The sequence below is a fragment of the Lates calcarifer genome, linkage group LG18 (assembly GCF_001640805.2).
Source record: "Lates calcarifer isolate ASB-BC8 linkage group LG18, TLL_Latcal_v3, whole genome shotgun sequence".
Classification (NCBI taxonomy): Eukaryota; Metazoa; Chordata; class Actinopteri; family Centropomidae; genus Lates; species Lates calcarifer.
In genome coordinates this window covers 12,658,598-12,729,858 of record NC_066850.1, presented here as the reverse complement: position 1 = coordinate 12,729,858, position 71,261 = coordinate 12,658,598, and the positions used below count along the sequence as shown (strand labels likewise).

Sequence of the window (71,261 nt, the reverse complement as noted above, 5' to 3'; positions counted from 1 at the left end):
TGAACAGGTGCATGCGCGACGGTTTCCGCCGGGTCCTGTACATGGCCAGCAGCACGCTCAGGTTCCCCACAACGGCCGCGAGAAACGCGAGGCTCAGGACGGTGATCTCGATCTTGGCCACCTCTTCGTTCCGTCCGAACGGGTCGGTGGCGTTTTTCTCCCCGCTGATGTTCCCGGCAGCCACTGCTCCGGCGCCGGTCTCCAGTCGCTGCGTTACGTTGATTCCTTCGGTGCAATTTCTGCCCGTGAAGTTGCAGGAGCTCTCCGAGGTGAAGAGCATGGTGGCCGCTTCTCCTTAGGGCGCACAGAGGTGGCTGCCCGCTTGTGCGTAAACAGTCACCACCACCGGAGACTGAGGCTGTCAAACTCCTCGATTACTCCAACATGCGCGGGATGATCACGAGGAGGGTGGATGCACGAGGAGTAGAGTGACAACAAACAAACAAACAAAAGAAAATCCAATCAGTTCTCCACCGGTGGCGCACAGCAACACCTGGTTTGAATCCGAGCTACGCTGCTGCAGATTCAGCCTCTTTTAAAGGCTCCTGCCCCTGTTACTAGACCAGAGACCAGCCCTCCACCCCCCCACCAACACACTCTCAATACACACATACATCCAGCCCAACCCTGCACACACACACACACACACATTTCCTCCTCCCTCCATCCACTAAACAACACACCAGATATAGTGGAGCCTGCTGGAAGGAATCTCTGCTGAATCTCCTGAATGTGTGGACAGAGAAAAAGTCTAAATACATCAACTTTAACTTTTGGTTTGATTTTCTGAGGATGATTTTTACCCAGAATTAAAATTAAAATATAAGTGATGTAATGCCAAATGGAAAAAGGTTTTTAAAAAGGAGGCAGGAGAGATTATTTAAGAATAAACTTATTTTTTTAATTAATATTTTCCTGTATGATTTCATTTTCAAGCTTTTGCATTTAAGATTCTTTATTTTTCATTTTCAGGATTTTACATTTTGCAGTCTCACAGTCATTTTAACATCTCATTTCTTTTTTTCTTTTCTTTTTTTGCTGGGTTTTCTTTTGCATTATTACTCAAAATATAATAATAGTTTACTTCTCATCTTTTCTTTTAATTTTCATTCTGGGTAAAATAATTCTCCATAAAAGATGAAGGAACAGTAGCAAGAAATCTGTTTGGTTTGATGCAACTTGTTTTTGTCATCACTCAATCAGTTATTTTGTTATTAATTGATTAATCAATTAATCCCATGCAAATCCCCTGAAGACCAAAACTAACAATATGTACATCCTTCCATTGGTTCCTACTGAAAACACAAATCTTCAAAGCAACATTATTTAACTTTTTTACCTTAAAGTAACAACTTCAGAATCACTGTGACGGTTCGCTGACTTGTAACGGGGAGAATGGAGCCTCTGTCATTCCCACTCTGCTCCCTGAACACCTGTTCTTGTTCTGTGTAACTGTGGTGAGCAGGTATGATCTCCCTCTAACTGAGTGACAGTCAGCAGCTTAAACTGCTGGAATCAGGTCCAGCAAGTTCAAGAGTAATGCTGAACTGTAGATCAGTTAAAAAGACTCTGAAGTCATTAAAAACCAGCGCTCATCTCTGATATCCAGCCAGGAAACTTTGAAAATATCAAGAATTATAGTTTGATGTGTCTGTAACAGTGACATTACTTCCTGCTCCAGATGCTGGGGATCATGGGTAATATGCACCATTAAACCACATTTCAGTTCAGAGTTCATTATTTATCTATTTTCAGCTGATTGATTTATTACTTAATACCTGGACAAAACATCTAATTAGCATCTGATTAAGGCCCCTCCCCCACCTGAGTATTGATTTAACCTTCCATTCATTCTGACCGTGACATGCCGTCTGTGTGTGTGGAGGTCTGAGCGAGTCTGAGCAGCCCTAATGTGTTTATGCGGCGATAACCCGATGACCTCAGACGTGGCACATGTTTTCTCAGCACTGAATGAGGAAACAAACTGCCGCCTCGCTCAGACAGACGTGGAAAACTCCCGTGGGTAGATACATTCGTCAAACATTCCTATCTTTTGTCCTTCGCCTCAGTGAATTCCTCAAAGTTCAAATGTCACAACAAATCAGTGACTTAATTTTACATGAGTAACAGAGAAAAAACAATTTTAAATGATCTACTGTTGTTGTGTTTGTGTGATCTGATTCTAAATTAAAGAGCTTAACTCAAAGAAAGAGTCACAAAGACTGTTCACTTAGGCTGGATTTATTTCTCTGTAGAGGTGGAGGTGATTTTAATATCATCTGCACTGGTCAGTGATTTAATCCTGTCCACAAGTACATACCGTATGTTGAATTTTCCATCTATGCCCCAGTGATAGTCTGATCCAGCTTTGAGCTGAGACTCTGAGATGTAGCTCGATATATGATTCAAATTCTCACCCCCAAATTCTCTGCCCCCAGTGTTGCCAGGTTGAGCTACTTTTCTTTGGGCAGGTACGAGTTGACAGGTGCATGCAGGGGCAAACAACAGGAAGTTAGTTACTGTAGTTTGGCTTCTTATCAATGCAATGGCTGCAGCAGCAGAGAGCTTCATGTACATGTTTTCCATCAGTGAATGAGAACAGTGTTTGTCGCTGCTTCGCGAGACCCCGTGTCCTCCTTCTCTGTGGCACAACTTCATCCTTTGGCACCGGAGCAAAGCAAACCATAACTTGTTGCATGTGCTTCCTTACAAGGCCACAGCTTAAGTATCTTAATGAGCAATCTATATGCAAGGGGCGCAAGTGCAGAGAGGGATTTTGAAGTCACGGAGGCCGACTGTGTTTTTCATGTCAAGTCGTCGTGCAGAGGCAGAGCCAGCTGCTGATGCAGACCATTACATAATATTGTGGTTAAACAATGGTGGGTAATGGTCAGGGCTGTCAGGAGTTATGGATTTATTACTCTGTGATTATGAAACTTGTCTGACTCACATCATAATGATACATAACCCAGGCTGGTGTACACACTGATAAGGGCTCAGATACTGGCACACATGGGAAAGGGCACATGTTCAAAACAGGCATTTAATCACAGTCGCACTTTCGTTTTCTGTTTTTTAAACAGTTATGTCACCAGGGTTAAAGAATACATGCTTTTCCGCTTTGTTTGGTTTTATACAGACATAAAACACACACAACACACGATGCTTGGAGGACTATTTGGAACTTTTCCGAGTTAATACTAATTCTTATTATAAGAAAGCTTTTCTCATAATTATAACCTTTTATCTTATTATCAATAATATCATATAATAATCTGATTTCGTAATTATACCTACTAATAGGACAGGAAGTGAACCACAGCAGAACCTGCCTACGAATCACCCTATATTTAATTTTTCTTCAGAGTCCGCAGTGTTTGTTTGTACATCTAATGTCACATAGCAAAACAGAACCACTAATAGCAAATTCAGCATACTTAAATTTCTGAGATATATTAAAAAATATAGACAAAACAGTTTACTTCTGTTTACACAAATGAAGACTTTGCACGTCAACTTAATGTTTAATTATACTGATATTTAAGCTGATATTCATTACAGGAATATAAGCAAACATTAACTTGGTTCTGGGTGAACGTGGACTGTATCTGAATTATTGCAGCAAATCAACATTTTCCTGGCCCCCACTTTAATCACTTCACACCATTTTGCTGCAGCTGAATCATGTGTTCACTGATGCCTACGGGTGATGAGTGTCTCCATCATCATTAGGTGGGTGAGTTTTTGTTCCCAAATAGATTATGTGGGTTTTCCTGAGCCAGAGGTACCAGCATCTGTTCCAGGTGGATCATTGGTATTGATCTACTGCACTATCAGGACTCACAGATGTGGCCATTTCCTGCAGTGAGACTGTAAATAAATTCCCCTTTATTGCCCCTCTGAGGTTGGCTCTTACTATTAACTAAACATTATCCCAATCAGTCTGCTGGGCTTCTCTGTTTTCTCCTTGGGTCCAGTTTGGACAGTTCAATGCTGCAGTAATTTAACACTGAATCAACAGCAGTCCTTGGGGCAAAATTAGGAGCCAGAGAGGCAGAGAAAGAGGAAATACAGCAGTGAGAGTGAGAACTGAAATGAACAGAGATGCCTCTGATGGACTCACACATCCACCCTCTACAGAAGTTAAACTAGGTCTGGCAAAATCCAACCAAACAATTCTTTTCTACTGATACTTTTGTGACCTGGATATGAATTGGGGCTCGCTAGATTTATTCATGTACCTGAGTCAGACAGTGGACTAAATGTTGGAAGATATGTATATGGACACGGACTGAGTCTTCTGTCTGTACTCTGGGTTAAGTTTTCTGTATTTGTGCATGTTTTCTGAAAGCTTAGGGATGGCCGAAACAGTGCAGTTCCGCCTGAAATCGTAGAGGCAGTGTGGCCAGTAGTTCAGCAGAGACAGGACCAGAACACAGGACAAGATGAAGAAGTTTTAAAAAAGGCTGAGCTTCTTGTTATATTAGTGAAAAGAATTCTCCGTCCACATTATCTGATGTATATCACGCATTCCTCAGTGAGAAAAGGCAATCGTGTCAAAAGAATAAGTGGCTCTGGGTTTGAGCACATTCAGCCACAGGAAACTTCCCAGCGTATATTTAGTGTCGATCTGCTGCAGTAGGTATTGTTATTGCATGTACAGTGTGTGTGTTATGGGAAAGAGTCTTATTCTCTAAAATCCTTGAGTGTCCAATAGGTTAAACATCATATTTAAAGCTGTCAAAAAATAAAAAAGGCTCTTAACATGAATGGACACATAAATAATAACAAAGAGGCTCTCAAAAGGTCATTTTCAGCACTTCCTCAACCTCTGAACACACAGCGCAAAAACAACCTCATATGGAGGAAGAATAAAAAAGAAGGCACTTAAAGATTCTCAGCTGAACATTCTCCAACTGTGGAATCATCCACACATTGAGAAATGAGAACATACAGGACATATGGTGTAGGTGTCAGGAGTCAGAGGTGACAGATGAGGTGGTGGAGGGAGAGACGCTGAGTTACGAAAAAGAGAGGCACGCGCAAATCATGAGCTCAGCTGGTTTGTTGGGTCACTGCCTGCACAAACAGAATCTGCACTCTCTGTACTTCTATATATCTGTAGATTAATGATTATGTGACTGGTTTTGTTTATAATTCACGTCTGTACAGTATGGCCCTGTGAGTAAGTGTGCAGGTGGATTTCATGCTCGTTTTCTATGCATTGTTAATACCGACTTTATGCAACCCAACCCAACAGTTTCCGGTTCAGCTTGTGTTTGCAATTGCTGCCTGCAGACTTGTTTCCTGTTTGCCAAAGAAAACGGAGGATATACAGGCATCAGCGGGGAAAGAAAACACACCACAACATCATAATAGCTTATATACACACATTTTCAGTATTTTTAAATAAATCCACTTCCTGGAAACCTGTACATTTATCGTTTAAAAGTAAATTTGTCTGTGACACAGATCCTAGCATTGTGTACCTTTTTTAACCACATGCCACTATTATTAGACATACAGGATCATGAGAAGAAACTCCTTCTCTGGAAAATTATAAACATGACCATGTGACACATCCGGAGCCATCAGCCATCAGTCAGCTTCTTTATCTTCTCTATTCTGGTAGTTGGTCGTCTGCCACCTCAGGTGCAGCACTAGTGTCCCCAGTAGGACCTCAGTCTGTCCAGCTGGTATCCTAAGATATGTCCAGTACCAGCTGTGGTGGAGTTTCAGCTCCTGTATGTTCATATTTTGGGTGGCTCAGGTGGTTTACTGTGTGTTGCAGCAGAACATTAGCTTGATGTTTCTGTGGTGAGAATCCTACCTGTATGCTGAGGCAGGTTCTGGTTATCAGTTTAAGGTTATTTCAGCCTTGTGTCTGGATTTTGAGCCACCTCATATCAACAAAACTCTGTTTTCAAAGCTCATTATTGTGATGCAGAAAGTTAACCACAGTTGTAATGAAGCGTCTTCAGTTCACACAAAATTTAATACATATTTTTGTATTTTCCCCCAAACTTATATTTTATTAATTGAGTCTGTTGTACTGCTGCTACCTCCGTGATGCTGTAATACAGAAATTCACAATGGTTTTATCTGAAATCTTTAATTAAATACAGAAATCATTTGACTCAAACCCCGGTTTAATACAGTTTTATGGATGTGTTTGGTTTGGCTGCAGATGTCTGCCAAGTACGATAAAAATAGAAATCCCTGTATTGCTCTAATTCATTAATGTATCCAGTCATGATTTGCCTTTAGCCATTTATTCCTTTCTTTGTCACATATTTCATTCATGCATTTTTCTGCAGCTTGTGAGTTTAAAGGTCGCATCATTCTGCCGCCAGAACACAGACAAGAATTAATATCTCTCAGGGTCTTTTGTGAATAATTTCAGTTGAGTTGAAGGGCAACTGTTGAATAAATTTGTAAGTATTAAGTTTAACTCTTCACAGTTATGGATCCTGCAGGTCCTGTTGTAAAAGTTCAAATGCTGCAAACAGTCAATGTATAATAATAATCAACTTAATAAACTGCCAACAGAGTGTAATCCTATCGACAGACTGAACTTTGATACTAAAACCCAGTATCTGTATCAGTATCTGACAAAGGTGCGTAACACCTGGTTACAGTTAACTGAAGGCTTAGATTGATTAAAATCCAACAAAAGGGCAATTTATTACTCTTATTTTTTTTTTTTTTACCAGATCAGATCTCACCAGCTGCATCGACAGATAATCTTATTGATTTTGGATTCTGTGAGTTTATCTTTAAGTTTGAAATAAATTATTACTGAATGGTTTTTGTTCAGTCCTGCTTGTTGGCGCAACACTGTAAAACCCTCAGACACACAATTACTGTTTGTGGTTCCACATGCGGCTCTTGTGATATTTTGGAAACAGCAGACTCTTCAGCCTTGGTTAAGTTTGAAACAGTGCACACCAAGTTAGAAGCACATGAACACACAGAAACACGCTGAGTCAGGTTTATGTAACTGCAAGATTTGATTATTGGCACTTTTATCTGATTCAAGCACAGCCTTTTAATTAAAGTCATGGAATGTTCCTGGGCCAAAGTTATTGTCAAATTTCACATAATGTTGTTGACGATTACAACAACACCATTGATAATGTAAAGTCGATGTTGGTACAGTACTGTAATCTGTTTGGTTGGAAAAGTTTGACTTAGAGTGGAAAAAGGATTTCACAGAACTTTACTTTTAGCTATTTCATCAATTTATCCACTATTTTAGCTACTAAACTATGTACAATTAAAAAAATTTAACACATATCCTTTCAGCTTATCATTTTAACCTTTTATCCATTAATTAGCTATTTTTACCATTTATTTATTACTTTCAGTAAATTATTTCAATTCGTTTTAGTTATTTGCAACAATTTATCCACCACTTTCATATCATCCATTCAGTGTTTACTTTTAGCTTGCTGTTTTAACTGTTTAGCCATTGATTTTAGCTGTCTCACCAAGCCATTGTAACTATTTAATCTATTTCTTTCACCAACTGTTCTAAGCACTTATCCATCATTTTGAGAGAGCCATTTGAACTTTTTCCCCTACTTGTAGCTTACTATTTAGACTTACTTGCTAACTAGTTTTCAGACATCTTTTATTACAAAAGCTGTGTTTGTTACAGCTGTACAGATATCAACATTTTTTACATCTAGTTTTTGAGTGGAGCTTCTCCAGAGGTATCCTTGGTTTTGAAACACTTGTGTAGCTGGTAGCTAGCTGCAGATCCCAGTACAGCAGAACAGTGTGTATTATTAGTGTGTGGGTGTGACTAAGAGGGTGTATTATATTTATGTTTTCTATATGCAGTAATACTCCTCTCATGTTATGTTTCCATAACTTGTACAATATGTTTATTTTGGGCTGCTCTTTTCTATAAGCAGCAGGCCAGGTTAATGAGTCAATCACAGCTGGTATGTCTGTGATTCCACTTTAATTTACATCACTATCTATAGGAGCTGTAAGATTATATTGTGACAGTCTGTGGGGGGAACAGTGAGTCCTTTGAGCCCCACGTGTGTGTTCATGTACAGTCTGAGCTCAGGTTGTGTGCTTGGCCTGAGTCTGTGGTGTGTTTGAGTGTCAGGCAGGAAAGGATATTAGATTGTGTTTGCAGTTGGCCATGCTGAAAGGATGATAGGAGGTTAGTCTGATCAGCTGTTTTGTGGTGAAAATCTGTCCAAACTGATCTGCTTTGATCTTTGCCGAGCGCTAATCCACTTCATGTGTGGAGACAAAGGCAGACAGAAAGTTTCAGCTCAGTGCAGTCCAACGTCTGCAGAAAATGATTTGGGCAATTAAATACATGCAAGCTGACATGCCAGGAAAAGTGTTGTGTAATGTCTTCTGGATTACATCTATGTCTTCATTTACAAATTGCAAAGTCAAGATGAAGTCTTTTAGGTCTTCAAATCCTGACAATTTAAAGGACTGCATTAACAATGACTTTATAAACCGCAATTAATGGTTGATACACAGACATTAGTCATCAACAGCCAGTCAAACTTTTTAAATTTATAAGTTTATACTTATAACTTTGGTCCAGGTTGTCCATTGTGTGTGTTTAGTCTGAACTGGTTTGTCCACCTTTGTGTTTTTTCTCTATCCCAGCTTCATTCATTTAAGCTTGGAAAACGTAATTTAAATGAAATAAATCCATGTGTGTAGGACTGATAATGAGCCTGAGTTAATTAACAAAGTGATCATTTGATTTGAGGAGGCAGGAGATGAGGAGAGGAGATAATGAGAGAGGGGAAAATGTCAGACATTTGGTGCATTCGAAATTGTGGTTCACTGGGGGTTCGTCTGAATTAATGACTGTGTGAAGCGAGACGAGAGTCTCCAAATATCTGAGAAAATTAAGACATCAGTGACAGAATGAGACTTGATGTTACAGTCAAACACTTCCATAATAGCTAGCTGATGTGAAGCAGCAAAAATAATTGGTTATGTATTTCAGAAAATGCACAAGAGCTGCAGGTTTTTTCAGTGTCTCTTCTTAGTGTGTTAGCAATTAGCACTAATGCAACATACTGCTGAAGATGACTGTAGGAATATATCGTGACAGTCTGTGGTCATTAGCTTTGCAGGTATGTGTCATGCACCACAAATTGAAATGCTGACGCTGGAGGAAAAGTCAGATTATCACCTAAAGTTACCACACTTCACCCTGAGGGGAACATGAATGTCTATACCAAATGCTATGGTAATCCAGCCGACAATTGTTGAGATATTTTACTCAAAACCACACCTGTCGACCCCCCTGTGAACATTCAGTCCAGAAATTTTAATCACTCTGTCAGATGTATATTATCACAGCCCTAATATAAAAATTGGGGTATGTTTGTTTTGTTCCCTCTGACCTGGAAACCTGCGAGAGCTGAGGGTTGTGGTTCGGTTTAGTAGATTTCACACCCCCCATGTAATCCCTGCTGTGGGAATACAGGAATGTGGGGTAAAGAAGTGTTTATTATATTTTTAAGAAGTGTGGCAGAAAGAGAGAGAGGAGAGGAGGAGTTTTGCTCATTTATCCTGAAGTAAATCTACTTTAACACAGTGATGAGGCTGACAAAAACCAGCATTTCACACTAAACACCAGGCTCCAGGCCCCTGCCATGAACCTACACAGGATAAGTGGGTGCAAATGATGGATGGATGGATAAAAATAATTTGAAATGCTGCATGTCAACCTCTAGAATATTAAGGGCCCTTAACCTGCACCACCACTCTAGCTTGTTATATCAGCCCCCCTCAACAAACCTAATCACATTATTTCGTTAAACCTGAGAAGACCCTGTGTTTTCAATAATAATGGAGTACTTTAAATCTGTTCCACAGCAGCATCTTGCATCTACGTATCTCTCTGTGGTCATTTGTCTCTTTGTGGTTATTTTGTGTCTCTTTTTAGTCATTTTATGTGTATTTACACTCACTTTTCATCTATTTGTGGTAGTTTTGTGGCCCTTTGAATTAGTTTAGTGTCTTTTTATGGTTAGTTTATTATCTCTCTGTGGTTGTTTTGCTTCCCAATTTGGTAGTTTTGCATCTCTGTAGTCATTTTGTGTCTCTTTGTGGTCATTTTGCATCGTATTGTAGTAGTTTTGTATCTCTTCCCAGCTGTTTTGCATCCAGGGCCAGACTCCCATAGGTTCCTCTGGTAAACCATTTATTTCATGCTAAAAATTTTTTACTCCTTTAACTTATGGGCTTAGGGTGACCTGTGAGATCAGTCAGGTTTGAGGAAACCTGAATCCTGTGACCAATCGCTCAAATACTTGGTCTTGTTTTTAAAGTGGTGTTTTCACCCTCTCTGGATTGGTCTATATCTTCCACTCTTTCAGTTACATGACTGATATACATTTTCCCAGCCTCTCTTTCTTGGATTCTGTCCATCTTATTTGTCAGCGTGTGTGTATTTGTGTGTGTGTGATTTGTTTTTGTTGTATATTTATGATGTAAGAACCAGTGCGTTAGAGCAGGACTGTGGCACGAGATGTTTACATATAGAACATCAGGGGGGGCTGAAGGGGTTCAGGGGTCACATGGTCACATCCTGTTCTTCATATGTCAGAGTCTTCTCCCACCCTCTCAGTGTCATGCTCTAGTTACACTTAACCCATTTTTTTTTTTTTTTACATCAATTGATCCCACCTTGATGATTTGAATTTCACTTGGGAATACACATGTGTACAAAGTGATAGTAGTTAAAAGATGGAGGACACAGTGGTTACATTGGGTGTTTTTCCTTTCCTCGCGTGGTGAAAAGATTTATTGATGTGCTTTGATCCCAGAGGGAACATGAGAGAGCCTTTCCTCATCTTTGTGGCTCATGAGAATCACTAACAGTCGCTGGAGACTGACACAATTTCTATAATGATACTATAGCTAACATGCAGAAGATGAAACAGACATATTTCTTGACGTACATGTATGTATTTGTGGAAACAGTGTCTAAACCCCCATTCGAACAGGAATAACATCACATTTAACTCATTGTTCCAGATAGGTGTCAAACAGGAGAGTCAATAAATGTGAACAAACATCCATAAATCTTAGAGACCACAGACAAACAACGCTCCAGACAACTCCAGAACCTGCCTCAGAATCATCACATTTTTAAGTTTCCTTCAGTATCACAGTAATCCAGTGATAAGTGATAGTCATCTATACATGTTTTCATGCACTAGTCAAATTTTACACTGAGTTGATAAAAAAAATGTTAAAGAAAAAAGAGGACAAGCAGCTCACTGATTCGCTTTAAACAGAAGACTTGTCGCCCACTCTAGAGCATTTTAGCTGGTCCACCATGTTTGCTGGTGACAGCAGCATCTCTGAATTATCATCAGTCCTTTATTTTTTGCTGCAGATGCCTGTAGTGTCTTAGAAAGAGGCAAAAGAGACTAAAAGGAGAATGTGAATGAAAGAGCTGATAAGGGATTTGTTAGCTATGAAGCTTAACAAACACCATTATTTTACCAACATGGAGCAAGATCCACAATGGAAGTGGTTATTGGAACCCATCCCTACATGTGAGAGAGGTATTTATCTTCTGATTGTCTCCTCTAACTTTCCACCAGAAGGCAAATATTCCCCAAAAACTTTTCCCATGACAGTGGTTGATCAGGACTAGGCTGTGTAAATGAGCTTCATCATGGAAAATACAGTCATTTTAGTGTCAGAACCTCCCAATGTAAGACGAGTGAGTAAATAAAGTATGAGGGTAAACCTGCTGCTGGCGTTTCTCCTAACTACATAGCTAAAACCCACACATACTGTATCATCTCCACCTGCAGGAGGCTATAAGATTACTATATACATTCCTTCAGCTGACCTCGCTGTCAGATTCATCCATAAACGGGAAAAGTGGGGCTGATCCAGGGAAAGTGAGATGATTCTAACGTATAAACAGAAAAATGAAACAGCTGAGATTAATCCCTTTCCTTCAAATTACATCTGAAATACAACTGGGACATTCCAGTATTGCACATTTCTGTAAACACATTCCAAACACATTAAGAGCACACACACGCTGTGCTTCTGTAGTAAATAGTGTCTGGTATAGATTATAAGAATAAAACAAAGGCAGGCTTTACAAAAGCTTTTGAGAAGACGGAGTGCTGAAGGAGATTTACTCTGTGAGTGAATGTACACAGGAGCAGGGCCAGCGGGGATGGCAGGGGTCCCACTCTAGAACCTGAATGAGGTGACCAGTAACATTTTTTGTTAGGGAGCCAATTAAATGACCTTTAAAACTACCACAAAACAACTACAAAGAGACAAGCAATGACCACCGAGAGACTCAAAATGAGCACAAGATGCAAAATGGCCAAAGAGACACAAAAGGACTGCAAAGAGACAAAATAACCCCAAAGAGACTCAAAGGGACCAGAAAGAGACATAAAATGACCACCAAGAGTGTCTCTATCAGTCTAAGGGATATGGAAGGGTGGGGGGCCTTCTGTATGTTTGAGTTTAGAGGACAGTCTCATAATCTGTTCATGGCTGTAGGATACTAGAGTTAACACACAACAGCTATTTATTGATGTTATTTTATAACAATTTTACTATTGTAGAGTTTTATTATTGCCAAGAATCATCCATTTTATAATTGTGTTGTATTGTACTGTGTAGCAGCAATCAGCTCTTTCTTTCTTTTTTTTTCCTCAGGCACTGGGGGGCATTTAGTGATGTTAACCAGCCTGCAGGACTGGATACATCTGAGGGGTGATAATGATGATGATTAACAGGATAGTGGTGCAGAAAAAAACACAGTCTTTCAGCACTATATTGTGTTTATTTTCCCAGGGGTCCTCTAATTGCTTGCTTTTTGATTTTTACTGGATAATTTGACTCATTCTTGCCTTTAAATGAATAAAATAAGGTGGAACTGGTGATGTACATCACACATCTGTCAGTGAGACTGCTGTGTTACAACACAGGTCTCTGTAGGAGAAAAGGAGTCACAGTTGTTTAAAATCCTAAAGAGTACAGTTACTTATCAGTTGCTTCCTAGGAAATTATTAGAATTTTTTGGGTGTCACACAGGCTTGTGTTTTCAGCATCTGAAACTTTAACTTTGCACTGCAGCAGGACTTGTTTTCGTCCTTCTCTTTGAACATTTTGTGAGTTCTTTGCAGTCATTATCTTTGTGAGCGGTGCTGTAATTTACAACTTAAATGGCTCAATTTGCACACACACATTCACTCACACACATGCTGCATGCTCTTGGGTTCAGGCCAAAGCCCCTGATAGCGATTAAGTGTTTAAATGTCCGCTTTGGAGGAACTGCAGGATTTCTGTGACGGATCAGCACAAATTCTCATAACCCCTTCACTTGCGCTCCCAGATTACCTGATCTGACATGATCCGCGTTTGATCCCTGTTTTATTACAATGGCTCTGTGTCAGCGGGCAGACAGCAGCAGCCTCAGGGGAAATTTTTGTTAACTACAGTATCTCTACTGCACGCCAACGAGGCTCTGCCTGGAAACAGGACAGCCTGAGATTCTGTGGCGGCACTTAACCTGCAGCAGCAGCCATGAGGAACTAATATAACCAGTCATCAGAAGGAGCAGTTTGACATTTTAGGAAATATGCTTTGTGTTTTCTGGCAGAGAGTCAAATGAAAAGATTGAAACCATTTCCATATCTACAGGTAAATGTAAAGCTGCCACAAGAAGCTTGTTAGCTCAGCACAAAGGCTGGAAACAGATGTGTAATTCCTAGGAAAACAATTAAATTAAGACACAAGGGCCATAACTGTCTGTTTGTCAAGACCATACACTGATCAGCCACAACATTAAAACCACTGATGGATGAAGTGAATAACATCATCTTGTTACAATACAATGTTCTGCTGGGAAACCTTGGGTCCTTCATCCATGCCGATGTTACTTTGACTTGTACCACCCACCTAAACATTGCTGTAGTGGTGTGGCCCCTGCCACTGGGGAGTGCTGTGTTCAAGGTGCATGGTAGGAGTCAAAGTAACACCCAGATGACTGTCAGGACCCAGGTTTGTCAGCTACTGTCAGTGCACTGAGAGAAATAAAAACACCACACTAATAAAATGTGCCACCACAAACCGTAACACCATCATGAGTGAGTTGCAGCTGCAGCACTAGAAACAAAGAGGGACAGAACTAAAACCCCATCCCGCATAAAATCAAGACTAAAATGAACACCACAACAAACAAAAAGAAGATAAATAAGTTTCAAACAAATGCTAAAATAAACAGAAGTCTGCCTGTAAACAACAGACCTGCAAATCTTCACATTTAAGAAGCTGGAATCAGGTTTTTTTTTTCCATGTATCCCTAATGAGACAATGGTAACAATCAATCAGTTATCAAAACTGTAGTAATCAATTCATCAACTGATAAGTTCAGGTCTAATTATTGCGTCTGTTATATAATTTTCTCGTCATAATAATTACAGCTCAGTGCGTTCATGGTGTCGCACTGCATTTCTCTCTTTACCACTCTTTCCTCTGCCTCCATTAATCACCTCCATCTTATATAAGCTTCATCATGACTCCATTTTAATGGGCTTTACATACAGAACATGTTCATCCATTAAGATAATGATCTGTTTATGTGCCTCCATTATTGCTTGACATGAGTATTACTGCATTGCTAATGACTCATATTATTTATTGGTTTGAATTCATTTGCCCTACCTCTCTGCTCAGATTGATATTTGTCTGTAATGTTGTAACTAATATGACCCCTCTTACTGTTACTGACCCAGGTTGATTTCGTTACTAAAGTCTCTCTGAATATTTTCCTGTGACTGTCCAGCTGCTAAAATCCAGATGAGAGAGGATCTGAATTGATAAAAATGTTTTTTTGCATATAGTACAGTATTTACAATTCATATTCCTCCTTAAAAACAAGAATATTAAAATACAGAAAATGTCTAAGGAAGGGAAACTAAGCAGATACCAGCACAATTTAGTACCATTACACTTCATTCTGTACGGTTGATATGTAGCCAGAGCTGGCAGCAACCGGATAGCCTAGCTTAGCATAAAGACTGGAAGCCAAGCAGCTGGTCCCAGTCAAGAAAAAATCTGGCACATATTCCTGTCTAAAATAACAATGTGGTGTCTCCACCTGTGCATATTAAACACCTAAGATATAACCTGTTAATTACCTCATCGTTTTCCCCTTTGTTTCCAGTCTTTGTGCCAAGGTAATTGTCTCCTGGCCGTTGCCTTTGTTTTCACTGTACAGATATCAGAGTAGTGCTGAGTTTCTCCTGGCAAGAAAGCAAATTAGCATATTTTCCAAAATGTCAAACTGACCAATAAATGCAAAAGGTCAGATAAATGTAGTGGCATGAGAAGTTCGGTATTTCCCTCTGACAAGTTGTGGTTCTAACTTTGAGGAGATATTTTCCACTTTGTGAATCAGTGTATCTGATAACACAAAGTATAATATTCTGTTTTATGCATCATGCTCACTGTACAAATAAACCTGAGCTGAGAGAGATTATTGCAGCTCCGCTCAAACAAACACAACAGAGTGGATTGGCCCTGCAGCGAGAGCATCCTGAAACAGACAAACACAGATAAACACAGGCAGCACACAGGTTCAAGGCCAGAGATGAGTGTTGTTTTATATGTGGGTGGTATAGTGTCTTATTTGTCTGCAGCCAATTTGCTGCCGGCTTGATATCTAAATGCCCAATTATAGCTGTTTATCATCAGCACATAACCTCAAAGATACACTATCTGTATGTAGCTCCTGTGTTATTTTAAGGCTTCAAAAAAAAAAAAAAGAAGAAGAAGAAGAAAATACATTTCACGCTACCAGACTCCATTGACACAAACTGAAGTTTTACCAAGCAGAACATGGAATACCACTGCCTCAACTTATTTGTGTTAATGTGTAGTACTTCTACTTTAGTAAAGGATTTGAATACTTCTTTCACCATTGAAAGTCACACAATAACACAAACAAACTAGTTCCATTCCCAGTTCCATTTTATTTTGCTCCTTTGGTTCCTGTTTTGTTCATTTCTTCTGTGAATTGTGTTGTTTTTCTGTTTTGTCATGTTCTCTGAGTTGTTACAGTAATTTTTTTTGCGTAAAATTAAGAATTTGCTGTTGTGATTTCCCCCTCAGGGGCCAACAGATGGGCTTCAGCCGCTGATGGATGAGGAGACATTTAACAGTCAGGAGACACAAAACACAAACAACCAAAAGGCAACTGATGTGATGACTTTTCTTTTGGGATTTTTACTTCTGATCCAGATCAGATTCTTTGTTTCATTTTTGTTTATTCCCTCCATTGCACATCAGTCTGTTTAGAGGCACAACAGCAGCACACAGCACCTTTAAGAAAATAGAACCTGCATCTGAGGTTTTCTCACAGTAGAGACACAGTAGTTTGTTTTGAGGCTTCAGACAGCCTCTTCCAAATCCAGTGTGAATGAAATACTATGTTCAGGTGCAGGTTTTGAATCAACAGCAGCACCTTAGTCATTTCAGCCTGGGTATTTTGCCCTTATGTTGCTGTGGGCCTTTTACACGACTGCGCCCGAGGGTCTGTTTTGTTTCATACTCCGTCCATGTGAGTGTGTGTTTGTGTTTCACTTCCAGGTGAGAAGCTCTTTGCTGCTGAAAATTGCTGCTTATCATCTCCCCATCTTTACTGCAAGAGATTCTCATGAGATTCGATTTCCTGAAGGCTTTACTGTCCTAAAAGTGTTTTCACAGGAGGTAGAAAACATGTCTGAGAGAAAGACCGAGCAGCTGCTACAAATTGAAGAGGCGCTGAGCCACCGAGCCGACTTCAAAGAACTAGTGCAGACAAACACTGATAATCGTTGATGACTAGCTGACATGTATGTATTTTACTCCTCTATGAGAGGGAATAACTAGTCAATAGGTGATATTTCTTTCATATTTTTTGTTCAAACTACATTGCAGAAAGAAAACAGACTAACCAATTAAGAATTGTCAAAAAAGTTGCCACTAAAGTTCTTGTCTTTGCCACTGACAGGCACAAAATCTCTACCAGACTCCACTTATAAAAGCAGTACTTTTACCTTGCAGAACATGGAAGCTGCTGGAATACAGCTTCCTCGGTTGCTTGTTATTGTGTGGTACTTGTACTTATGTAAAGTGTCTGAATACTTCTTCCACCACTGAAAGTCAGGAAATAACACAAACTAACTAACAGATGGAACACAAAGGATCTTACTCTCAATCTCATACTAATGTAATCAATATATATATTTAGCACCTCTGTAGCTGCTGGGAGGCATCACTGGTGGCCTCAGTGCTGAAACTGGAAGAAAACTGGCTTAATTTGGTTCATGTGCTTTATCCACATAAGTGATAGTGATGATTTATAGTCTTGCTCTGTAAAACAACACACAGTCTGAAGGGATTCTTGTGCATTAAAACAAACTTGCTGATGATCTGTCCTCACAAAAAAAAAACAGGATAAATGATCATGGCTCTGAGCTCTAACTGTACAAACAAGATAATGATGTCTGGAAAGCATTTTCTAAGGTCATTTAAACATCTTTTCAGCAAAAAGAAAGAAAGTTGGAGGAGGTATATACATTTTTTTCAGTCCAAAAATCATTAACTTGGAACTCTCTCAGTGTTGTTCAATGTCCTTGCTCCCGTACTGAAACTTTGTTATGCCTCCAAATGTTGAAACCCCCAAAGATTTTCCTATTTCTCTTTGCACAGCTCAGACTTATGTAGGTGTGAGTGTGGGACCTTGTAAGGAAAAAAAATCAACCAGCTCAGATTTTAAAGTATTTTCATGGCTGACTGGAGAAGGAATTGGTGTTAAAGAGGTTATCACAAGTCTTGGATGTAAAGCGCTTTCAAAGCCACACGATAAGAGATGGAACGATGTGTGGGCTGAGTTACCAGGCCAAAGGTCATATATAGGGACTGTGGGGGAGTTAAGCAGCTTACAGAGGCAGGTCTGGAAATAAAAAGGAACGTGAGGCAGGAGTGAGAGGAAACATCAACAGGTTTGTGAAGAGGAAAAGGGAGCAGATGTGGAAAGTGAGAGTGAGTGTGTAATCTCACTATAAGACCTACACTAGCTCCATTATAGCCCACCTCAGCCCTAGTTATGGCCCTTTTCCATTTGAAATATTGCAAATGTATATAAATTAGCAAGTCAGCCCCATTCAGACTGGATTTATGCCTCAAGGGGAGGTTGGGTGGTATAAATAATTATTTATCCCCAATTATTTATCTTATGTGGACTGGCTGCTCCTCCTTTAATTTAAATCCTGTCTATTGCGATGTTTCCTCGATTTTAAAGCAGTTTTTTCTGTGTGAAGAGCTGCTGGTCCAGCAGCTGCTAATCTTATAGAAGAAAACATGTTACATTTTGGCCTTTTTGGGAACCAAAAGCCAACAGGAAATACCACACAAAGTACCAGCTAAGAGTTAGTTTAGTTTCAGTTTTTGTATTACTGTTCTAATATTGCAGAATTTTCTTTCATATTCCTGAATGTGTGACCTGTCCCCCTGCAAAAGACTCTTACAGCAGCACAAAGTAGAATGCTGGGTTAACCATATGTGTCTTTAAAGACTTGAGGCGTAAACATTTTGAAACTCTGAATGTTTCTATTTCAGGCCTGCAGACCCTGGCTCATGTTTTTCTGCCCAGGACAGATAAGACTGAACAACAGGAAACTATACAACCAACACCATTAAGTCTCTGGTCCTTAATGGCATCCATAGCCTACTGTATGTAATGCAGCATGACTTACAAATTACATCCCATACATTATTACCACAGAGAGGCGGCTGATTCAATCTCCTGGGCTGCTTTAATGCAGCAGTTTTCAGGGTGTGGAGATGTGTCCACCCATGCATTCTGGTGGAGGTTCTGGAGGACCCCAGACAAAATGAGGAAACAGTTCATACTCATTTAAAAAACTGGGGAAATATGCTCATCAGGCGTAGGACCAGAGGGGTGGCACAGGCCCTTTGAAATCAGATTGGCCATCCCTGGTGCCCCACCTACCTCAGTCAGATTCAGATGGTGATAGGTAGGCAGTTTATCAGTGTCATGGATGGATCACTGAGTGGGCCTATCGGATACAAGCTTCAGGTTCTTTGACCAGAGCCTCTAAATGTAGTAATAAACATTTCTTGGTGGAAAGTCAAACAACCACAGAGACACAAAACTATTAAAAAAGAGACATAAAATAACCACTAAGAGACACAAAGCTACTTAAGAGATGCAAAACAACCACTTAAAGACACAAAATGGCAACAAAGAGACTAATTTATAGGATTCTTATGTTTGTATCCAGCAGTTTACAACAAAAGCAATAATTAGAGAAAGTAATCATATCTTTAGTAATGTGGTGTGCAGTTTTCATTAATAATTTTACATTAATATTCATATAACTTGCATTCACTGTGTGACATTTTCCAGTCTAACTATATCACATATGAAACTTGTGAAATCTGAGTAAAACTAAATCTGTCTCTCTCTCTACACTCTGCAGTCAGAGGTTGGTGTTCCTCAGCTTGTTAGACGAGATCATGCCTCATCCCCTGGTTTCATCAACTGTTGTGTCCTCGTCTGGGAATAAATAGAAAAGATGTGATGGTCACAGGTGTGTCGTCTGAGGTGCTCTGCTGCCACCTAGTGGTAAGAAACACACACACACACACACACACACACACACACACACACACACACACACACACACACACACACACACACAGAGACAGTATATACAGGTGACAAAGTAAAAGACTTCACCCAACAGTTTATCAGGGGTCATTTAAGAGGTTGTAGTGGCCATTGAGAAGATTCTACTGGTTGTCTAGTAGTTATTTAGGTGTCTGTTGGAGGTTGTAATGGTCCTTTACAAGGTAGTAGTTCCTCAGGAGGTTTCTAGTGGTTTTTTTTTTTAAGATTTCAGGAGTCCTCGAAGTGGTTAAACACCTGTGGGAGATTATGAGGTGATGTGTTAGACAATGTTCCCCACCACCATCAGCAGAACACCAAATGAGTTAATATCCTCTGGCTATCCAGAGTTCGAAACACTTTCACATATGTCACACATATACAGTACTGGAGTCTATGGGACCCCAACAATGAGGGAGTCACGTCAGTATCAGCAAAACATATGGGTTAACCAAGGTCAGAGTCAGACTTTACCTGCAGAAAATCCATCAGGTGAAGGTCTCACATTAAACCACCGGGTGGAGACAAATAACCTTAAATAGTGACTTGATTTTAACCTGACTAATAAGAAGATTCAGTATGGACTGAATGATTTTTGTGGATTTTTGTTTGTGGCACACACTCTGACAAATATTATAATTTATAGATTTTCATCAGAGATCAATAAAATGTTGACTTAATCTATCATAATACATCAGAGTTAATTTGTTTAATAATCAATCAACCAGTAACTAAAGTTATCAAATAAATTCTATACAGTTTAGTGCAGTAAAGATACATATGTTCTGACTGCAGTGGAGTAGAGGTATGAGGTAGCAATATGTGAGTAAATGTACTTAATTACCTTCCACCTCTGTCCCTTAGATAAAAACTACCAATACAACAATGTAGAAATACTCAGTTACAAGTAACGATGCAGACAGCTGTACTGACTAAATTTACTATCAGAAATTTGGTATCAAAGTAAAAGTGCTTGAAAAACATCTCCTGTGATTGATTAGTATAGCTTACGTAATTAATAATAATCTGAGAGGTCACCAGATGGGACAACCCTGGGGTTTTTGAACCAGGGCCTTATTTTCACATTTAAATAAACAGCTGCTGCAACATAAAATCTGTTTTATCACTACCAGACTCCATTTTACAGAGCAGAACACAGGAGCTGCTGGAATACCACTGCCTCTGTCTCTTAGTTAGTTTGTGTTATTGTGTGGTACTTTTACTCATGCAAAGGGTCTGAATACTTCCTGCACCAGTGAAAGTCACAGAAAGTTTCTCATTATAATGACTTACAGGAACTCTTTGGATGGAGCTAACTTGACCCAAACAAACAGTTCAATTTTATGAAATATTATACTTTTACATCATTAATAGTTAAACACTTAAATCAGTTAAAATGAGCAGATGGGTGTAGATGAAGGGGGTCTGTGTGGCTCAGACACTCGGGTATACCATGATGTGATATTTATTTATTTATTGGTAAAATGTACTTTCTCTTAGTTCCCAGCCATCTTTCCCATGTTTAAATCAAGTTGAGCTCATCACTCTGTTCTCTTGTTTCCTACATTCATTGATCTCTGCTGAGCTCTGTGATTCACCGCAGCTGTCTATCACATCTCTAGTCCCGCCTCTAGTGCGGACACACCCATTTCCTCACCGGCATTTCATTTACCGTTTATTGGTATTATCTCCACGCACCCGAGGCTGGTCCGCCTGTCTGCGTGTGTGTACACGCGCGCCTGGCATGTGTGAAAGGTTACGTCGGGGTGAAGATAACATCAAACACCGCGTCTCAGTGGTGTGTGTGTGTGTGTGTCCGTCCGTCCCTCTCTCTCTCTTTGCGCGCGCGCGCGTGTGTGTGTGGTCCGTTGCATTTCTACCTAGTGGGCGTGTGCCCGGTGCTCCCTCCCTTCAAACCGGTGCATGTGTGTATGTGCATGCGCGCGAGTGTGATTGCACGTTTGGCACGAGCTGAAGCAGAAGCAGCTTTTTATTTAACTCTCTCTCTCTTTATATCAACAGGATGGATTTTGCGGGTCCTCTCAGCGGCAGCGGTCACGAGTGGGTAATTTCTCTGTGAGTGTGCGTGATTTTTCACGCGCGTCCCCACCTCCTCCCTCCCTCCCTCCTCCTGCTGCTCCTGCTCCTCAGCGTGGAGGTGCGGGGCCACTACTGACTGTGTTGTTGCGGCACTGGATGGATCTAACGAGCATGTTTGCGGGTGAAGTCTCGGGCGGTGCACACGGAGGGAAATAAACCGGGAATTTTATATATATTTTTTGCTTCTTCCGTTTTTTTCTTTCTACCTGCCGATCAGTCACCTGCACTGTGGCGACATGTCAAACTCAAACAAAAGCAAGAAGGACAAAGAAATCCTCGCTGAGTACGAGAGCCAAGTCAAAGGTAAGATCATGAATCTTTTTTTTTTTCCTATGAGCGGCTCCTGCACCTCTGCGGCCAATTCAAGCCAAGTCACACCCACCTTCTCTCACCTATGCATGCTCACATACACGAGCCACAAACATACATAAACACATGCACGCACACACACACACACACACCTGTCTGCCAGTGCTCATGCCCATGCAGTGAATCCAGGCAGGGTATGTGTGTGTGTGTGGGGGGGGTAGCTGACACCTCACCATGAGACGTCAGGATTTCTGGGTTCATCCTGAGTGCTGCATGGCGCCTGAGGGGGAGGAGGATATATGTGTGTGTGTGTGTGTGTGGAATAAAGGGGGGAGTGGGGGGTGTATCTGTTCTGCAGAGCCCCTTGATCTCTTTCGCCCGTGTGTGTGTGTGTGTGTGTGTGTGTGTGTGTGTGTGTTTGTGTGTATTTCAGAAGGTTTTTTACGCTCAGACCTGAGGCGAGTGTGTCCTAGTCTGGGAGTCTTTCTATTGGTATTCCTCTGAGGCTGTGACTGCAGCAGTGTGTGTGTGTGTGTGTGTGTGTGGTCTACATAGATTACCTGCTGGCCTGCTGCTAAACTAAACTGGCGACCTGTTTAGATGATGACAACCTCAGTCCCTGAAATAGTGGTTGCCATGACCGTGGGACAGCCCCCCTCCTCCTACTCCCCTTCCTCTTCCTCCTCCTCTTGGCTACCATCATCCCTGCTTCATTGTCGTGGCAGCGGCGGGTGACGGACAAGTCAAATGACCTTTTCTGAAAACTACAAGCCTCATTTTCAATCTCTGAACCAGAGGGAGTGATGGAAAATTTTGTTGTGCAGCTCTTTCACCTGCTGTGGAGGCTCAGTTCAAAATGTCCGACCTTTACTAGCGCGACACCTTATTCGGACACCTGCAAATGCCGTTGGAGACAGCCGGGGCACAACCTCTTTTTTTCTGCCTTTTGTTCAACCTCAGAATCTCTCTCTGACTAGATTTGTTCAGCTGTCTCTGACATGCAGTCTGTAGCTCACTCTTCCCTCTCCACATGGCTCATCACACTTGTTCTTCCAACATTCACTTGTCACCTACGCCCACACCATCACCATCACCACTGCCAGCACTTTCAGCTACTAAAAGGAGCTTTTTAAATCCACGCCGTCTACTCTGAGGAGTATGAGGAGGAGGAAGCGTGTGTTTTCATTCTTCTTCACCTCGTCAGTGTGACATACCTTTCTTCTCTCTGTACACAGACACACAGTTGAACGCACAATGAATCCACACAGACTCTGAGTGATTAAATTTAATGGAGAGTAGTAGAGAGCGTGCCAGCCCCCAAGTGAGAAGTGTGTGTGTTGTTTTTGCTTGTGTTTGTGATTTTGTGCGTGCATGTGGCCCTTGCTCTGGCGCCCCGCCAAGACCTACTTGGGGATGCCCTGCATTGTAATGACCACTCAGATAAAGGCCCCCCACCCCAGCTGCTCCCGGACTGACTGGCCCTCTCTGCGCCCCTGTCGCCTCCTGCCGAGAGCCAAACGTATAGATCTGTTGTTGTAACTATGTGCTTTCCAAGTCTGCCTCCCTGCTCTGGCTCCTGATTGGTTGATGCAGGAGGTGGTGTGTAATGTATACACAGGAGGTGGCCGCCGGTCTCTCTCTCTCACGAGGAGGCGGGGTCTGCTCGCTGAGGTGAGGTGAGCCTTTTGGAAAGGTAGCGGAGGAATTATGCACAGTGCTGACAATACATATTTGAGTGCTTCATAATGCTCTGGTTTGAAATGCATTGAGCGCGCACACTGCTCCCCATGTCGGACCGTCACCTCCCGGGCGTGTGACACCTCCTCCTCCTGCCCGAATGAATGAGATGAGGATCGTCTTAATGAGAAAATGCAAATGAAAAGGGGGAAAAGAAAAAGAAGCTCTGCAGGGGGAGAGGAGAGACAGACGCGAGGCAGAGGAGGCAGAGATGAAGTGTTTCCTGCTGCATGCTGCGGCGGCTGCAGCAGCAGCAGCTCCTGTTTTTTTGCCTGCGTGTGCATTCAGGTGATTAGTGACTTCACATCTGTACACCTGCAGGACAGACAGACAGACAGACAGACAGGGATGGAAGGAGAATAAATTAAGGAGCCAGATGATGAAGTGACTCCTCACTGAGTAAATGTTCTGCAAGGCCACGATCAGTGTGCACATGTGCGTCCATTTCTTAATGATGATCCAGCAGTACTCTGCCCCTGTGTCCTTGAACCTGGTCGTCATGGTGACGGCCAGCTTCCTGTTCTTGTGACATCACACCCACAAATGTACTGTGTGTGTATGGTACTGTGCAAAAGTTTTAGGCACATCCCAAAAACATCTGTCTCAGGCAGTTATTTTATGTCCTCTACTCTAGGGACAAACATCCTTTTGCAAATACTAAAATATTTCAGTGAGATATTTTCCTGCTTAGAAATAAAGAAAGGAAGTGGCAGGCTACTTTCCAGAAAGTAGCATGAGTAATATCTAGGTTAAACCAAAATCATTAACTGGAACAGAAAAGGTTGTGTTGGGGGAATAAAACTGAGGTGTGTGAACTGTGAGGTTGCTGAAGAAGTAACAGGAAGGAAATCCAACAGACAAAAGTCACATCAAGCTGACCTCCCTTCAAAACCAAAGGATGTCCAGCAGAAACCAGAGGGACCCTGGTACGTGCATGTACATGTCTTGGTCAGAAGTGGTCTTTATGGAAGACCTGTATCCTCTGATGAGGAAACAAGGCAGAGGAACTCAGCTATGCAGGAAGACACATGAACTGGTAAAATGGCAGCAGGTGCTCTGGACTGATCGAGTCCAAATTTGAAATATTTGGCTCTAACACAAGGCAGATTGTTCACTGAAGGGCTGCAAAGATGAGGCAGTGAGGCTTGGTGGATGTTTCCAGTCGGTTTAGGCTACATTTCTGCAAATGCGTAGGCCCTGTTCACACCTGGCATCAATATGTGTCTCGAGGAAGTGGACAGCTCTGGTGGTCTCCTCAGTGGTGTCTGGTCAGTCCTAAATTCATTCTGCAGCTGGACAATAAGGAGTCCTGCAGCAGATGGTCTGACCCCCACAGCGTCCTGATCTCAGCATCATGGACTCAGTCTGGGATTAGACAAACTAAATCCACAGTAGATGCTGCAACAACCAACCAGTACTGATCTGATGTAGTTCTCTCTGTTTACTGCACTTTGCGTGAAGCATCCTCTCATCTTCAAGTACCTGAAGCTTTATGCTCACAGATAAACACTCTTCTCATTATAAAAGTGAACACAGGCGAGGTTTAGATGGATAAGATCGGCGTAATGAATCACATGATAATTAATGAGTCAGTCACCTGCCTCATCACCAGCTGGAAGCAAACACTCCCTTGGCCAGTTTGAGAGGCAGGAAGGATGGAGGGCAGTCAGCCTTCTGACAACTGATGTTAGAATCAATTCTTTTGGAAGTTTGTTAATTGATAAATGGTTCTCTGACATGTCATAAAAAATTCCTATTATAAAATCCAACTATCCAATGCTATGTCTCCAAATTGTGTGTTTTATCCTGACCAACTGTCCAAAACTCAAGCATATTCAGGTTACCATGATACATGACAAAGAAAAGCAGCAACTCTTCACAGCTGAGGAGCTGAAACCAAAGAAGAACAGATGAAACTGGTTCTTCCACCTCTGACTTTTGCAGCTAACCTCACAAGTGTCAGTCTTATAGAACCAGGAGGAGTATTTCCTCTCTGACAGCCAAGTTGGGTCAAAGCCCGTCCTCCTCCTATGCTTGTCGGGGGGTTCAGCTGTAACAGCAGGAGAGCTGCTAGTGTTCTGGCCAGGACCAGCCTCCCTGCCATCAGTAGCAGAGCTGCTAGCGTTGTCACTGCTGTCACCAGATTGCATGTGTTTAAAAAAACAGTGATATTTTGGCATGACTCTCAGACTTTTGGTGTTGGTGTCTGTCCATCTTTGGTTTTCAAGGGATTTATAACACTTGTCTCTCCCATGGTACGGAAACACTGGAATAGTGGAAGTGATTTCAGTGTGGACCATTGAGTGCCATCAATTAGACAGGTACTGATGGACAGAGGAATAATTTTGATGAAATCAGTTTCCAGACAAACAAAGAGAACACAGCTGAAATCATTTCACTGCTGGAGTTCAGACTCACAGAGAGGAAAGTCCAGATGCCTGTCATCTCCAGGTGCTAATCACATTCAGGTTTTTGGCATTTTTTTCCCTGTTGGTTTTATTTGAACAAATTACAGGATTTTTTGGGATCTGCTCCAGCTCCAAACAACCTCAGACCAGAGCTGTGTGCACATACTCTCACTAATGTGGAGTAACAGAGGTGATTGAAATTAATCTAATTTAACTTTGTAGTGAAGATTTGACAGATCCAGACTTAAGGCAGCATTGATAGTGTTTAGAGCAGCAAATGTTAAAGGTTTTCTGTGATTTCAGAAAAACTGACTCCTATTTGTATGGAAATGTTGCAAATTGTCTCTTTAAACAAACTTGATGATTGTGCATCATCTTCATCCTCTGAATTGGTTTCACGCTTTGACCTTTGGCGGTGTAGCAGGGCCTGAACGCACCATCCCTCCAGCAAAAGCAGCAAAACGAGCTCTGGGGAGTTTTCAGATTGAATCAGTCCAGAGATTTCACGAGACAAATTCTTTATGCTCGGTATACTGTCTGCATACTTTTCCCCCGTGTCAGTGTTTCGCCACATTGTGCTGTGCTGACTGTAGCTCCTCTGATCAAAGGGGCTGAGTCTTGTCGTTGGGGGTGTTACGAGGACACACAAGGAGGTTTCTAAGTAGAAGCATTTCAGACATCAAAAGGTAAAGCGTGGTGGATGTCCTCCTTTCACTTTCAATTGACTGTGATCCAAACAAAGGAGTTTCATTGATATAATCTCACCACCTCAGTGGATCTGCTTGAATCCTCCTCCTTCTCGGCAGAATTAAACCTGAATCTTTTTCTCCTTCATCTGACACAGGCGGGCACTCTAACAATTATTTTCATTAGCAGTGACTCACCAGACAGCTAATCTGATTATTTTCTTGATTCACTGATTTATTGTTTAGTGTATAAATTGGCAGATTATACTAAAGAATGTAAATCATTATATACTAAATACTAACATGCCAACATTTCATGGCAGTTCATCTAATAGTACTTTAAATATTTAACTTTGGACAAAATTGGTGAACTGACCGACTGATTCGTAAAAAGGAAAAATGTAGTTGTGTGTTTGCATCCAATGAGGATTTCAACTCAACAAATGATTTTATCTGTGCCTCTGGAGCAGCTCAGCCTCTGATGGATGTTCATGTAAAGAGGCGAAGTCTCACATCATTTTGTAGGCAATGAAGTTTGCGTTTAACCCCTTTGATGTGGAGTCTGAAATCCCCACAGAGAGTATGAGTGGGATTCACAATAAAAGCAGAAAAAGAGTCTGCTGCACAGAGTTAGTCCCCTGCATTACAGGAGATTAAATGCATCACGAATAATGATTCTTGTTCTTTAGTGAAATGCTGAACTTTTAGGAGTAACGCTGTTGATAGTGTAACAAGCAGCTATTTGATGAAACATTAGGAAAACAGGCAGTCAATGAAGTTGAGCTCGTAAAGTGTTTTTAAGAGGTGAGAAAGTCGTTCAGTGAAAGTTTATAAGTGTGATAATGATGATGAGATGATGGTGGATGTTGTCTGACCCCTGAAACAAAAGGAACCTGCTGTGATTTGTGGCATTTTTTGCTAATGCCACTCTTGTAAGTGTGACTCATACTTCCTGAGGATGTCATCATCTCTAATAAACCATAAATCTGCTTAGAAATCACTGAAACAGATGGTTCAGAACTTGCCTGAGATTCATCACATGTTTACGTTTTCTTCAGTATCACAGTAATCCAGTGATACTTATCTGTACATCCATGGGTACACTGCAAACAGGAACTGTTAATAGCTAATTCGGCATGCTTTTAATGCTGCTTTTACCAAAATGTAAACAAATTTAGGTTAAAAATGGGGCTCAAGCGAATACCAGTAACTGCTTGTAACTGGCATTTTAACAGTTCATTTGACCCTTTTTTATGAGGTCTTGCTCTCCTGATTACTTTAATTTTTTTCTGTCAGACTGGTTCAGGCCTGTATGTTGGTGTTTCAGTAGCACAAAAGTCAAATTTCACTCTGAACTGACCAAGATGTTGGTCCAGTTGCTAATTTGCAGCTGTAATTATCAGTGGAGTGGAGGTGAAAATGACAGAACATTAACTCACAGTGTACTTCTCAAAAATGTCTAACTATTCCTTTAACCATAACATTGCATAAAGCATCAGTAGCGTTTCTATGGTTACTTGCATCTCAACAGAGACTCAACACCAATTTAGAAAAATGATTAAACTGCTGACCGTTGGGACTTGATTGGGATGTCCTGTTTGGCCAATCAGCCAATCAGAAACTAGTATACTCCCTGCTCGGGGTAGAACGTGTTACAGCTGTCAGGGACACGGAGCAGCAAAGCACACATTAATTTATATGAAAGTGTTGCTGATCAACACATTCACAGCGTATGAGAGCAACATGAAATGGCAGCCATTTTAAATTAGTCTGATAACAACAGCAAAACGATGCCAGAATCAATATACACACACACACTAACAGTAATGGAGTTTCATAGACTTGTGGGGACCAAAGGCCATGGCAGTTTTCTGTGGGGATCTATGAAGCATGTCCAGTAAATTGTGTGTGTATATGTGTGTATATATGTGTGTGTGTGCAGCTTATGTGTGTCGATGCGGCAGATCCAAGCTCTTGTCTTCACCTTCCTCATCACATGGTTCACACACAGTGTGTGGTTGCCAAGACAACAGGTAGTGGAGTGGATAGAGTCCCCCAGGGATTGGTGTGTGTGTCTGTCTTTGTGTGTGTGTGAGAGAGAGGTGGAGTTATCATTGTGTATTCTGTACCCGCTCTCCCCTCTCTCCCTCCTGCTGCAGATAGATCCAGCTCTGAAACAGCACGACCAAAGAGTGCAGCCAGGCATTACCATGCTGACTGTAGGACTGACTGTGTGTGTGTGTTTATATGTGTGGGTTTTTCAATGCGGTCAGGAGATGTCGTCCAAGGTGACTCCTCAGAGAAAAATGAACTGTCTTCATCAGCAATTACATAAAGGAATGTAGAGACAGAGAGGGAGTGATGGGAGGAAGAGGAGGTGTGATTAATTGATTACTAGACAGAAAATTAAACAATTAAAATAAAGCAGTTCATCAATTTATCAAGCAAACACATTAAACATTCACTGTTACCAGCTTCTCAAATATGAGGATCGTTTTCTCTGTTTTACGTCGCTGTAAACTGAAATTGAAAACATCAAATTCCGCTGTTCTTGAAATTTAATAGATATGGTTAGTTGGTCCAGACTGAATATATCTCAACAACCACTGGGTGGATTGCCATGACATTTTTGTGCAGGCATTCATGGTCCCCAGAGGATGAATCCTAAGCTGTTTTCACACATAAACACAGTTGCCCTTTACCCCCTTCTGAGTCAGACATGGATCAACGAACCACCTGAGTACGGTTCATGTGTACTTGGGTAGAGTTTGCATCATGTGTGAGGACAATTGCACCAGTACATGGACATGGACTGCCATTTAAAATGTGTATAGTAGTGTACTACTTCTTTGTGTTTATTAGGAGATTGCAGACTTACTAGGTGTATACCGCCACCTGCTGTATTGAGCGTGAAGATGCACAGGTGTACTCGGGTATGGCGCTGCCAAAAATTACATGTGTGTGTGTTCGGGTGTTTATTTGCGTGCAGATGTGCGGACGCAGTTGGTGGAGCAGCAGCGCTGTCTGGAGCAGCAGACGGAGATGCGGGTCCAGCTGCTTCAGGACCTGCAGGACTTCTTCAGGAAGAAGGCGGAGATCGAGACGGAGTATTCCAGAAACCTGGAGAAGCTCGCGGAGAGGTTCATGGCCAAAACGCGCAGCACAAAAGACCATCAGCAATACAAGTAGGACTCTGTGTGTGTGTGTGTGTGTGTCTTTCTATGTTTGTGACGACACATTTCTATCCTAGTGCGGATATTCTGGCTGGTCCTCAGTTTGAAAAGGCTGTTTGAGGGTTAAGACTTAGCTTCAGGGTTCAGGCCAGAATCATTTAAAGGATCTCTCCCTCTCTCTTTCTCTCTTCCAGAAAAGATCAGAACCTGCTGTCTCCGGTGAACTGCTGGTACTTGCTGCTAAACCAGGTTAGTTGTGTGTACTTCTGTGTGTTTGATTTAAACTCTTTTATAAAAGGAGTCAGAGACATTCCTCCAACACTCACTCTCTGTTTCTTCCAGGTGAGGAGGGAGAGTAAGGACCACGCCACCCTCAGTGACCTCTACCTGAACAACGTCATCACCCGCCTCACGCACATCAGCGAGGACTCAGCCCGCCTCCTGAAGAGGGTGAGCTGATATATCTGTTACTCTAGAGCTGCATTGTTGTCGAGAAAATATATTCACTATCACTCCCATGTGTAGTACACCATCTTGCTGCCTAAAATACTCCCTAGAGCACCAAATGGAGATTCATCTGCAACTGAAATTAGTTCCCGTGATCCTTGGCTCCTGGAGCAGGAAGTGCTGTCGCTGTAACAAACAAACCAAACTCTGTTCATAATTCTTGATATTTTCAGAGTTTCCTGGCTGGATATCAGAGATGAACGCTGGTTTTTAATGACTTCAGAGTCTTTTTAACTGATCTACAGTTCAGCATTACTCTTGAACTTGCTGGACCTGATTCCAGCAGTTTAAGCTGCTGACTGTCACTCAGTTAGAGGGAGATCATACCTACTCACCACAGTTACACAGAGCAGGAGCAGGTGTTCAGGGAGCAGAGTGGGAATGACAGAGGCTCCATTCTCCCTGTTACAAGTCAGTGAACCATCACAGTGATTCTGCAGCTTTTAAGGTTAAATAGTTGCATTATATTGTTTAAAGGAAAATACAAGTACCATAGTATTGTGCTGAAGTGCAGTACTTGAGTAAATGTACTCTATTATCCCACCACTGAGAGCTCTACTTGTGTGCAGAGCTCTAGGCTTTTTCATACAGCTTCTTTAAGTAGAAGAGTTGATTCTAATGAAAAGTAAAGTCAGTATTCCCCTGAGCTCTGCTGGGCTGCCTCAGAGTTTAGCAAATTAAACACGCACTCGCACACATGCACGCATTTCACCGCCTCCAACTTCAGCTCAGCGTGTTCATTATTAATCTCTCTTCCGGCTCGTCTTTTATTCATGCTAACTAAAGTGCAGCGGCTGCCGGCAGCTATAAACAGTAAGACCTCCATCACTTCAGTGCGTCCTCTCAGAAACTTCTGCTCCGAGGAGGGACGACGGGAAGAGAGAGACGGGCCGAGTGGCCATGACAACGCCGACAGCCCCCGTGGCCATGGCTACAGGCTCAGCTGATCTTTTCTCAGCGGGCGCCATGGGAACGGGATTCATCCATCCTGGGATTCCACAGTCATTTAGCATAATGCAATATTAATGTGGCACCGCACTGCCACATAACTCCTTTCTCAAACCGGGTGGCTGTTTAATGCATGAGACAGAAATTCGGTCTGAGCGCAGGCAGCAGAACGTGGCTTGTTTCATTTATGAATTCATTTGTTTGTGTGTGGTCAAATCCATTTATTTATCTGATGGTGTTCAGACATCCTGATAGATCGCCAGTATTTCTTTACACTGATGCACAGTGGCGAAAGATGTGCTCAGATCCTTTATAAATTTATATGCTTTTAGTAAGAGTGAATAAAAACGCTCATAATGATGCTTATCATGTTTTTTTATGCAAAATCTTAATCTGAAAAGTAACTACAGCTGTCAGGTAAATATAGCGGAGTAAAAAGTACAACATTTCCCTGTGAAATGTGTTGGAGTAGAGGTTTAAAGTAGCAGAAAATGGAAATACTTGACCTCAGATTTGTACTGTAAATGGTTACTTTCCACCGCTGCTGACACACTCTGTGAATCCATGTATTTGCCTCATGCTGATGATATTTTTCCTCTTCTCATCTGTGTCTTTTTGCTCCTCTGCCAGAGTAAGGAGATCATCTTTCAGCTTCAGGAAGACCTCATGAAGCTTCTGAATGAGCTTTACACCGTAAGTGGAGCACACTTGTAGAGGATGGTGGATTTTTGTGAGTCTGAAAGCAGGATGATTAAAATCACAACTACACCTTAGGTTTTACTTTGACAGCTCCAGCCATCAGCTTCTGCTGCACTTACAGTACCTGTTGGGAAGAGACCTGTTTGAGATAAAGCAGACTGTTTTTATAGTTGCCTGTAAAAACGACCTGCAGAGAGAAATCAACAAGAAACTTCCTGTAGGATTTGTTCAGAGATCAGTCTGAAACTCGTATCTACAGCATTGCCATACTGGGTGGTTATTGTGAGCCACTTTTCTTTAACAAGGCAGGTAAAAGTTTGATTTTGCCTTGAAGGAGAATATTTGCTGATTAATGGTTGTCAAATGTCAAGGTTTATTTTAAGTCAGACTGCAGGCCTTAAAAGCTTCTTGTCCAAACACTGGAGATCAGATTAGACCAGACCTGATAACCTTGAGGAATAAAAACAGTTGACCCCAGCTGAATTGTAATGTTGTTTTCCAGTTTTTTTGTGGTCCATTTGGTTCAGAGGCTGTGCTATAATGGGCTGCTGTTACCTAGGTGATGAAGACATATCACATGTACCACGCGGAGACGATCAATGCTGAAACCAAGCTGCGGGAGGCGGAGCGTCAGGAGGGTCGCGTGAAGGGCGTGTCGGGGACGGGCGGAGGGGTGGAGCCTGTGTTTGGCCTGCGGATAGAAGAACGTCACCAGAGACGCAACGCCGCCCGCAAGATGGAGAAGATGAGAGAGAAGGTACGGGGTGCATCAGTTCCAATAACTGAATCCACATTACACTAAAAATCACTGGGTTACTGGACGTACATGTACCCATGAAAGCCACCTACAAGGCACCTACAGTAGATGTGGATTGATAAGCAGTATTTTCATCTTTGCTTGTCTGTTTCTTTCTTCATTAGAGGAAGGCAAAGTACTCAGAGAACAAACTGAAAGCTCTTAAAGCCAGGAATGAATATCTGCTGACTCTGGAGGCCACCAACGCCTCCGTCTTTAAATATTATATCCACGACCTGCCTGACATCATAGACGTGAGTATATGTTTGTGGCTCAAATTAGCTCTTCATTACTAGAGAGAATTTTGTGTCTAAAAGCAGGGTGCCTCCCTACCACCCCCCACCCCCCAACTTTGTGTCAGTGCTGTGACCTAGGGTACCACTCCAGTCTGAGTCGGGCTCTGAGGACCTACCTATCAGCCGAACTGAGCCTTGAAGCCTCCAGGAGGGCGGGTCTGGAGGTGCTGGAGGGAGCCGTGGAGGGCCTGGACCCCGCCCGCGACAGGCAGCGTCTGCTGGGCCTCTACCCCACTGCCTTCTGCCCTCCGCAGCGCTTCAGTTTCCAGGCCCACATGGGCGACACAGTCAGTATATCGCACCACGCAGTTTGTTTGTATTTCAGAAAGTAGGAAAGTTTTACAACTCAGGAGTCAAACATTTTTCACTCATGACAAAAAAAATTCTGAATAAAAGTGATATGCAAAATATGACATTAATTTTAAAATATTTATTTCGAAAGAATTAATGTCAGTACTCTTTACAAAGCTGCAACCCTTACTGAATTTTTTTTTGCCCCTGACATTCTCAAACTATGATTTCCTTTTTCAAAATAAAAGACTCTGTTCAATGGCAGTCCAAAAATTCTGATGTGGACGACAGTTCAGGTAAATAAAGGCAAAATTCAATGTTACTCTTTCCAAATAAGAACTGCATATAAAGTTTATGTAGATGAGAGACTTTTACTGTATATTCTGAGGCCAGGCAGGATTAATCAAGTCATTTAATGAGGTCTCTGGAACTATGTTTTGGTGTTTAAATGTTACTGTAGAGTTTGGGCACTGGTCTGAATCCTGACATATGCTTCACTAGTTAAATTGGTGTATGCACTACTGGGTCTACATGAAGACACATCTTAAAGCTTTGTTTTCTCTGGACAGCAATTTTTCTGATTGTCGTGTCATTTTTCCACATCCTGTCAGGTGACCCAGATCGCGTCTCAGCCTCAAGTCCAGGCTGAGCTTACCCTCCGCCTCACACAGCTCCAGACCCGCCTGGCGTCGCTGAAGATAGAGAATGAAGAGGTGAGACACACAAACAGTTCTATTTTATATGCTGCACATCAATCATAGGTTTTGATCTGATGTTTGTTCTCCTGTTTTTCTGCCTTCCTTATCGTTTTATTCCTGTATCTTTGTTTTTATTGTTGGTTTCATTGGTTTTGAGAAATGCTATCCAAATGAACTTATACAAGGAGCAAGACTGTGCCTACAACAAATCTGGCTGCCATACCCTTCAAAATAGTCACCAACAAATCTGAATTTTTGAGGCCATTTTTCTCAGGCACATACAGATCCATCCTTTCTTAAACTTGCCTCTCACTAACATTACTGTGTTCCAGTTTTTGAATAACAAACCTGTGTAGTCTAGATCTTTCTCCTGGAGATCATTAATGTTTGTATTAACTTTCCTGGCAGTTTGTTCAGTTGTTGTTGAGATATTGTGCTCTGGCTTCAAGTGTTGTCTGTCTGATACAGTGGCCAAAATCGTCACTGATTACAAATTAAAATGTTTTTCTGACGGTAACAAACTTTGTGCAAAGTTATGGTAATTTATACTGTTTTAATGGGGTGATAATGTAACAGATGTAGCCTCCAAAAATAAACTTGTACCATCTGAAGGCGACTGTGCTGCAGCCTGTGGCCTCGTCGGTGTTGTTGCGGCTCAGACTGGAGTGTTGTGTGCACAGAGGGCAGCTGTTAACTCACCCTGAAGGGCATAAAAACGCTGAAGGAGTCTGGATTAATGAGCTGCATCTGCACGTCTCAGCAGCTCATAGATACACACGTAGAAACAAACACATCCTGATTATCATATACAAATAAAAACACTTTTATGCCCATTATCTTTGCTGTAAATACAAACACACTCTGCATAATATACACAAACAGAGCAGTTGTGCTCCGGCGTGCACACCTCATCAAACATTCAGGAAAATGAAACTCCACCCTGAAACAATTACAAATTCATAATTCATAACTCGTGATCCATGAAGCCGAGTGTGCAGTAATGAAAATTATTTAGGTTTTCAGCCTAGTCATCCTTCCATGTACGATGGGCACATGCAGGGCTTGTAACAACCCTCAGAGCAGAAGCCTTAACTGGTTAAAGTTCCTCAGAGTGATGTGTGTACAGTATGTGGTAGAGAAAAAGGCTTTTATCAACTTAAGTTGCTGGATGGATTACTGAACAGGTTTACCAGGCTGAAAAGACCTAAGACAGACACAACATGAGTAAAGACAGATGCACAATAGCTGCAAGGAAACACAAGACGACTAAGAACAGGTAAAACAAAGAGATGGAAAACGCGACCAAAAAACAGATGCTAAATTAGTAAAAATAGATTCAAAATGACCAAAAAGAGACATAACATGCAAATGATTTTCATCTGTCAAAGCAATGAAACTTTGATCTCTCTTACCAGCCTGTATCATGGGTTTAATAATTTATTCATTAATGTAGGCAACTTATTTATTTAAAATGATCAATGGTTTTTATGATTAAAACAAAAACCAGACCATAAGGATTGAATGTATATAAACAGCGTAAGTTTTATCTGACCCTTCACGCCAAAGTCAGGAATCGGTGATCTGAGACTGAAAACAATCCTCCACACTTGTATTCCCATGTTGATGTGAAGTGCTCAAAGCAAAAAAGGATTACATTTTCTGTCCCCACTCCTTGCAGGTGAAGAAGACCTGGGGTGCAACGCTGACCACCCTGCAGGACATGACGGTGCTGGATGACTACGATGTCTCCCAGAGCTTCACCCACAGCCCGTCCTCCGAGTCGGTCAAGTCCAGCGTGTCGGACGGCTACTTGAATAAACCGAGTCTGGCTAAGAGACGGGCCAATCAGCAGGAGACGGAGCTCTTCTACTTCACTGTGAGAGAATGGCAGAGTGTGATGTTCATACTTAGCCACAGTTACTAATAGTGCAAGAAATATAAACTTAGCAGACTTATTTTTCAATCCTCAGAAATTCCGCGAGTATCTGGAGGGGAGTAATCTCATTTCCAAGCTCCAGGCCAAACACGACATACTGAAGAAAGCCTTAGCAGAGGGTAAGATGCACAGAAAATCTCTCTCACTTTCCTGCTGTCTTATTATACACATGGTAATCAGCATTTTTTTATTACAGGTTATAAAGCTGAGCTTCTAACTACGAGGTAAGGCATTATTTCATGTCGCAGTGCATATTTTCTCTTCATGGTAATAATAACTGTTACTTCCCAGCCCACCACTTCAGTTTTAGCGCTGTGAAACTGAGACACTCCTCTCTTCTCCTTCTTTTTGCTCATTACAGTCGTGGGCGGAAGAACTCCCATAGCAAGCACCAGGTAGAGTTTCACTTCTATCAGGCTTCAGGTTGTTTTGGTCTGCTGTGTGTGTGTGTGTGTGGTAATACCTAACAGTCAGGGGTGTTAATATCCAAAATCCAGTAAGAGCTGCAACCAATAAGCAGAATTAATAAAGTATAAATAAAGTATAAACAATAACCAACCTTAGCTGTGTTCTTGATGACTGTGTTAATAGGATTCAACCAAAGCCATACCCTTGCTGGTGGAGAGCTGCATCCGCTGCATCAACCTACACGGTGAGTTTCATGTGTCAGCTTTCAGTGTTATTTGGCTCAGCTCGCAACTTAAAGGAAAAACCTGCCGCAAGGCTCACTGACATACTTTATCTTGGGTTTTGCTTTGGTCTTTTTAAATGGTTTTCCATCACACTCTCAAATTTAGGATGGTATGATGGTATTGAATTTCATTCTATGTGGTATCAAATGGTGTTAAAATGGTTTTTGTATAACATATAAGATTTTAATTTGTTGTTTCCCTCTGTTTCCAGTCTTTGTGTTAAACTAACTAGCTGTAGCCTTATATTTAATGGACAGATATAAGAGAGGCTTCATTTAGTTATTTACTCTTTGGTTGTTTTAAAACTATTAAAAACAGAGCCCACAGGAAGCATACAGTGCACTATATAATGCAAGTATCAGTGGTCCTAAGGTGGAGCCTAGGGGAACATCAGAGGCAGCAGAAGTGATAGAAAAAATATTTGAATAATAACTGAAACTGTTCCCAACAGGTCTTCAGCATCAAGGCATATTCCGGGTGTCAGGATCACAGGTGGAGGTCAACGACATCAAGAACTCCTTTGAGAGAGGTGAGAGATCAACTGGAAGGTCACCTGACGGTCACATGATCAACAGCCTCTGGCGGTTAAGGATGTGGTTGACTCATTCTGTCTGTCATCCAGGTAATGACCCACTGATCGATGAGGAGAGCAACCATGACATCAACTCTGTGGCTGGGGTGTTGAAGCTCTACTTCAGGGGTTTGGAGAACCCACTGTTTCCCAAGGACAGGTTCAATGACCTCATCTCCTGCGTTCGTGAGTACCACCGGCTGTTCACTGTTGATGTGCGACAAAGTACATGTACTTTTGGGTGTCAGGGTTGGACGTGCCTTGAAAACCGCCAAAGGAAGGCATCCAGGAGGGATCCTGATCCTGATCAGATGCCAGAACCAGAAGCAAGACACCTTTTTCCAGCAGAGAACCATGGCCTTAGACTTTGAGATGCTGATCCTCCTCTTGATTAAAAGGTTGAGGCTGTCCAGGATGCCCTCCACTGGTGGTTTTCTAGGCACTTCCTACTGATAGTTGATTTGGGGCTAGACCCAGAAAATGCTAGAAAGATTATATATATCATCTGGCCTGGGAACACCTTGCAATGCTCAAGGAAGACCTGGAAGACAGCCCAGATAAGCAACAGATAATGGATGGATGTGGTTTTTGCTGTTTGGTCGAGCTAGAATGAGACTTTAAGTGGTTTCTTTTGTGCTGATGTTCATTATGTTTGCATGGTGTTTGACTCTTGCCGTGCCAAAGCAATGACCCCAATTCATTGAAACTCACAGACATGATACACTAACATTTTTGAGGATATATTATCTCTGCTGTCAACTGCAAATAAACCTCCAAACTACACGTAGAAGTTTCAGAACTTGCCTGGAAATCCTCCAGTTTTCAAGTTTTCTTCAGTATCACAGTAATCCAGTGATAGTTGTCTCTACAGCCATGAGTACACTGCAAACAGGAACTGCTAGTAGCTAATTCGGCTACTTGTAATGGTGCCAGTTTGCCTGCTGTAAATGTATAACAGGACCAACATGTCAACCAGTTTTCACTCATTCTGCATATCCAGTTCAGTGTATGTGTTGGCTAATAAGTAACAAGAAATTTCAGCTGAGAAATTCCATTTTTATTGTATATTTAATGTAATTCAGAATGTATCCATTGCTGCTTCGTCCACCAGGGAGCACTGACAATTTTTTAAATTGCAAAGTGGTAAAGTTAATAGTTTGACAGAGAAATTTTTAAATGATCTGACTGGCTGTGATTCTTTCTGCTGCAGAAAAATGTGGAAAAGTTGCCAAAACTGACCTTATCACTTGCCGTAACACTTACTGTACATGTGACCTGGAACATTTGTGCTGCTTCCATCTGCACATGAGCTGCTGCCATGAAGCACAGACTGAATCTCTGTCTATCTTCGGCCCACACATCCTCGCTTTCCCTCTCCGTTTCTTTGCCTTTTGTTTCTCTTTAGTGTCTCTTTGTCTTTCTGAAACTCATCTTCTCCTCGGCAGAGATACGGAGCCGGCTGCTTCTCTTTGTGGCGCCGGCTGGTGTTTTTCAGAACATGTCGTTGTGTTACAGACACCTCGTGAAGTCTCAGGGACTGACGACGACTGTTCTGATGTATATGTATTTTGCTGCAGGGATAGAAAACCTGTATGAGAGGGCGCAGTGCATCCGTAAGATCCTGCTGGGCGTCCCGAGGGCAACACTGGTGGTAATGCGTTACCTGTTCGCCTTCCTCAACCAGTGAGTATCCACTTACACAAAACCAGGCACTTACAGTTAATGATAATCGCCCATTTCTTTCCATTTTCCCAGTGTTCCTGTGTGGTGTTAAAGCTGAGGATAGGTGGGAGCAGCCCATAAACCTCTTTTGTACTGAAGGGGGATAGAAGTGCACACTTACAGCATGCAGGGATGATAAAGCAGAGCTCATTTAGTCTCTGCAGCCTCTCAAATAAATATAGAATGAGAGAGCAGTGAGAGATGGAGAGGCAGGAGGTGTGAGCAAGAGTGTGATTTGCAGGTGTGATGTACCAGCTGAATGTATTGATGCATTTATTAGCAAGGTTATGAAGTGCATTCAGCTTCAGTGTCATTAAACCAGGAGCTTCACTGTCATTGTCGAGTAAAAATATTTTTATTTCCATAAGTGCTTCACTTCCAGGTCGTGTGAAAGCTGCAGGCGACATCCCAAGAAACAATCACAGAGACTGAATGTGGCAAAATTTATTGTATGAAGCATTTGATGCACATTTTTAAGCAGTAATTTGATTGTTAAACAAAAATTAGACCATTACATAATGAGCTATGGGGTCGTAATCATATTTATAATTTATAAGCAGCATATAAACATTTGATAAATGATTTATAACACACTGTAATGTAGTTGTAAATAGATATAAGGACATTTTAACTCTATTAATATACAGTATTTGTCAGCAATTCTAAATTTTCCATTGAATACATATTCAGTATTATTATCTTTCATTGACTGTACAGTAGCCTCCAGTTATTGGTGTCCACAGGAGGGGTTAAAGTTGTGAACAAATACATTCATTAATGTTTCACTCCTCCCACACTGTTTCCCTTTCCCACAGCCTTTCCCAGTACAGCGACGAGAACATGATGGATGCCGGGAACCTGGCTATTGTGTTCGGCCCCACCCTCCTGCCCACGCCAGACACGTTGGACCAGGTGGCCTGTCAGGCGCACGTGAACGAGGTCATTAAAACAGTCATCCTGCACCACGACAACATCTTCCCTGACACCAAGGACCTGCCCGGACCAGTTTATGAGAAGTGTATGACTGGAGACCAGTACTGGTGAGGCTGACACAGCAGCATGTAAAATCATTCATACTCATTTATATTCAGTTATTTCATTAGTCGTTAATCACATTCATCTAATTGTAATATCCTTCAAGTGCTCAGTGCAAAAAAACGTCCCATGTGATTATTACACTGTTACATATTATATCATTAGATTATTACGTGTGCAAGTAATGATCATTTTCATCATGGATTAATCATGATCATTTTCTCAACTGTAAGAATTCTGAAAATAAATGAAAAATGCCACCATTATTACCCAGTGACGACTTTACATTGTTTGCTTTGTCCATATAATTGTACAAAACCCATGATTATATTAAAATGATTTAAAGGAAAAGCAGCAATTCCTCACATTTGAAAAGAAAGAAACTAAATATTTTTCTTGCATTTTTAAAAATTTGATGTTGTGCAGTAAAAAGTACAATATTTGCCTCTGAATTGTAGTGGAGTAGAAGTTCAAAGTGGCATGAGAAGAAAATACTTAAGTGAATTACAAGTGTCTTAAATTTGGCTGTTGCTAATGTCTCGCCAGTGTCACTCTGTCGCATATATATAAATATACATCATGAGAATATCTTGGAAACTATAAAACTTTTTCCAAAAGATCATCAAACAATCAGAAAATACCTGATAGAAAAAAGATGCCTGCTGTAACTCCAGGACTTGCCTGAGAAGTTTTCCTCAGTATCACAGTAATCCAGTGATATTTGTCCATACATTCATTTGTACACTGCAAACAGGAAGTGCTAATGGCTAATTTGGCATATTTTTAATGGAGCCAACTAGTCAAAATGTGAACAAATATGGGCTAGAAAGTTTTAGCTGATAGCATACCTCACTGTATCCATGGCAACCTATCAGAAACAGTTTTTTCCCTGGCTGTGGTATTAAACCAGTCTGTAGATGACAATGATCCCTCTCTCTGTCAGTGCACAGTGTGTGTTGTGTTCCTCTTTTCCCATCATAGACTGAACTCTTGACATTCTGCTGTAGCTGTATTGTTGCGTAAACGTCCTCCGTTTCTGGTCAGCAGCCTCCTCTCCCTCTGAATGCGTCCTCCTCCCCTTTGTTCCCACATTGAATAAATGAATGAACGGCGTGTCTCTATCTCTGCTCTCCTCCTCCTCCTCCTCCTCCTCCTCTTCCTCTTCTTCCTGCAGCGAGAGTCCGTTCAGCGAGCCGGGAGCGTTGGAGGAGGCCGAGCCCGACGCTGGCACCGAGACCCAGACCAGCGACGAGGGTACGCCTGACCCCTGACCTTCACACAATCGCCCACACTCCCATCCCGCTGTCTCCTGGTGGAGAGGGGTTGCCACGGCAACAGCAGCCATGGAGACACACCCCCCACCACTACTGCCCTCCCTCCCTCAATGCCCAGTCCAACCCCATCAGCCCTTCCTCCTCTCGCTATCTGAATTAAAAGAAAAGACTTTTCTAACGCTCTTTTCCGATTGGTCGAGCTGTGGGAGGAACAAAGCCTCAGAGACAGCTGATTGACAAGTTCAGGTTCACCTCTATTTTCACGTCTCTTATCTTATATCCCCCTCCTCCTCCTCCTCCTCCTCCTCCTTCTCCTTCTCCTTCTCCTTCTCCTTCCTTCTCCTTCCTTCTCTCTCTCTCCCCTGGCAGAGGGTGAGGCTGTGGAGGCGGTGGCGAGGTTCGACTACGTGGGCCGGTCGGGCCGCGAGCTCTCCTTCAAGAAGGGAGCGTCCCTGCAGCTCTTCCAGCGAGCGTCACATGACTGGTGGGAGGGGCGGCACAACGGCAACCACGGCCTGGTGCCTCATCAGTACATCGTGGTGAAGGACAGGTGAGTGTGCACGCAAACACCTTTCATTTGTTAAGTTTTTACTTGGATTTCCATTTTTCTTTGAGTGCCCCTTTAATTTCAGTTGGTTTCACTGTATGTTTCATAATATTAGAGCTGCAGCTGATAATTACTGCTATAGATTATTTTCTCAGTTAATTCTTTGGTTTATAAAATGGCAGGAAATTGTGAAAATATTCAGTTTACTATAATTTATGATGAGGGATCAAATGTTCACGTATGAGGAGCTGGAGCCATTTTTGCTTAAAAAACAATTGATTATCTAAAAATTTAACAAATAATTTTTTACTGATAGACAAAGCAATTAATGAACTAAATGTTAGACACGTAGATTATCATTTTCTCAATAAACCGATGATTGTTTAGTGTATGAAATGTCAGAGAATGGTATTTTAATGACTGAAACAGTCCAATGATTATCAAAATAGTCACTGGTTAATTTTCTATCCTTTGACTAATCAACTAATCGTTTGATCTCTACATTATATTTGATCTTTTTTTTTTTTAACTGTCAACAAATCCCATGAAAAATTACAAAGTATTATCTGTGTAGCCTGACATAACTGATTCCTGTGGGCCATTGTTACAAACAGTGCCTATACATATTAAATGACTCTTTACATTTTACACACCCACACACTGTGTAAATGTACCAAAGATGTATTAACATTATCTATTATTCTAGACCCAAGTTTGAGTTGCTAAAGAACCGATTGCACAGATTATACAGTTATTTTTATTACGTACACATTCAAAATAATGTTCTTCTACCTAGGTTTTATTTTACCTTTAGTTTCCTTAGTTATAATGCAAAAAATGAATACTCTGTAGTTCAGTCTTAAGTCTAGAATAATACAATAATCTTAATATGTCACTATGTCTCTGGGGATACAGCTACACAATGTGTGTAACATGGAAAGATTGATTTACTCCTGTATATGCACTGTAGTTCATGTGCAGCTGCTTCTAGAAAAAATGATTCATATTTATTTGTTTCTGAAAAGTATCACTCATAAAATGTTTATTTCTATTTTAGCTTGTCATTACAGCCTTATCATAGCAGTAAAATCACAGGTGGAATTAATAAATACCATAAATGATTGTAGTGACTCTTTCTGTGTCATGTCAAAATGGCTGCCATGTAAAAGGTTTTACAGCCACACTTAAGTTCTTTTCGACATAAGTGGCCCATTTGATTCATTGACGAGCTGCGGTGAAGGATGTGGGTGGATTTGTTGCTCACTGGATCCTGTTGATTAACAGACTTATTGGACTGAGGGAGTCACTAACCACACTCTATTGATCAGTTAATTGATGATTGGTGTGTTCTGTTGGTTCAGCTCTCCTGTTTCCAGAGCAGTTTATCCTGATTGAGAGTCTGCTGCTCTGTGTCTTTAGGGCCGACGCCATGTCAGATACGCTCAGTCAGAAGGCGGACAGCGACGGAGGGAGCAGCAGCACCGACGACAAGAGGTCCAGGAGTGAACTTAGCTCCCCCACCGACATCAGGCCGCCAGAGACCTACAACAGGTCTGTCATGTAAGACACCTTCCCGTCGTGACGCAAGGAGAGAGGATGGTTTTAGCTGCAGTGAATGTAAAACCCATTTTTCCAGCTTGTTCTCTCACCTCTAAAAATACCTGCGAATTTCAGCAAGCCGTTATCACAGCTGTTTCTCATGTGACTCGTCTCCCTGTCTGCAGACACCAGACACCTTCCACTTTCATATTCACAGTCTTTCCTAACAATATACTGTATGTCTGACAGGGAATCTGAGACGACAACTGTGCTGAACTGTGGCAGAGATATCAGTGTATTCAGAAGAGCCAGTACAGCAATGTAAAGATAGTCCTGCATGTACACGTGTTCTCCACCCCCTCACTCATTAAAAGCTTTACAACAGTGAGATTCATTTATTCATCAGAAAATAGATGAAGCAACAGTTGCAGCTCTACTGTCCTGAGCTAACAGTGTTCATACTTCTTGATCACAGTCACAGGAGGAAGCGAACCGACGGTTTATTCCGCCCCCCTCGGCCGCTCCAATGACAGCCATGGGAACGGAGGGGTGATGGAGCGAAGCTCTCCACCAGTGACGGGTCACTTCAGTCCCAGGGAGCTGCTGCTGGGACGGGGTCAGGGCTTAACCCCGCCCCTCGACAGCCCGGAGCGCCGCCGTCGCTCCGCTGCCGTGACAATGACGGTGAGCCGGCATGATTCGCTGCGGAGGCCTGAGGACACACCCATCCGGCGCTCGAGCAGCGGGCAGCACGGCTTCAGCGACTCACATCGATCCAGAGCGCTGGACCCCGACACACTGGCACAGGTACACAAACACACACACACAGACAGGCAGTGGTCATTAAAGTTGCATGAATCAGTATTTAAAGTCCAACTGAACTTTTAAAAACTTGGACTCTTCTCAAACCCTCGTCACTCCGCCTGTAGGACATCGAGGAGACGGTGACTGTGGCTCTGGGGGAGCTGAGGCAGCTGGAGCGGCAGGGCTGCAGACCAGCTCCCGACGTGGTGCTGGACACTCTGGAGCAGGTGAAGAACGGTCCCGTCACCACCTGCTCCTCTGAGTCTCCCAGCCCCCACAGCACCCCCAGCACCCCTGGCACGCCAGGAACCCCCGGCACCCCTGGGACTCCTGGGACACCAGGCACTCCCGGGACCCCGAGCCCCCTCAGTCCTCTGAGCCCCATCAGCCCGCTCCCTGGACCTCCACCAGGACCTCCCAGACCGGCCAACCCTTCCCCCGACGCCCTGGGCTCCTTCAAGCCTGTGGCAGCTGCCCGCATTGGGGCTCCACTGCGGCCCCCTGCCCTGAGGCCCAAGCCCATGGTCCCACCTAAGAGCAGCACCCCGCCTCTGCCTCCACCGCTGGACAAATCCTGCACCATGTGAGCCAAACCAGGCCAATAAAAGGCCGAATCAGGCCTACCCGGGCCAAAAATGGGCCAGAAGAGGAGATCAGGGTACTGCTTAATGTTTATAATCAACATGAGGGTAGAAACGGTAGGAAAGACAAAAAGGGTTTTAATGTAGTAATAAAATATAATATATGACATGACCTATGATATGATATGCCATGATATTTATGTGTTGTCAGGTTGGTGTGTACTCTCTAGGTGTGTAGGAGTTTACTTTCTCCATGTATTGAAGCATTTAACAAAGGTTAGCTAAAAGAACTGCTGATAAAGAGATACAGGAGCGAGCGCAGGAAAGGAATCCTGTCCTGTATGAGAGATCACAGTCAGAGAGACATGGGGAGTGTAGTTCAGCTCACGTAAAATGTAGTTTCAGTGACGTGAATGTTGGCTGTACTGTCACAACGATAGGCCTGCGCTAGCTGAAGAGCCTGTCACCAAAAAGGCTGCTGTTTTCTTAGAAACTATGACGATTGGCTGCTGTATCTGTGACGAGTGACTCGATTGGTTAAAAGGAAGAGGACACGGCAGAGTGAAGGCAACACTGGTTCACAACGTCTGTGTGACTTATAATTTATTTTTTTATTTTTTCACTCGGTTCAGCTGCTAAGCTCACTTACACCTCAAACCACGAAACGCCTCTTGAGGTCGTCGGTGACACCAAACTCACGTTATTTAACCAACGTCCAGCTATTTAATGAATGTTTCTAGTATTTAACGACTGTTCAGCCATCTATTGAATGTTCGGTGAGCTGCTGTCGGCAACTCACTAAACTTTTTAACAGCCTTCTTGTGTTTTTTTGGAGGGGGGGAAACCCACGCCCAGACCGGAGCTTCAAATAGGGTGTGAGGGTTGAGTGGTGGAGGGAGCTTGGACAGAGCTTTTTCTGGGATGGGGGTGGGTGTATGATTTTGTTCTTGTTTGTGTGTGTGCGAAAGAAGAAGTTGTGTGTGTTTGTGTGTAGGTGTGTGTGTGTGTGTGTGTGTGTGTGTATGTGTATGTGTGTGTCCTGCTTGCCTGCCCTTGTTCTGCTCCCTTGTAAGTGCAGAAGCACTAGAATAGTGATAGATGATAGATAATTCATGCCTGCCTTGAGTACCAGAACACACAAGTGCAAGTTGGGAAAACTGTGCGAGTGCAAAAAGCATGTCACTTTCTGTATGTGTGTGTGTGTGTGTGTGTGTGTGTTTGTGTCAAAATAATGGTTTACCTGCTTGTTACACTGAAGTCACTAGTTAACCTTAAATTCACAATAAGCTAACAGGGTGGGGCTCTGTGTGTAAATGCCCAAAAAAACACTTGAACAGCACACTGAATGTGGCCTCCAACCAGGCTGGTAACTGATGTGAGTGTGGTGATTAAAATGAGACATGACGTGCTGAGATGGGCTATGGATGCACATCTGTGAGTGTGTGTGTGTGTGTGAGTGAGTGTGTGTGTATGTGAAAGTGCCTTTTTTTTAATCCTTGTCTTTTTTGGGGAGTTGTGAATCCACTCACGCATGTCCTGAACGAAGAGCAGCAGCACTCCGAATGAAATAATCATAAAGTGTTTAGTAGATTTACTGAATTATGAATTCTAGCATTAACCCATTGTGACATTGCACTTTGATGTATAGGATTGTGTACTTGGCATGTAGCATCATAACATGTTGGTGCATTTTAACTCAAAAGGGAGGTTTCTTTGAATGTGTTTGATAATAACGGAAATGGTTTTTGTCTGTTAGTGTTGCTGTATTTGAAAACTGAGCTTCCTAGAGTTGAGCTCATATAGCCAAATGGATTGTATCAATGTGTTGTATTTATATTATAAATAAACCCGAATAAATTAGCATTCAAGTCATTAACTGATTGAACCTTTTCTTTACATGAAATGTCACTAAATGTTTTGTTTGAACACTCAATAAAACCTCCAGGTGTGTTCTGTAAATTAGTGGTTTGTTAAACTTTTTCTGTCACTGCTCCCTCAACTAGTTCATGTCGGTGTCACAACTGAAAGGCAGAAGTGTGTTAGTAATGTGATGTTCCACCAGGAGTCCCCAGAGCACAGGAGGGGTCAACAGTGTTCTCCCAAAGGACAGTCCCTCATCTGGTGTTTGGCTGATGGTGGTGGGAAACGCTGTTTAATGCATCACTGCAAATTCTCCCCTAGGTATTTAACCAACCAGAGGACCCTTGGAACACCTTAAAGGCCTGCTAGAAACCTCCTGAAGGACTACAAGGACCTTGTTAAGGATCACTACAACCTCTAACAAACACCTATAGCCTCCTTAATGACCACCAGAACCATCTGAAGGCCCATCAGAAACCTCCCAAAGGACCTCTACAACCTTCAAGACTTCAAGGCTCATCATCGACCACTAAAACTTACAAAACTACATGTAGATGCTTCTCGATGACCATTAGAACCTCCAAAACACCCCTAAAAACTCCTGAACTCCTGAGTCTAGAAATCTTCTGAGACCAGATATGCAGTCATCTCAAAACTTTATTTAAATTGTACCGAGCACAGTGAATATAAGTAATTAAAAATAAGAAGTAAACATGTTAAAACATTAACAGATGCAAAATTATTAAAATCTTTTAATACATTTTAAATAAAGGCTTTAAGTTCTGGCAACAAACTATTTGTCATCGTGTCATAAGCCTAGAATCTGTGAGTAAAATAAAATCTCTTTGGAACGTTTTTGGCAAAATGAGATTCAAAGCAACATGAGGCCTGTTAAATCAACCACCAGTTGGACCACAGGAAACAGTTTCCAAAAGATGTCAAGTACAAGCATTTTAGTTATTTGAAGAAAATTATCTGAGATAGCAGGTTCCATTTTAGTTGATCATCAGTTCCATCTTTACCAACTTTGTGAGCTGTTCACTCGTAGCTCAGCCTTTTGACCCAGGTTTGAGAATGCTGAAGGGTTTGGAGTTCCTCAGCGAAACTGAGATCTCCTGCAGAAAGGCGGCGATGTGCAGATCCTTTTCTGACTTCCTGCCGTCAAAGATAACCACCAGAGTGAAGTGTGGCTCGGGCCGAGTCAGGTAGTAGGTGCTCTGGACTTTATCATCATAGAAGTGCACCACCTTGTCCAGAGTGTTGAGCTCAGCTGCGCGGTCTCCCATCATCATAATGACGTTTGGCCAGTGTGTGAGCGGCCGCTCTCCTGATGGCAGCGACACCACGGCTGGGAACTGCTCCACGCCCTTTGGTGCTTCCCGGTATGAGTGTGGGTGGTGGTAGCCGTGACCCTGGAAGCTTTCTGAACCACGGTTGTCAAACACCAGAGACACGTTGCTGGCGTCGTGTTTGCGGATGAAGGAGCAGATCTTGCCGTGGTAGTCTGGCGTGGTGCGGGCGGTCAGGGCTCTCATGTCAGCCGGGGCAGTCTGCCGGCTGAGGGCTTCATGGAAGTAGAAGCTGAACTTGGCGAGGAGCGCCGCCTGGAAACGCTGTAGCCACAAGTACAGGTGTGGAGGCTGCACGGCCTTCTGGGACTGACCTCCGAACAGATGCTTGCGGGTCTCTTTCTGCCGCTGGAAGAGCTGGCCCCAGGCAGTGAGCTTGGAGTTGGCACCATGCAGGCTGAGTAGAGCGGGCAGGAAATGCCACTCTGACACCTGGGCCTGGCAGCGCAGTAACTGGGTCACTACGTCCACCTCGGTCTGGAAGCCCTCCTCCACACGGCCCAGGATGGGGTGGTGAAACCTGAAGGTGGGAGGAGGAGGAGGAGGAGGAGGAGGAGGAGGAGGAGGAGAGTTAGTCATTAAACAGGCAAACAAATGCAAAGACAGTAGCTGGCCTAATTTGTAGTGACCTGAAAACAGCTGTCTCTTCGCTGTGCTGAGAATACATTAGCATTAAAGTGTCAGCTCATCTTACGCACACAAACACACATTTGGCGTCCATTTATTTCTCCAGGTCTGTTGATGAGAACATCACTTTCACCCCTCAGTGCACGGTCAAATTAGTGATGTGTGGTGTGTCACAGTGCGACCTGCTGCAGCTCAGTCAACAGCTCAACCGTGCAGTTTGTGTTCCTGCTACGGCTGCAGGACTCGGTTTCGCTGACACGTCTCTGGGGAAAAAGTTAGGATCCTGCATTTGCTGGATTAAGCAAAAAGTTTTCCTCCCTAACCCGAATATGTCACTCTCCCCTTTACTTTCTTATACCTCACTAATTTCTTTGTGTTTTTCATAATCCAGGCCAAACCAGGCATCTGGGGTGGATGAAATGTTCAGAGCCCCTATTTAAGTAAAAGTTGTGACATTGCACTGTAAAAATACGTCATTACAAAAGCCCTGCAGTCAAAATCTAAAAACACTGATGTATTATCAGCAAAATGTAAAAGCAAGTAATGAAAAGTGCTCATTATGCAGAAGAAATGCTTCTTAAAGGCAATATGATGTGACTATTTAACGTTAAAACATCAGCTTCAGAATCACTGTGATGGTTCACTGACTTGTAACAGGGAGAACGGAGTCTCTGTCATTCCCACTCTGCTCCCTGAACACCTGCTCCTGCTCTGTGTAACTGTGGTGAGCAGGTACGATCTCCCTCTAACTGAGTGACAGTCAGCAGCTTAAACTGCTGGAATCAGATCCAGCAAGTTCAAGAGTAATGCTGAACTGTAGATCAGTTAAAAAGAATTAGAACCTGCTCCAGAAGCTGGGGTTAATGAGGAATATACACTGTTTTGTTCCCTGAACAATCATATATTTTGAATGTAAAACCTTCATCTGCCAAATCACCAATAAGTGCAGGTGTTAAATGACTGTAATGAAGAGAAAGTATAATATTTCCCTCTGAAATATAGTGGAGTAGCACTATAAATACAAGTGCCTTATTTACAGAACTTATTTAAATGTACTGTATTACTCTCCAGATACACACTTGGAGCTGTATTTCTGCAGGACGGCCTCCAGCGTGGTGACCAGCTCATCTGAGTTGATGCTCTTCTGGCTGCCCAGTGAGTGCATTTTCTCATACAAGTCAGCCATCTCCATGCGGGCCTGGGTGAAGTGGCAGAGCTGCTCCGACAGGTGAGACAGCAGGTCCTCCAGGTAGGAGGTGGAGCCTGGCTGGCTGTGGCGCCCCATCGTCACCACTTTCCTGAGCTCGTTGTAGAGGGAGGTGTAGATGGTGCGGATGGAGTCTTTACGGCTGAAGAAGGACTGGCCGCCTGCAGAGAGAGAGGAAAAGAAACATGCTGCTTAGGAGTAGAAATCAGGCTTTGGTTCTAGACTGTGGGTCACCAAAAGATAATGGTTTTATCATTCATGTGCTACAGCGCCATCTGGTGTTGGAAAACTGTAGCTGTTTGCATGCTTTGAGTACACTCACCAAGCACTTTATAAGGAACACCATTCATGCAGCTTTCAAATAAGCCAATCATGTTGTAGCAAAGTAGTGCATGAAAGCATGCAGATACAAACCAGGGGTTTCAATTAATGTTCACATGAAAAATCAGAATGGAGGAAAAATGTGATCTCAGTGACCGTGGCATGATTGGACCCAGTCCAGGCTGCTGCTGGTGGCGTAATGGTGTGGGGAATGTTTTCTTGACTCGCTTTGGACCCCCTTCATATCAATCAATAATGGTTTGAATGCCACAGCCTATCTGAGTATTGTTGTTGGCCACGTTCATCCCTTTATGGCCACAGTTTACCATCTTCCATTGAGTTCAGTGAACTTCAGTGACCTCCCTGGTCACCAGAGCAGAATCCAATAGGACATCTTTGGGATGTGGTAGAACAGGAGGTTGGCAGCATGACTGTGCAGCTGACAAATAGAAGAGATTATGTGATGCAGTCATGTCAACAGGGAGCAGAAGCTTAAAGGAAAGTTTCCAACTTCTTGTGGAATCAATGACAAGAAGAACTGAGACTGTGGGGACGCAGAGTCAGAATCAATCTGTATTAGTATGGTGTTCCTAATAAAGTACTTTGTGAACACATGTCCAGGTTAAGAAAATAAGCAGTTTAACTTTTATTATTTGCACAACAGTACAACTAACATTTTATTATAAGTCTCCCTTTGACATTTATGAGTAGTCTGTAACGCAGTATAATGTAGTTGTAACGCTGTGTGGTGACATTTTAGCACAATAAAGTGTAAGCTGTTTCAGACTTTGACAAACACTTGTTTCACCCTCCTGGTGAAGCATTTGAATGTTACCCATTTTCTGTCCGAGGAATGTCATGTTGTGATACGCCTTCTCCGCGGCGGCCAGGTGAGCCAGGGCAGCCAGCAGAGCGGCCCAGATGGCCCCGGCGCTCTTGCTGCTGTCCTTCTCCTTCTCCACGTAGTCCTTGGCTCGGTCGAAAGAAAACATGCCCAGCTGAGTGAAGAAGCTTTCCAGGATGGCCCGCTCCCGGGGAACGGGCCGCAGCTCCTCCGCCTCCGTCATGGCTCCAGAGATACTCCCGCAAACGGAGCAGCTGCCTGGTCCGAGCAAGCTAACTGCTAGCTGACCGTGTTAGCACAGTGACAGTCTGACGTCTAGGTAAGATAACATCACATCCAACCGAAATACAAACAATTTACAGACTTTAAAACAACTTGGCAGCATTCTTAATCGTAGCCCTTCACGCTGATACCATCAAATACCTTAGATATCTGCTTTAAATGACAATAACTTTACAAAAGTGTCTGTATCCAGCTAATTAGCCAACCGTCTGACGCCATATTGGCTGCACTGGATGTAAACACTACGGAGAGTCGGGAGTTTCAAACTACACAAGTTTGACGTTAGAAACCGATGTATGAGAGTATTATTGTGGGATATTATTTGTTAATATGTGTTGAGAGAGGAGTGAGACTATATTTCAGTTTGTATGTGTGTACTCAGATTGATGGATTTGTTAAAGAAGGTGAAAGAGTACACACAGTACATTTTATTCATTATCTACACCGCTGATCCGTTAAGGGTGGCGGGAGGGCTGTAGCCTATCCCAGCTGACACTGGCCGAGAGGCGGGGTACACCCTGGACAGATCGCAGGGCCATCACATAGTACAGTTGTGTGTACATTTTCAGCATGTACTGTACATATTCATGTATACATTTATAAATGTAAGTATAACTTTATATATTTCTGCACACATTTTTGGTGAAGTCTCAATTACTACAGGATAGATTACCATGAATTTGGTACACCTGTTAATGTTTAGGATGACGTGTTAACTTTGATGATCACTTTGACTTTTTATTTAGCACAGTCATCATGTCAAAATACCAAATTTGCAATTTCCGGCAAAACCAATGAGATTTGACAGGTATCCTTCAATAACTACACTTCCCATGAGTCTTTATATGTGCATACTAACAAAACTCTCTCTCTTTCTCTCTCCTTGTCTCTCTCTCCAGGGGTGGATCTCTGCCTCCCTTAAAAAGTGCCAGCTGCTTCAAAATTAGCCAAACCACATTTCCTCTCATCCTCCTCTGCTCCTCCCTGCTCGGTAGGTGACATCATCTTTCACTCTCTTCTGTGTGCCTGTGTATGTGTGTGTGTGTGTGTGTTCATGGTTTGCAGTAATTTCAATAATTACTAATGTTATTAGGCCAGAACAGACTTCTGGTATTTTAATCACCACCATGGCTGCCGGTTTTGGTGTTTAACCATAGTGTGTAATGTGCCTTCGAGTAAGGCATTTGTTACACCCTGCAGGTCAGGGCACAAGGGAAAACCTCAGCGTAATGTCAAGAATTTCACGACAGATGTAAATAGTGTAGGCTTTGAATTCAGCCATAACTTCAGTCAGTGTCCTCTTTTTTAGTGCACGAACAAGCAAGGTTCATGTCTTATTTTTAATATTTGAGTTGTATCTGTGTACAGTTGGTTGACAAGTTCAAAAACACCTGCTGGAAAATGTAATTAGAGCTTGAGTTAATGCTGTAAAATCTGCAAATTCTTTTGAGTTTTCAAGGAGTCACTAATAACAGATTTAGTTGCTATCTACTGCTTAACTGTGTATATCAAAAAACAAAGTCAATAAAAGACAATGAAGTCATTCAGTTTGAGAGCGATAACAAGTTTGAATCTTGAGGTTTTATTTTTGGTTTGGATCACATATTGTGTTTTTACAAACATTATCGCAAATCATCATGAGATCAAATCAACACAGTGTACAGAGTATATATCAGTGCGTTCCATTGACGCTGTATGATCTTCACCAGTATTTATTTTGTGCTCGCATCCTCTCATCAGATTCAAGTCTTGTGCTTCAGTTTCACACATTAAGCCTGATATAGCCTGAGCTGTGAACACACTTTAAATTGTGGTGAAGTGTTTTCCTGTAATTTCAAATGGAGCAATTTTTGATATATTACTGTATAAAAATTGCCTGAAAATCCATATGAAGCAGACTATTTCTTTAAAAAACATTTTATTTTATTTTCTAAGGCAATTTGCACATTTTAGAGAGAAAATCTTTAATACTAAGATATACAGCCATGCTGGCGACTCTGTGAGATTCTGTTTAGGCACAGCGGTATTTTGAGCTAAATGTTAACATCAACATGCTAACATGCAGATGTTTAGCATATATAATGTTGTTAATGTACAAAGTACAACTGAGGTGGATGGGAATGTCATAGGTGGAGAATGCATCCAGTACATGTTGAGATATTTTACTAACCACAGGAAATATCATTGTGCCACTAGAGGAAGCCAAGGGATAACTAGTCAGATTCATCTTCTTGAAACCACGAATGTCACTACATAGTTCATCCAGTCATCCATGTCATCCAAAATGCCAATGTAATGTAAATATGAAAGATTGTTGAGTATTACATTGCAAATTGAATGTAATTTGATTTGGGTTATTGTCACTCTGGTTTTGCGATTACCATTTCCCACTATTTTGTGACATTTTATAGGCGAGAGGTGGTTTACACCCTGGACAGATCACCAGTCCATCACAGGGCCAAAACATATAGAGACAAACAACCATTTACACTCACATTCACACCTGCAGGCAATTTAGAGTCATCAATTAGCCTGCATGTCTTTGTACTGTGGGAAGAAGCTGGAGTACCTGGAGAGAACCCACACAGGCACAAGGAGAACATGTAACTCCACATAGAACACCCCCAGGCCAACCAGGGTTTGAATGCAGAACCTTCTTGCTGTGAGGTGACTGTGCTGACCACTGCACCACCGTGCCACCCTAATCAAAAAATTATCAACATACTCATCTGTAATGTCAGGTGCAGCCCCAGACACATGGTTGTTGGTACCAAAGTATCACCAAAGTATTAAGATTCATTCATCTGAGAACCATGAACATCTGTGTACAAAATTCTGGGCCAAGTTAAGATATTTCACAGGATAATGATAACTATGACCTGTGGGTGATGCTAGAGGAAAGGTCAGGGGCTCACCAAAGTTTCATCCTCTGGGCACCATGAATGATAGCAGCATGGCACTTTTCCTTTTTCATGTTTATGCCTTATACACAGAGGAGAGCACACAGTGATGCAGGGGGCATTTGTTTAAAAACTCAGCATTGATGTGATTAGATGCTCCCGCTGGAATGTGGAAGAGGACAACTGTGGAGACAGTCTTAGACAGAGCCTCATTTGTGCTCTGCTGGTTTCTCTGCTCTCTGGAAGAAATATGTTTCCCATGTGATTGCAGATTACAGGCAGCATCTTGTGCACAGCTTTAAACTCTGTGCGGATCACCAGAAGTGTAGGAATTAAACAAGGCATAGCAATATACAATATTTCCCTCAATACTTAAGTGGTAAAACATTTTCCCTGTAATCAGTCTGTATGGATAATTTAGCAGATTAGAGTTGAAGAGTGCATAAGTAGCTGCAAATTTACCAATATGTGGGGCTTTAAGAATAAACGTTTTCTTGTGAGTAAGTATATTTTAACATTTCTAACAACACTCCAGGGAGTCTTTACTGTATGTATAAAGATAAGGGTTGAGTTTTAGCCCCTCACCCATTAACCATAACCGCAAAATGACCACATAGGTACACAAAACCAAAAAGATGGCTCTTATTCTGTTACTTTCCACAACTGTAATGAGTTTTGAGAAGCGTGCGTTACTGAAAAAGAAGAAAAGGGCACTGTCCCTTTAAGAACTTCCAGCGGTTTGTTTACGGAAGTCGGTCCATCAACGAAATGCCTCCATCCTTCCTTCCCCTCCGGTGATTTTTACAAGGAGCTTCAGCCGAGCAACGACTTCGTCTTATTAGCTTGATACTCATCGGAATATATTCGTATTAGTTAATGTGATTGCTCGAGAAGAATAAGCCCCTTTTATCCCGCTTCTGAAGAGACAAAAATACACTCGTGTTAAACTTACATAGCCCACTTTGCTGTCTGAGTAGGTTAAAGGGAACAGCGATAACTCGTGATGGCTCCGGAGATAACTGGTGGTGAGTTGACTTGCATACAACAGGGCACAGCTATGCAAATAAATATTGCTTACATGTGTTCACATTGGCGTAAATACCACACTCAATAAGGATAATTGTATTCCTCTTCTCCATTCAGGTTTTAGGCAGTGTTTGTTGAGATATATATATATATATATATATATATATATATATCAGATATAATTAAACTGGTTGAATGCTTAAAGACCTCTATATCCTCAAGTCACATCTGAGAAAATGTTATATATAGTTAAAGGTTAAATATAGTTAAAGGTATTATTTTAATTGTATTATCTAATTTATAGAGTGCACTGTAATTATTTATAATATCTTTACACGGTGTGCGGTTTAACTGTAGTATATAGATATAGTAGCCCACCTGTGTGTCTGTGAGGTTTAACCTCACCAGTTAATGTAAAATACACATATATGTCAACATATGGTTATCACACGTTTCACCTGAACTACACAGATCTTGTGCATTGTGTCAGCCATTCAGGAAACACGCCCATGTGAACTGGTGATAGTCACAACTTCACATGTTTGAAATACACCATCATACATCCATAGTGTTTGGATACTGGTGCGTTTACTACACGCATGACACAACTTATTTCCAAACTGCTTTGACCTGCACACAGAAAAAGCAAAAGCAAAAGCCTTTAGTGTTGTGTGTGTTCTCAGTGCGTTAGTTGTATTGTATTGATGCTAAAACACAGCTTCCCAAAGATGGAGATGTATAATGTTCTGCTGGGTTAGTGTGTGGTTTTGTGGTCGGTGTGTTAAGTGAGTTTTGCATCAATGCAGCTTAAATGAACTGTAACACAGACACGCGCTGCCTTCTGATAGGCCTTTTAACGCTGAGATGAAATTCTTGAAATGATGCTCTATTTCCTTACACTCCAGATACAATACAAACTGTTCACTCATCTTCACAAACATTGCATTTCAAAACTTTCCACTCAAAACCATGTACAGTAGGAAATTATCCTTATAAGGAATAAATAACCAACCAGGATTCGAACCCAGGATCTGTTTTGAACTACTATAGGTTGTATATGTTTCTTAAATGTAAAAGAGATGTGGAGGACACCAAATTATCAAGTGCATCTTAAGAATAATACCGGTAATCATGATCACCAGTTAATTAGGGGAACACCTCACTAATGAAGGGTAGGGCCTCCCTTCAGTCCCTTTGCTTCATCATTGGTTTGCTGTAAAAACAGCCTCAGTTCTTGGCGGCATATGTTTCCACTAGATTGTGGTCCGTGTTGTTTCTGCTGATTTGCCAGCTGCACATTCATGCTGCCAGTCTCCTGTTCTACCACATCCCAGAGGTGTTCTACTGGACCCAGATCTGGTGACTGGAGAAGCCACTGAAGTTCACCGAACTCACTGTCATGTCTATGAAACCAGTTTGAGACGACTTTTGTGTCTTTCATGCTGGAGGTAGCGGTTAGAAGATGGTAAACTGAGTTAGCAGTTAGCAACAATACTCTGACATTCAAATCACAACTTGAATTTGGCCAAGAAAACATTCCCCAAGCCATTACAGCACCACCAGCAGTTGGGTCCATGGACTCATGCTGTTGACCCTAAATCCAGATTCATGGGACCAGGCTATGTTTTCCAGTCCTCAACTGTTTGTGGACAGGAGTGGAACCTGATGTGGTTTTCTGTGGTTGTAAGATTATTTTCAGCTCACCACAGTTGAGCTGAGTCACTGTAGCCTCTCCATCAGACTGAACAGTGTGGTCATTGACCTCTGACCTCTCTCATCAACAAGGTGTGTTTGTCCACCGAACTGCTGCTCACTAGATGGTTTTTTTGTTTGTTTGTTTTTGTATTTTGACACCATTCTGAGGAAACTCTAGGGACTGTTTGTGTGTGAAAATCCCAGGAGATCAGCAGTTATACTCTGTAATACTCTGACCAGCCTGCCACAGTCAAAGTCAGCGAGATCACATTTTTACCTGAGGGTCTAAACATGTTTTAAGAACGTTGGATTTAAAGCACCACCCAACTCTTTTACTTAAATCGCCTGAAAAACTGGTAAGGAAGAGGTTCACAGTTTTTCAAGTCTTAAAACAGGGGTCAGGTGCCCATATGAACAATGAAACAGGTGTTACTTTCTGTAATAATCCCTACTGTTCATTCTCATCATTAAAAGATCACTTGTTAATTGATTGTAGCCACATTAAAAAAGAGGGTTTTATTTAACCTAGAATACGGAGGAATTATGAATGTTTGGGAGCTGCCATCTGGATTTTCTTGATAAAAATGTTGTTGTTGAATTCTTGTATCTGTTAACCAGAGTACTGTTCTTTATGCCTATTATTTTTAGGGCAAGGAGCTTGAGCCCCCTACAGCTTTCCAACAAGTCTTTAACACTTGTTTTTGAGTCCTTAATTAGTCTTTGTAGTATGGTGAATCCACTTTCTACTGTGAACCTGAATCATAAACAAGAGAAATAATGTACGCTTACACTCAGAAATGTAAGAACCAGACACAAACTGATCTGAACCTGTCTCCTGTCCTGCAGCTCGGTCTGTCTGTCAGCATGGGCTCTGAGAACGACGTGCTGATGAAGGAGTACATCAAGATGATGACCGACATGATCGTGCTGTGTGCCACTTTGGCACTCTCCCTCTTCTTCTGGGTCATCTCTCTCGCCATCAGCACCTACTATGGTGAGCTGCCTGTCTGGAAAAGCTTTTTTCTTTTTCATCTCAAGCTTTACATTTCGATTTTGAAGATGCCTTTCTACAGATACATCCTCAGCAGCATGAAGAGTTTGAATTCAAATTCTAAAAATGTCCGTTTTAAGAAACGGAGTCAACCCAAATCATATGCTCTTCTCAGAATACTGCCCAAAATCTTTGGTCTTCATGCTCACTTTGTTTAATTATTGCTCAGAGGCAAACACAGAATGATTAAAAGCTGAACAAATATCCTTAACACATCATTCTTCATGGTTGAAGTTACAGTATGTGTGAATGCAACCTCAATAAATCCTTCATTTGGGCTGTAGGTTGCCATATATTTTGACATTTTGTTCAGACAGCCGTTTTGGCATCACACCAAGCTACACATTCATGACAAATTTGCCTGAGAGAAATATTTTGTGGAAAATTTGAAGAGATTTTGAGCCACAATCAAATCATCCTCTCATTAACAAAATGTGGAAAACCTCCAGAGCTTCCTCAGGTGGATAGATATTGCAGTGATTATGACGGTGGTCTGAATGTGGGTTTGTGTGTGTGTCTACAGGCACACTGCAGCCAGTGTCACCGTGGCGGTGGTTGTTCTCCATCTTGGTTCCCCTCGTGCTGACGATCAGAGCACTGAAGAGACGCAGTCTGGATCGCTCAGGAGCCCTGGGAGGTGAGTGTGTCCACAGATGTGGTCCTTTTACTTATATAACGGATCTGAATACTTCTTCCACCACTGAAAGTCACACAATAACACAAGCTAACTAACAGATGGAGGCAGTGGTATTCCAGCAGCTCCTGTGTTCTGTCAGTGGAGTCTGGTAGTGATATACAGTGATCTTACTCTTTAATAAACAGGTCTATCTCCTGTAGGAAAAGAAGGCCCAGGTCCAAAAATACTGGAGCCATCCATTAAGGCCATGGCACATACACAGTACACTGAGAAATACTCAGTTCATTGTGGTTGTTCAGTGTTGTAACAGAGTGGTGGTACAGAGCACTTTAACCACACAAGAAGACAAGTTTAATGTTTGGCCTGACATCAAGTCACTCATGCAGTTAACAGTAATTAACAGCTGAAACAACCTGCTGCCACTGTGGGAGTCAGTGCTGACTATAAATGAGAAGCTGCTACCTGAATGGTTTATACACTGCTCAGTATCAAATTTGACTACAGGTTTATTGGCATCAGACCTTAGTGAATCCACATATTTTGTCAGTCTGGATGTCAGAACTTAGTCACAGTGGTTTACCCTAATTCTTTACACTTTACTTTAAATGCAGTAAAGCTCTTGCCCTGTAGCTTAAGGATGGACAGAGCACAGTAGAGTCTCTGTAGTGGAGCATCCAGAAGCTTGAGAGTTAGATATTTTTCTCAGGATTTGCCGGAGACTAAAACCAGAGCTAAAAGAGAGTGAACATTAGACCTAACAGCCACCATTTTATTCAGTAGTTATTTTTTTCCGACCGTTGAATGGAATTAAAATGTTCAAAGAGAACGTTTAATGACGTTAAAAGCATAAGTTGATAGTTCCTTCTTGGTATTTTGTTGCCTCAAACTGGACTTTTCTGATTTCACTCACCTCTCAGTATCAGTTTTCTTCAGGCAGAGTTTTTTTCAACAAGTGAGTAAAGGATCAAGAAAAAAGATGAATTATAATTTCATAGTGATACCAATTGGCCAATAAAAAAATGATTTTGGATAAGGTCATCATGGGATCATAGTGACAATGCAACTAAATACAGGTGGTTACCAAGAAAAGCAGCTTCTCTGTAATCCAATAGGCATTTATCCACATCAAAAAACAAACAGATGGAGGCAGTGGTATTCCAGCAGCTCCTGTGTTCTGCTTAGTAAAATTTTGTCAATGGAGTCTGATAGTGATATATAATGGTGTTTCTTGATCTTACTCTTTAATAAAGAGGTCTGTCTCTGTATGAATCTTATCCATGATGTTGTCAGACACTTGTCACACTGTCAACAACAATCTGAGCCTGTCAGTGACAAAAACAAGCACTTTAGTGGACATACTTTGATGTGGACAGTTGCCCATTAGATTACACTGCAGTAGCTGTTAGTGGTGGCCAGGTACATTGTTCTTACTCAATACTGCACTGATGCCAAAGATCTTTGTCCCGATCAATCATTTACACTCAAAAACATGGGAAAAGAAGGCCCAGGTTCAAAACTACTGGAGCCATCCATTGAGGCCATGGCACATACACGGAGCACCCAACTCCCAAAGTTGAAAGTGAACTCTGAACTGTGAATAGAGTCTGGAACAAAAAGGGGATTTACCAGACTTTAAAATGAAGAGGTTTTAGGAATTAACATTTGTATTTATGACAGATCCTATCTCAGGTTTTCCTGGTCTTCTTTTCAGGATAAAAATTGGTATTTTATCTGAATTTAGTCCCATCTAGTCACCACGATCCCATGATCTGAAGTAAATCCTTTATTAGCCACCAGGCATCACTGTTAAGTCATCATTCATCTTTATTAAAAAGCATCTGTGTCCCACGAATCTCTGCAGGATTCTGAGAAAACCCAGATGTCTGAAAATCAAAGCCATTCACTGCTCTGACAATAACATCCTCTCACAGACACAACACTGAATCACACTGAGAGGAACGCGTCAATAGCTCATTAAGACTGCAGCTTTTATGAGTTTAAGCCTCGATAAGTCTTCGGGACAATTTCAAGGCGTTTTCTGTTTTCTGAGTCTCAGCTCAGCTCTCACTCGGTCTGCTGCTCTTTGTGATTACGCAGTATCTGACGCAGTATCACAATATGCCGTAACCAATGTTGCCAACAATAGTATAGAAAAAGCAAAGACACCACTTCATAGTTCATTTAACTCTTTTTTTGGCTCACAATAAGAAGGTAACAGTAACTTCTGATTAATAAGAGAATCTGTTTTAAGTGAAATAAAAATCCAAGAAAGCCACACAAAGAGTAAAGTGTTCATGCATGTTTAACTTTATCATCAGTCTTTTATAAAGACATTTGTAACATGTTTGTAGCACAGTGTGAAGAAAATTGAACAGGATCCAAGTTCATTTCTGCACTGTTTTCATCCTGAGCAGTAAGGAGTTAAAACACTGGAAAATATTTTCAGAACATTTTTGGTTGAAGGGTTGTGAGTGGCATTTTCGCAGCAAAGCTCGTCATCAAACAGATGAACAGATTAATTTAATCAGATGTCCATTTTCACCCAACTTTTAGTGGATGACGTTGGAAATGTGATATTGGGCCGTCATTAAAAGAAGTTGGGTAACATTTGGTTTCTTAAAATCCTGAAAGACAGCATTGTGTTTCGCAGAAATATGATATTAGGTAATGGAAGCTGTTTATGCCTTTCAATAATTTGCAGTTAAAGTAAACTCAACTAAACTTGACCATAACTGTGACTCTGTAACAGTTGCCACCAAAAGCTTTTTCTCCAGTGTCCAGATGAAATTATGGGGCTTTTTTAAAATCCAGTGAAATCTGTGTGAACTGGTTTTGCAGGAAGCAGTGGGTTTGTAGTGGGTTCTAAATGACTTAAAGAAACTATATTGATAAATTACTTCTTCTTTCAACTATAAAACTTATTCAAGCCTCAAATATGGCCGAAAGGAATTTTGGGCAAGTAGGTAGGCAAGCTGCTAGTAGGTCTGTTTGTCCCACTATTGCTGCTGTTTTTTAACTTGTGTCTGGAGGTGGAAGTTGTAAACATGGCTCCTGTCCGGTGTAAAATCATGTCCATGTCTGAAGCTCACAGGCGCAGATTAACTTTGTCTTGCTTTGCAGTATGGGCACTAAAACTCAAAGTGACTGAGGAGGATCATTTTAGCTGACTGTTGCCAAAGCTTCCTGTCAGCTGATTTATGTGGACATGGTCATTGTACCTGTTACCACATAAATCAACTGACAGGAAGCTTCAGATGAAGACTGAGGCTTGGCAGCCAGAACATATTACGAAAAATAAAGGACACCTGCTGAAGAAATGAACTCACCATTTAAACAAGTATGCATGCCATACAGTCCACGTGCTCTCTGCCTTTAGGGTAAAGGTATGATTTATATGTCAAACATCCATCCATAACTGTAAACAGCACACAGAAAACAATGAGCAAAAACTATTTCCCACAATTAAAAATAAATATTTCAGTCAGATCGACCTCAGACATTAACTCTGTCCTCTCTGCTCAGGCAGCAGAGACAGTCTGACTTTATGCTCACTGAGTAGGTAAAAAGCATTTGTATTTATTTACAATAAATCTTCAGCCTGACTTTGATAACTGCAAATTATTTCTAGTTTTTTCTATTCTAGTCATATGATCATATTGTTCACTTTTCACCTTGTTAACTGTCAATTTTGGACGTCGCTAGAATTGAAACGACATGCAGCTATCAGTGTTACTTCTCATATAACATTAGGTACTTTACTCATGGTTCTGACAGCTGCTTTTAATGAATAACTCTGCCTCTTTCACATGAACACGCTCAGGAAATCCTGGCCTGACTTAACAAGTTGATAACCAGTATGACCGCTTAGCCAGACTGTGGTTGTTAGTTAAGCTGTTAGTGAAGCAGATAATGATAAGATATCCTGGGTATGTTGAACTCGCTTCGTAGTACAGGCCTCTGGTGTGTTCGAGATCGACTTTGGCTGTCTGAGAACTGTTTTACCCAGAACCATAGACTTGGGAATGTTTTTACAGTTTTCTGTCTGGAAATTAAAACTATAGTGTTGGTGCCCAGCTCTATTGACCCACATGCACATGGGATTTGACTCCGGACTTATGATTTAAGCGGCATCATGGCCTGTGAGGTTATTGTTTTAAATCTGTGTGGAGGATTCAGACTGTTCCTCTGATGTGAGATGTGTCTCTGCAGCTCTCCTGGTGGGGTTTGTGTTGACGATGGCCAACTACAGCTTCTTCTCCTCTCTCCTGGCCTTCTTCATCACCTCCTCCAGACTGACCCGCTGGGGAGCAGCACAGAAGAAGAAAATAGACGCAGAGTACAAAGAAGGTGAGAGACATTAAAGTGCACTTTAAAAAAAAAAAAAAATTCTTAAAACCGATCTAACGTGAGATGTAATTTTAATGTTTATGTCAGGGGGGCAGCGGAACTGGGTTCAGGTCTTCTGTAATGGAGGAGTTCCCACAGAGCTGGCACTGCTGTATATGATAGAGGCAAGTAAAGCATCTAAAATTACAAAAATTGTTTCTATTACATGCAAATAAAATCAATAAAGCCATTGCATTTATTTCCCCCTATTTCATGATGGTAACTCTTTCAAAATGGCCGTTGCGTTTCAGGTGGGTCCAGGTGAGATCCCTATCGATTTCAGCAAACAGTACTCCGCCTCCTGGATGTGCCTCTCTCTGGTGGGCGCACTCGCCTGCAGCACCGGGGACACCTGGGCTTCAGAGGTGGGGCCTGTCCTCAGCCAATCACAGCCTAGACTCATCACCACGTGGAAGGAAGTCCCAGCAGGTAAGCAGCCAAAGACAGACCTTTGATGAGTATCTGTTTATTGATTGATCAGCAAATAGTGTGAACTAGCATGAACAGTTTAAATGTAATATTAATATTATTGCATAATTTGTAATTCAGTAGATGAAGCAAACTACCTGTGACAGCACCAGTTGTTACTCTTAATATTACTCATGTTCATTTTTAAAATAGAATATTAGAATTTGAATGAATATTCATTCAGGAAAAATATGCAGCTGCAAAGTTGTAGTTATTATCATTAGTCCTGTGATATAATCCTATGGCTGAGAAGTTCATCAGACTTACTCCTCCAGTGTCTTTCCCAAATGACATAGATTTTATTTAGTGTAGATATTTTTATTGCTCCATCACACCTGATCTGTTTTTGCACCAACAACAAAGTTTGTCTTTTTCTGTTATTTCTATCTACGGCGCTGCATATATGTGCTTTAAGTACTGTAGCAGCAGTCATCAGGTGTTAGTGGTTTCTACACATTTGAGTGTTACAGGAGTGCAGTGCTGTTTCAGTGGAGCACTCAAATCAATAGAAATAAGTAACAGTTAAAAAGAAAAACACCTGGCACCTGATGATTGCTGCTCCAGTACTGATTATCGATCTTTTGTAAGATAGAAAGAACATAACTACTCCATTAAAATCTGTTTATTTTGACTTGAGGTAAGAATAAACCAATGTTTGGCCACTAGGGGGCAGTGGAAACAAGCTATGAGCACAACATTGACATTTGATACTTTATGTTCATAAAAACATTGATATAATAGAGCTGCTTCTAATAAAATATGTGACCTAGTTTGAGAAGGACCACTGAGTAATGGGAGGCCAGGTCACCCAGAGTACAGAGTATCAGAATGAGCTGAACATGCTTTGTGGTACAGACCCCAGTTTCACATACAGTGGCTGTTTTTTCAGTCTTATTATCTAATGTTAGACCAAAGCACCAAACTGTGGTTAAACGCTATGTCACATTGTAACAGAGCGAAGTGAAACGTTCCCTTTCCCAGGCTGTGATTTGAAAGCTACTTCACATACTGTAAACAGAGGCCGTCTTTCACACTGAACTGTGTGTGAAAGGTTGCATGTATGGAGCAATAACAGCATTAATGAAGGAAGATAAAGTCCAGGATCTCACAAAGTGGGAAATTGCATGTTCAGAAAGTTCTTTTGATCACTGATTTCTAACATGTCACCCTTTATTATACTTGGTTTAAAGACTGACACATTGACATGACATGACGTGTCTCTGTCCACATTCTCTTCTTTCACCCTCCAGGAACAAATGGAGGAGTCACTCCTGTCGGATTGGTCGCCAGCTTCTTAGGAGGATTCGCAGTGGGCGTTGCTTACTTTGTAACGCAGCTTCTGTTAGTCAGCGACCTGCACCTGGTGGACCCCCAGTGGCCAATCATGGTGTACGCCGGTGTGGCCGGCCTGGTGGGATCGATGCTGGACTCTTTCCTGGGAGCTCACATGCAATACTCAGGTAGAACACACACAAGTATGAGTTTCAACACCAAGATCAGTCAAATACACTTCATCAATGTGTACTCAGGCTGTAACTGACAATTATTGGTCTGTAAAATGTCACAGAATGAAGTATGTTTCCTAGAGACAAAGCTGATGTATTTAAAGTGTTCATTTTGTCCAACAACAGTCTAAAACCTGAAAGATTTTCATTTACTGTCACATTAAACCAGCAAAAATGTATATTTAAAAAGCTGCAACTGCAGATTCTTTTACAGTTTTTGCCCAGAAATGACTTAAATCAGTGACTCATTTCAGTTTTAATGTATTAATGATTCCTCTACATTACTTTAAAGGAGCAATAACACAGAACTGGACATGACTGACAAAATGAACCAGCAGCTATTTTGATTATTGTCTAAGGCTCTCTGATTCCATCTTCTCAAATGTAAAAATTTGCTGCTTCACCTGGAAGAAATTTAAATTAGGTACAGTTTTTGCTCTTTATAGGTGCAACAGGCATTTCTATTTCCTGTCTCTCTTTAGGCTTTGACTCAAGCATTGGGAAGGTGGTGAGTTATGAGTCCGCCACCACCCGGCGCATCTGTGGGAAACCCATCTTGGACAACAATGCGGTCAACCTGTTCTCCTCAGTTCTCATCGCCCTCATCTTGCCTGGGCTGGCGTGGGGGCTATGGCCACGGTAGACTGACTGCTGCTCTCTGAGACAGTTGAGTTATCTGTTGCTTATTACTTGTCACAAAAGCATCACGCACAGCAGGGATATAACCATTCTGACATCGAAATCTCCAGCTGAGGGGTGAATCTGGAGAATCGTAACACCCCTACAACACACACTGCCTGTATTATGTGTTAGACATGCTCTAATCAGAAAACAGTAAACTATGTTTTTGCAGTTGTGTGCGTAGCTTTGTCTCTTTACATCTGTTTATGGTTGATTTGTCTGCGTAGCTTTATGTCTCTGTTTTTAGTTGCTTTAAGTCTCTTACAAGGAGACTCAAAACTACTGGAGGAGATGCAAAGCAACCTCAAAGAGACTTAAATGTCTAAAAAGAGACACAGTGACCATAAAGAGACAAAGCTACACAAAACTACCAAAAAGTGATGCAAAGTAAGCAAAGACAGACACAAAGCTACATAAATGACTACACAGAAACGCAAAACTACCACAATGTTATGCAAACTGGCAAAAAAGAGACACAAACTATGCAAATGACCACAAAGAGATGCAGAACTAACACAAATAGATGCAAAGCGACCAAAAGGATCCAAAATAAACACAAGGAGACATAAATCTATGTAAAAGACTACAAAGAGACGAAGACCACCACAAACAACTCCAAAAAAAGAGACATAAAGCCACCAAGAAAAAAAAATCTTTCCATGGCTGTAGGATCCTTGGAGGTAAAAAACTGCAGTTACCCATTGATATTGTTTGATATTAGAATATTTAAAGTGTAAATGTGCTATAGTGCGTGTGAGCTGACTGTACAGCCCTTGACCTTTGACCTCTCTCTTTACAGCGTTTGAGGTGGGGAACAGACTCCACGGAGCAGCAGGTTTCCAGAGGTATTACTGTTTTTATTTCAGAGTGTCTGAGAGAAAAGGCACTAAACCAAACTGGGACAGTGACATTGACTTTGAATGGGAGAGAGATGCAGAGGAGTGGAGTCAGGTTTAAATTAACATATATAAAGTTTACAGAACACCAGGCATACACACACACACTCACACACAGCTTAACTATCTACAGATTTCCCGATTGATTAAATACAGCAGGCTGGAAACACCAGGAGCTGTTAAAGGAAAATTCTCCCCAATTTGCTAGTTTGTCTTTAACAGCAGAAAATGGAAATGTAGTGTTTAATTTTTCCTTTAACCCAACTGTCCTGAAGTTTCACCAATGCCTCAAACAAACAGCAACAAAATAACATCATAAACTCTTAAAGAAATTATAAATAAAATGTTCTTTTTCCTGCATACAGAAACAAGATTTCTAATGTTTAAGTCCCATTCAGAAAATAAATCTAGTCTGAATGAAGCTTTAGTGTCATGTTTCTTCTTATGATTTTCTGATTATCTTTGCATCCCACTGTAAAAAAAACCTCAATTTCACAGGCTGTCATCATCACTGGTTTCAACATAAAGTAAAATTAAATAGAAGCTTATAAACACTTTATTAAACATTAACTGATTGTTTGGTCGTTGTTTTAACTGGCATACGTCTTATTTCTCAGAAGCAGACATCTCTACAATTTTGAACAAAGATTCATCACAGCTACTTTCAGCTTTGAAACTTTAAATATTAGTGTCACTATACCAGGTTTCAGTTTAAACAGAATGACAGGGCCACCACGAAGGAAAACAGAGATTTCTAGAATAGTTATTAATGTTTTAAGGTGGAAAATTGGAAAGAAAGTCATAATATTTTGCAAATTAATCTTATTATAAAGATCAAGTCATGAAAACAATTGAAGTAACTTGTAATTTTACAAGAAAAAAGTATTTTGAGAAAGTCAAAATTTGGGGGGAGAAAAATGATGATAATAATTTGAGAGTTAATTCATTATTGAGACAAAGTAGGAGGTAAAATATTTGAAAAATTAATGAGATATTTTAACAAGACATTTTTATGAGAATAAAGTTAGTCTCAAGAAAAAAGTCAATATTCTGAGCATTAAATCATAATAATCTAAGAATAAATTCATATTAATAAAGAATAAATCATGAAAATGTTGGATAAAGTTGCACATGTCAGTGTTTCGCACCTGTTTACTATAACAATGTTAAATATCTTATATGTAACTTTATTCTCACAATGTCAGTGTTTTTTTTTTATTACAAGCTTATATTCATTACAACTATTCTCAATATTTCAACATTATTCTTGAAATATATTTTCTTGTAAAATTACAACTTAATCCTGATTTTCTTCTTCCTCGTGTAGGTAAAACATTTGTCCCAGTTAAATGGCTTTATTTTGTATTCGCTGCCTAAATCTCTGATCTCCCCTTCAGTGGCTCTGATTTCAGTGACTTATTGCTGCCATGTTACTCTCTAATTTCATGACTGAATGTATTTTTTCATTGATATTAAATTATATTTTTGAGCAGGGAGAGAAATAAAGCAAAGGTCAAAGCTCCTCAGATGGGTTAAAATGCCAACATATATGAATTTTAACTTCTCTTTTCATGTCAGTTATCTTAATATAATGGAGTGTAACATGTTTCAATAAAGGAAATGACACATTTTGGAATTAAACTCTGAGTAGAAACCAACCAAAACTCCACATCAGTAACGACAGACGTCACAGTCTTTCAGTCTTATTTGTGATGATTGAAAACGACCACAGTTATTCTCTCTCACACAAAAACACACTCACAGGAAGGGTGAGGGGGAGGAGGAGGAAGAGGACAGCTTCCTGAAATGGCCAGATGAGGAGGAAAATCCATAACCAGGTGGAGGGCGGGGCTTCAGGTCAGAGTCTGCTGTGATTGGCGGACAAGGCCGTCCATCCATCTGTCCGTCACAGCTGATCTTTGTAGTAGCCAAGCTTGGCGAAGGACATTTCCCTGCGGAGCTGCATCACCTCCCAGAACATCTGCTCTGCTGAAAACACAGAGGAGACAAACACCACGAGGTCACAACAGGTAGTTTAATCACAGGTGGTGGACAGTAACTGAGTACATTTACTCAACTGAGGTCAAATTTTGGAGTACTTAACTGAGTATTTTTGTTTTCTGCTACTTTACACTTCTACTCCACTACATGTCAGAGGGAAATGTACTTAATAGCTATGGCTACTAGTTACTTTACAGTTTAAGATTTCACATTTAACCTGTTAACATGGACGCCAAAATGACACATGGTGAGGTGAGCAGTGTGTGTCTACTCTCAGTCATCTGGTTCACTTTTGGGAATGAATTTCAGATTAAAGACCAGTTAACTGGGGACTAAATTCCTGATTGGAGAAAAAGCTGATTTTCGGGTCAGAGGTTAAGGCTCAGGTTATGGTTGGGGTACGTCTCCAGGATGTTAATGTTGTATTGGATGTGTTTGAGGGTTAAGATTTGGTTTTAGGGTTAGGTTAGGGTGAAGAGCTAGGGAATGCGTTATGTTACAAAGACAGGTGTACAAGATTGTGTGTGTGTCTCACCGTCCTGCTGTTTGACCAGCCCTTGGTGGATGTAGCGAATATAGGTGAAGAAATTACACACTGCTGTGATCTGAGAAATGGAAAGACACAAACACTGTTGCAACTTCTGTGGAAACAACACAAACCAATCAGCAGTTTGAATCTAGTGTTAGTATGAACTGAAGCGACATAAGTTGTTGACTGATCTGTTTCACAAAGAGCTCATGAATGACAAGTGTTCAAAAGGGGAAACAGACTGATCCAAACTACATGTACGACACATTCTGGAGAATCCCAGATTCAATAAGGATCAAACATTAAACAGAAAAACCGAGCTCTGTAACCCTGAAGACAATGAATATCCGATTCTACAAACTAAAGCCCCATTCAGCCCCATTGAACCTGTTTTTGTTTGCATTAAAAAGTAGCCAAACTGATCACCAACAAAAGTAGCTGAAGTATCTATTAGCAGTTCCTGTTTGCAGTGTGCCCATGACAACTATCACTGGATTCATTTAATTACATTAAAAATATGACGATTCTCAGGGGAACTCTGAAGTGTCTTTTCTCTATGAGTCTATGATAAGATGCCACAGCAAAAGATGAGACATAAAATATCTTTGCAAAACGAGGGCCTGAGAGAAAATGGGAGCAACTGTTGGAATGCTGCTTTTGTCCTGCAGATGTCACACAGGGTCAAAAGTGGATGTTCGTTTACATTATTTACAGTCTGTGTGTGTGTGTTGGTACTCACTCTGTATCTACAGTAGGGAGACACGTAGTAATAGTTGGACGAATCTCCAAACTTGATTCTGTGCTTACAGGTTTTGGTCTGACCGCTGAGGGCACATTTTCTATCAGAGAAAAACACACAGAGAAGAAGCAGACGTTTACAGGTTTCGGTTTTGTCTCAGCTGAATTTGTCCAAAAACTATGGACCAAAAGAAACTATAAAGGTCTAATATTAAGACTGGAGGAAGCAAGGTGGGAGCAAAGGAAGGAAGGAGAGGGGGACGACAGCTACTCATTTATCAAGGTTCATCTCATCAGGATCTTTGATAAACCTGGGCAGAAGGATTGAAGGAGGGAACATTATGAGTTACCGGGGGTGGAAGTGGTGTTAGGAAGAGCCAGGCGGGGTTGAGAGGGTTTAAAAAATGAGAGGGAAAGAAAGAGAGAGAGACAGAGAGGGAAAGAGAGAGGGAAAGAGAGTTAGACTTACGTGACGAGCTCAGCCCTTCGCCCACTAGAGGAGGAAATTGAGGGAAGATGGAGAGAGGATGATGAAGGAGTGAAAGCACGATGAAGAGGAGCAAGAGTTTATGAGTGTGTGTGTGTGTGTGTGTGTGTGTGTGTGTGTGTGTGTGTGTGTGTGTGTGTGTGTGTGTTGTGTGTGGTGGTGGTGGTGGGGTTCTTACTTTGGTCCTCCACACTCCACCGCCGAGGCTTTGACCACAGGCAGCGGCTGGAAACCGACTGGCTCCACACTGAGCGTGTTCTGCTCCACAGCTTCTAAAATGGCCGAACCAAGCTGAGGGATGAGGAACAGGAAGAGGAGGAGGTAAGGTCAGGCAGCGGAGGACAGAAGAGCACAGAAGACATTAAAGGACAAGTTCACAATTGTTAAAGTGACCACTGACAGGCTCAGGTTGTTATTGTAAGTGTCTGACAACATTATGGATAGGATTCCTACAGAGACAGACCTCTTTATTAAAAAGTAAGATCCTTGTGTTTAACAGGACAGAGCAGTTTTACAGTTTTATTGCTTCCTCCACAGCAGTGTTAGTGAACTCTATATGTGAAGTCTTTGCCTACGTCTCTCTGTACCTCGCTCTTGCTGAAGGTGAGGCAGGGGTAGATGTCCTCACGGTAAACTCTCTCCAGGAAGCAACAGCCCCGGTCGAGCGTCGGCTCCTCCTTCCACGCCTTGAACTCGCTG

At 41.7% G+C, this 71,261-nt stretch overlaps 5 protein-coding genes across 11 annotated transcripts in view; 2 read left to right on the top strand and 3 right to left on the bottom strand.

Moving 5' to 3' along the window:
• The window catches only part of LOC108895879 (arg8-vasotocin receptor), a 5,709-nt gene extending 5,298 nt beyond the window's left edge, over positions 1-411 (bottom strand). Inside the window, exon 1 of the mRNA XM_018694830.2 lies at positions 1-411. This exon is cut by the window's left edge and continues 693 nt beyond it. Within this exon, the coding sequence (XP_018550346.1) occupies positions 1-280 (280 nt within the window). The 5' untranslated portion in view covers positions 281-411.
• Positions 412-21,670: 21,259 nt separating this feature from the next.
• LOC108895902 (SLIT-ROBO Rho GTPase-activating protein 1-like) lies at positions 21,671-46,944 on the top strand. The gene is given in 24 exon segments (XM_018694878.2): positions 21,671-22,126; positions 29,953-30,148; positions 30,331-30,385; positions 30,479-30,586; positions 32,222-32,284; positions 32,850-33,047; positions 33,212-33,340; positions 33,448-33,669; positions 34,285-34,386; positions 36,050-36,247; positions 36,342-36,426; positions 36,504-36,531; positions 36,669-36,702; positions 36,899-36,959; positions 37,451-37,528; positions 37,622-37,756; positions 39,148-39,253; positions 40,108-40,332; positions 41,502-41,581; positions 41,971-42,151; positions 43,568-43,699; positions 44,163-44,195; positions 44,197-44,494; positions 44,617-46,944. Coding segments are annotated over 24 exon segments (3,276 nt in total). The 5' UTR covers positions 21,671-22,059; the 3' UTR covers positions 45,079-46,944.
• Positions 46,945-47,571: 627 nt separating this feature from the next.
• On the bottom strand, positions 47,572-51,503 carry kics2 (KICSTOR subunit 2). The gene is made up of 3 exons (XM_018694838.1): positions 51,272-51,503; positions 49,988-50,276; positions 47,572-48,801 (listed from the first exon to the last, which is right to left on the bottom strand). Exons 1-3 carry the CDS (start codon positions 51,501-51,503, stop codon positions 47,982-47,984), a joined length of 1,341 nt encoding a protein of 446 aa, XP_018550354.1. The 3' UTR covers positions 47,572-47,981.
• On the top strand, positions 51,450-67,228 carry tmem19 (transmembrane protein 19). 3 transcript variants are annotated; one of them, XM_018694850.2, is made up of 10 exons: positions 51,450-51,599; positions 52,462-52,553; positions 58,030-58,177; positions 58,758-58,871; positions 63,081-63,218; positions 63,306-63,382; positions 63,509-63,686; positions 64,976-65,185; positions 65,713-65,896; positions 66,711-67,228. In XM_018694850.2, the coding sequence occupies exons 3-9, from the start codon at positions 58,048-58,050 to the stop codon at positions 65,871-65,873; spliced, it is 1,008 nt and encodes a 335-aa protein (XP_018550366.1). In that variant the 5' UTR covers positions 51,450-51,599; positions 52,462-52,553; positions 58,030-58,047; the 3' UTR covers positions 65,874-65,896; positions 66,711-67,228. The 3 variants fall into 3 exon arrangements, with proteins under 3 accessions (XP_018550366.1, XP_018550365.1, XP_018550364.1); XM_018694849.2 differs by lacking the exon at positions 51,450-51,599 and adding an exon at positions 52,149-52,167; XM_018694848.2 differs by lacking the exons at positions 51,450-51,599; positions 52,462-52,553 and adding an exon at positions 55,230-55,487.
• Positions 67,229-68,134: 906 nt separating this feature from the next.
• rab3ip (RAB3A interacting protein (rabin3)) overlaps positions 68,135-71,261 on the bottom strand; it is a 12,007-nt gene continuing 8,880 nt past the window's right edge. For 3 of the 5 annotated variants that reach the window (XM_018694839.2, XM_018694847.1, XM_018694840.2), the window contains 6 exons: positions 71,150-71,261; positions 70,741-70,853; positions 70,545-70,568; positions 70,077-70,176; positions 69,344-69,413; positions 68,135-68,796 (listed from right to left, as the gene is read on the bottom strand). The exon at positions 71,150-71,261 is cut by the window's right edge and continues 17 nt beyond it. In XM_018694839.2, coding sequence (XP_018550355.1) covers positions 68,714-68,796; positions 69,344-69,413; positions 70,077-70,176; positions 70,545-70,568; positions 70,741-70,853; positions 71,150-71,261 — 502 coding nt within the window. In that variant the 3' untranslated portion in view covers positions 68,135-68,713. The remainder of the gene's footprint in view (positions 68,797-69,343; positions 69,414-70,076; positions 70,177-70,544; positions 70,569-70,740; positions 70,854-71,149) is intronic. The other 2 variants (XM_018694844.1, XM_018694845.2) reach the window with 2 other exon arrangements.

Coding starts and splice junctions, on each gene's coding strand:
- kics2 (XM_018694838.1), bottom strand. CDS start 51,503: ATGACGGAGGCGGAGGAGCTGCGGCCCGTTCCCCGGGAGCGGGCCATC. Junction 50,277..51,271: donor ATTCCTCGGACAGAAAATGG/GTAACATTCAAA, acceptor CTCTCTCTGCAG/GCGGCCAGTCCTTCTTCAGC. Junction 48,802..49,987: donor CTGCAGAAATACAGCTCCAA/GTGTGTATCTGG, acceptor TCCCACCTTCAG/GTTTCACCACCCCATCCTGG.
- tmem19 (XM_018694850.2), top strand. CDS start 58,048: ATGGGCTCTGAGAACGACGTGCTGATGAAGGAGTACATCAAGATGATG. Junction 58,178..58,757: donor CGCCATCAGCACCTACTATG/GTGAGCTGCCTG, acceptor GTGTGTCTACAG/GCACACTGCAGCCAGTGTCA. Junction 65,186..65,712: donor AGCTCACATGCAATACTCAG/GTAGAACACACA, acceptor GTCTCTCTTTAG/GCTTTGACTCAAGCATTGGG.